Consider the following 71,463-nt stretch of genomic DNA (forward strand, 5'->3'; position numbering starts at 1 on the left):
CCACAAATGGTGCTAAAATGGTGTTGAATTGCCGATTTCATTTCTCTTGCAACAATTATGAAAGATGGTCTACAGTTTCATTTATCAATAGATTGGTAGGGTGGATACTCCTAGCTTAGGAGGACCTCCCACAATATTTGGTAGGAATATATAATGAATATATGATATTAGAAAAGTGACCAAATATTTTCTATATATATTTTTTTGTATTTTATAATTATTGTTATTATTTAACTATGACATCAAGGGTTGGCATTTTTTGTTGACTAACAACCAAACCAGAAAACAAATTCATTTTTTGGTTGGTTTTAAATTTGTATTTTATTCTATCATCAATAAAAACGATTATTCTTTATCACACCTATTTTTCGTTAATATGATTAATTAATATAGGATTTAAACAATAGTTCCAAACTCTCATTCTCACTTTTAGTAATACAATCTCTAACTGTAATGAAATTCAGAAAAAAAAAGGTTAAAAAGTACCCTCTAGTTACCATATAAAGAAACGTATTATCTTATGATCTCTGACCCCTTGTAGTAAAAATACATGGATGTAAGTATATTTCTCACAATTTTAAAATGTCAAAGGTTTCATTATTATCTATCCAATTTTACCATTCATAGCCAAATGCTACGATAAACCACACCTCTCATGAATTTGATTTCGATAAGCTATTTACTTGTGAGTCACCCCCTTACCATATGTCATATGAGGTAGGCTTTATAGTGCAACAATTTGTTGCATATATTGTTTCCATCTTCCTCCCACCTTTATTTTATATATAAAGCAGGGACACATTATTCCACTTTTGAACACTCTAAACCAGATCCAAGGAGGGCAACTTTAAGAATCAAAGCCTGTATCAATTGGACTGGATTTGGTCCAATCCAATCCAGTCCAATGTGAGTCTTGTAATGGATCAGGTCCAATTCAATTCACATTTTGGACGGTTCAATTTAATGTCTGGACCGTCCAATCTGTTTAAACTTGTTTTAATTTAGACTATTTCTAACCTAAACCCGGTTCATTAACACTTATATATTCTTACCTTTTATCAATGGATCAGATATTGGTTCAATCCAATATAAATTTATTATAGATGGACCAGGTCCAATCCAATATGTCATGTTGATCTGTACAATCCATTCAAATTGATTTTGGTTTGGATGGTGTCCAATCCATTGACACCCCTACCAACAAATAGGCACGGTGAAATGGCAACCCCCCTTGAGGGTAAATGGAAGATCAATGTAGATCGACGGAGCAGCATCAAGTATCAACAGCATTGGTTGGGATGGGCGCTGAAGCATATGCTTCTCCATGCTGGCCTGGCGCTGGCGTAGGCGTGCCCCATCGGTCCTTTCTCATCCTTAGAAACTGAGGCCCAATTATCTACCTCACTGAGTGATCGTAAATTGTGGTTTTTGGAACCTCCAAGTTGCATTGTCTCTCATTTACACAAGGATATCCAAACCACTCATGTAGCAGAAATTGGTGTTGGTGCACCCTAATGACACCCAGAGTTCATAAATGGCAGCCTCTGGCTTCCCAAAGTGGGACCTATAAATACAGCCTTTAAGCTATGTTTGATAATAAAAACTCCAGATAACCCAAATTGGCTGTTAGTCGGTTATAGATAGCTTTTTATTATTATTATTTTTTTTGAGTAAAAGATTTAAACCTCCCCTAACGTTTCTCCTAAATACTGCCCATCTTTCAATTTGGACTTAGATCTCCCCTATAAGTGGTGTTAGACGACCAAAACCTCCCATCTGTTGGTTTTCCATCCATATCTATTCTATTAGCAAATGACATAATGTGCAATTTAATTTTTTTTTAAATCCAGTTTTGCCCTTTATTAAATTATTACCCCTTTTTTCCTTCAAGAAAACTTCCCCTTTAGTTGGTTGTGTTTAACGCATCCTTTCCTTCACACTGTTATTGGCTAAAGAAGCAGGTTGTTCTTGGCGAGCAATGAAACAAATAAACAAAGTCTCAGAGAAAATGTGGGCTCATGAATATAATAATGGAGGAGAAGCAAATAGCATTGGAGATCGTTCATTTTCTTGTTGGATGCTTAAAAGGAAATATCTGAAATTTATTAAAAATTTGAATATGGGACTGCAGGTAGTTTTCCAAATATGTATCCACTCAAAGTCTCAAACAATACATATTTGGAAAACAATACAATATCGTTGAAAATGTAAAAACCCAGAACACATTCTGATTTCCTCAGAGATAAAGAAAAACTTGTATGTTTTTTGGAAATCCAAAAAAAAAATCATAACAGTTCTGATTTTCCCGTACGATTTCCTTATAAAAGACCAATAATTAATACATTAATCTTTTGCTGGAAAAACCCAAGACTAATATGAAGGACAATCAAGTTTTCATTATTTCGATGTTAAAGACAATTGGGGTTTTCTCCTAAAACCCATTTAACCCTAGAGTTAATATAGGGGTGTATTAGTCATTTTACTTCTTATGTTAAAGAAAGTGGTTTATGGATCTGACAAGGGAGGTTTAAGTCCAATTTGAAAGATGAGGGGATGTTTCAGTATTTAGGAAAAATCTTAGGGGAGGTTTAAGTCTTTTACCCTTTATTTGATAATGTCATATGTAGATTATTCAGAACACCATGTTCAGACCTGCCTTCCCAAACAGGCCCTTGATCGGTGGTGGAAGTCCTAGTGGACTAGCTTCAATCTGATAGTCATCAGAGTGAGACTCAATGGAACGGTGGACCCCTTCCCTATGGTATCAAGATCCATTCTAGAGCTCCCTATGTCAATCATCTCCTTTTTATTGATGATAGTTACTTGTTTGCAAAAGCAAATTTAGCTGAGACTGGTGAGCTGATTGATACCCTCAATAAGTATGAACAAGCCTCTAGTAAAAAAGTCGACCTGCAAAAGTCTGAAATCTTTTTCAGTAAAAAAAAAAAAAACTCTAGAAAGATTTCAAAAACTCTTAACCAGAACTTTAGGTATGAAAAGAGTGCATCATCTGGGATTTACCTAGGTCTTCCATCAAAAGTGCAAAGTCCAAGGAGACTTCTCACTTTATCATTGAGAAGGTAGCTAAAAGAGTTCAAGGGTGGAAGGAGCAAACTTGCCACTAGCTGGAAAAGAAATTCTGATCAAATTAGTTGTCTCTACCATGCCTGTTCATACCATGTCTTGTTTCCTCTTGGCTAATTGTGTCTGTCAAGCTATTCCTAAATTGTAGAAGGTTTTCAAATGGGGTGATAGAGATTATGGAAGGAAAATTATATGGATAAAGTAAAGCACTTTGGGTAGAAACAAGAATGCTGGTGGTTTGAGTTTTCGGGATCATCAACTTTTCAATAAAGCTCTTTAGCTAGACAAGCTTGGAGACTACTGAATATCCATGACACCCTCCTGTACCAGGTTTTAAAAGCCAAATACTTTGACAATTGTTCCTTTATTGAGGCCCCAATACCTAAACGAAGCTCTTGGGGATGGAAGAGAGAGAGAGAGAGTTAAAAAAAAAAAGGTAATTATGGAGGATTGGTGATGGCAACTTTGTTAAGGTCTGGACTGATCCTTGGATCACAGATTCCCCCGATTTCAAAATTAACTTTGAGAGACTAGTGGAGTGTTCGATAGGTAGAGTTAGTGACCTAATTGGCAGGGATCAAAAGTCTTGGAAGTTTTCCCTGATTCAAGCGTTGTTCCCCAGTCATATAACTAACCAAATTCTGAAAATCTACATCCCAATAGTTGAAATATCTGATAAAGCTTGTTGGACTTTATAAAAAATGGTAGTTTCTTAGTCAAGAGTGCATACTGGGTAGCACACTCGATGAATAATGAAGCTGGATCAGGAATCAGTCGTTCTGAGAACAGGGACTTGAATCTTCGGAAATTAGTTTGGAATTCTATAAGTATACCTGAATGTTAAAGCTTTTATGTGGAAAGCTCTTCATAATGGCATTCCCATCAGAGGTTTACTTACAAAGAGAATTCATCCCTTGGACCCTCTACGTCCACTCTGTCAAATGGAAGTTGAGAGTAGTATATAGTACTATCCACTATCCTAAAGATAGACATATTTGGTACGCATCCTCCATTGGTCTGAGAATGGACCAATCCTCTAGAGTTCCCTTCGCAATTGGTTGGTCACTTGGTTATAAAATAGTGGCATGTCAAGGCATGATCTCAAGTTTTTCTTCTATAATTTTGCTGCTTTATGATAGTGTGTGTGGAAGAGGTGAAATAAATTGATTTTTTCAAAACCATGCAGAAGATCCTCTAATCACTATTAATCTTGCTATTAGGATAGCTTAGGATTCTCTTCAGTTAAAGCATCAACTTCAAGTTCCCTCAGCGGCAAGGAAAATCCGTAGAAGCTCAGTGATTGGTCCCTGTGCTCCTCACGATCATTTAGCTTACATTTGGACAGATGGCAGTTTTTTGACAAATAAATATGGTATTCTCATTTTTGGCACGTCTGGTGAGTTCAAGGGAGCAAAAGCCAAATCCGATATCCCTCGATTGGCTCTCTTCTCTAAGGCTATGGCCCTGCTTAAAGGAGTTTGGCTGGCTATCTCCATTTAATAATCTTAGGTAACTAAGATTTACTAATTTCAGCTCAACTTCCAATGATGCGTGCTTTGTCATCGGCAATACTAGACATGAGCTCTGTGTTTATTCCTCTGTCTTTTTTATTTGTATCCACAGATCTCAGAACTTAGTGGCTCACTTTCTTGCAAGCCGAGAGTGCAAAAAAGATGAACCGGTGGAAGTTTTTCCCCATATCTGTTTCAATATCTTTCGAACGAAAACAAAAAAAAAGGTGGAGCATATATTGAAATGGAAAACCATTAAGCTATTCTATATATGAAAATCACTAAACTATCCAAAGAATCGTGCGTTGAACCTTCTATTCTAGCTGGACATACTCGGTCTACTATTATCCATCTCAACGATGACGAAATCCAATTAATTATTTACAGAAATGCCAATGGATTTGTTCTTCAAATTTGTTAAAATTTCCGGATTATGTTTATTTTCTATGTTTTGATTTAGATGTTTGTTCGATTTTGTTATGTTGACAATCATCACAGAAATGCAACCATCACTTACAAGTTACAGCCATATGACATTTATGAATTATGATAATTGCAGAAAAGAGGGCCTTATCTTGACGATGCAAACTATCGGAGGCCCATCACCATGGGTAGATCTAGATAGCATAGTTACTTTGTGCATGGTTTCAAGATATCATAGAGAATATATGAACGGTGAAATACAACGAAAAAATCAACATAAACCTTACCAATAAATATTAAATATTAAATATTTGAGGCTAATTAAATAAAAGAGCACATACTCCATCCTACACAAGTCGTATCTAATGGCTATTGGCTAATGCTGATACAGAGAGACAACATAAACAGATACTACATAATCAAATCAACACTCGAAAAAGGTGAATAACACCCCAAACCAGCTACACCATGGTAAACTCGAAACAAAATTTCAGTACATGGCATGAATTTGTGCATGATTACAAATCACTGTACAAAGTACAAAGTACAAACAAAGCAGTTACAGACTTATAGGATGTACATCAATAGACAATATAACAAATAAACATACATAAAGAACACCCTGCCCCACCTTAAATAAGAGACAGAGACACTTTGACTAGCAGAATATTACATTAATATAAAACAATGACACAAAGCTTCATTTCAGGCTCCTCCATCAACGTTGTCAATTGTCCCCAAGTAGCAAGGGCACTAGATTAACTTATTTAGACACAGAGACATCATACAGCCACTTGATTCCTTACTGACCGACCAAGTAGTAAAACACAACCAAGATTCAACATCTCCACCAAGAATGCAGCCTTGTAGCTGCTGGAACTTGGAAGCAGACACTTCCTCGATTCAGATGTCACATGTTGAGGCAGGAAAAAAGAATATCTTTTACATTGTGTGAACTGAACATTGAAAAGAGCATGATCCACCATCCCGTTGATGAACCAACAACTCAACAAATGTTATCTCATACAATGGAATTCTACCAGGAACAAAATATAAAATATATACAAGTAACCACCACTATGAGACAAACAACCCACTGTGAAAGAACATAACTCCAACTCCTCCAACCCACATAAAAGCAAATTTACATATCCCATAACCTTCCGAACACACAAGTACAGCCATACAATTTACATCTTACAAAGAATACATCCAATAGATCTGTGCTTATGGGAAGTAACTTGCTTCAAAAGAAACTGGAATTAAATCTTTACTATCACCAATTACAGATGATGAGATGAAAGGGAAAGCCCCTTGTTACAATGTAATGAATAACTCACTCGGATTCTTGTGGAGAGGCAGATCAAACACGATCAAGTACAAGTGTACAACATGTCAAATTTAGTGAGATATATACAACATAGAACACACAAGAATCAAGACTTTTACAAGTTGATCCTGAAGCAGAAAAGAAAAGGAAGGAAAAGAGCTCATTACATGTTCTAACCTAATAGATGTATCCAACTTCTACAAAGAAATAAGATTGCAATTTGAATGCAGAACAGTGGACATCATGTGTAGACCCAAAATTTAACTTCAGTATCCCTTCAAAACTTCATTGTTCTATGATATCTGACTTTCTATAGGATTATCCTTGCAGAAGCACTGGATATTGTCAGTCTTAAGTAGTTTCGAACAAATCATGGACAAACATAAAATCTCTGCTGCAACATAAGGGACAAAAATGCTTAGGAGTTTTCCTTTTCTACACTTATGAGATGTCATAGCCATCATCTGATGAATCAGGCTAAGGCAAGCAATCCAAAATTGTCTTCTTCCAGGTAATCAATATTGGCTGACTCAGTCACAAATATAAAGAATTATCTGCTCCACTCTCCTGAATGTGATGATAAAAAGAAAAATTCCATGTTAAAACACAGAAAATAAACAAGCTAAAGGATGCTATCCGATAATCTCTATCTACCACTCATCATCATCAACACCATGCTAAGAGCCTAAAATTAGCAGACTACCAAGGTCTCATTAGAAGCACTACATCTTGAAATAATTCTTGGTGTATATTACTAGTACAAACTGAGACCCACCATAGCTGTCAAGCCACTATTCCCTTCTTAACCAACCAATCAACTGCACAACCTCATTGATTTTCTAAGTTCTAGGACACAAATTCCTTTATATGCATAGCCAGTATTATGAGATCGATTTCTTTCCTCTAAAATATTATTCTTCCATTTCAATCTTTTGATTTAGATGATACCAATTTTCACCAATAGCGAAAAATGGACCCTTCAAAAGCCTTTGTCACTCTCAATGGAGACCAAGTCAGCAATAAATATGAAAGTGATGAATAAGAGTAAGCCACTGAAAACTTGCTTTACTGGGGTTTAAAATGAGAAACCACAGGTAGACTATTCAAAGAGGATAAAGATGTTTCCTCATCATTTTTCATTAAGAGGCATATTATTTCCTAGTTGCCACAAGAAATTCTAAGAAGATGCTTTAAAGCACTGGTATCATGAAAGGTCTGGGTGAAAAAGATACAGTGGGTTCTGAACCAAGTCCAAAACAAGGAATCTTGCATTCAACATCCTATCACAAAGAATGCAATGTTCCATTGGACTAGTAGTTGCACCAATAGCATGGTTGATGCTTTGGCTAGACAAGAGGTAAACTGGGAACAATTATTTTGAGAGGGTAGCTCCCTTCGCAAACAGTTGTAACAAAGAAAAGATATATAAAACACAAAGGGTAGGTAGTAAGAGCTAGCCTACAAAAAGGGGTGTTTGGTAAATCATTCTTTTTTAACAAATCAATGAAAGTCATGAATTATGATTGTTATCAATTAAAAAAAAATCTAAGAGGTGAACATGATTACAGCCAAAAATGACTGCAGCCAAAAAATGCCCGGGAACCAAAATAAAATTGTTATTGACACTACTTGAAATCTCAAAAAACTAGGAAATGCAAAACTAAGACAAAAAGGTTTATAATAAGGGTGGAAAGCACTGAATCGGCTGGACTAGCTTTCTCAACTAAGCAGCCACCAAATTGAGTTTTCTTCCCTTTTTCTTGCTTCATTTGAGTACAAAGCATAAAAGGTGTCTGATCCTGCTATCAAGGATCTTAGGAGGGTAGACTGGCACTGGTCGGGGTGCAAATCGGGTACCCAAGTTTAAGAATTTACACAGCATCAGGTTCAGGCCCTTAGGCTGGACCCATTCAAAATTTGGCAAATGCTCACTGCAAGCCTGCCCAAGTGTCTGATCCTGCTATCCAGGATCTTAGAAGGGTAGAGTCGTACTGGGGAGAGGGTGTGAAAGTTGAGTACCCAACTTTAAGAATTTACACAACATCAGGCTCAGGCCCTTAGGCTGTACCCATTCAAAATTTGGCAAATGGTCAAGTTTCAGCCCTATAAATTATGATCTGGACAGGTACCCAACCTTTTGGCAATAATTTGCACAAAATGGCCACCCTCAGGTGCAAACCTGCATTTTCATGCTTGTAATAAGCTGGAATGGATTCTCATTCCCAAGGGAGGGGAAGGGAATGGCCATTCCCTCAAATGGCGGAATGATATTCCACCAGGAATGGGAATGGGGTTCCGATTCCGCCCAACCATACAGTTGGAATTAGAAAGGACCATTCAGATTCCAATTCCAGACCCCTATTCCCGCAAACCAAATTGACCCTTAGTTTTCCTCAACTAAATGGGCACTAGCACTAGCAGAAAGCACATTAGGCAGAAAAAATACAAGAAAATTTGTAAATATCTACTCTGGTTAATATATTATTTCCTGAATGGGGAAATCAGTTGTTATCTATTAACCACATTTATGACATGACTAAACATGGTTTAAGCAATAGGTTGCCAAGTCTTAAAATTGAATCAAGTGGCCATGCAACTCAAGAAAGCATCTATTTGAGTACTCATTCTCATATCTTCTAGAATGGAAATGGTGAAACATGATTCATGTAGCTAACCCCATATAGCTGGAACAAGGCATAGACGATGATGATGATTTTCATATTTTTCTCATATTATACAAGTTGCAGAAGTTTACAAAATGTATATAGATTTATATTAATAGTATATAAATTGCAATTCTAGAATGCCTGGAGAATCCTGGACCTATAGTTGTAGTTCTCAAGATAACTTCAATAAATTGACACAGTACTCAACAAAATTGAGTCCAATCCAGTTCAGTCAATTCAAAGACACCTGAGTTACATTTATGGCTTCCTCAAGCCAAAATTCAAAAAGTGTGAATTCACAAAAAAAATAATAATAAATAAATAAATAAATCTAACACTTTTAAGTCTTTTGGAATTAAATAATTTTTGCTAGCACTTCATATACATCAAGCTAAGATGACCAAAGAACAACACATGGAGATCTGGACCCTAGAAATAACATTGTCCCCTTTAAATGCATTCAGAGTTATTCATCTACCAATCTGAGGTCTTAAAATTGCAGAAGAAAACAAATCTTATCAGAATGTAAAACCAAAGAAAAAAGTGATATGTATTTCAACTGGTCTCAAACAAACAAAAGATCAAATGACATTACTACTATTAGTATCTTTTTCCCTGTTTCCATATTTCTCTAACAATCAACTGCTACAATCACAACAAGTACCTCAGCCCAATATCTGTCAATGAATGTACAACTTCAAAGTTTGCAAATATATTAACTAAAAATAATCAATATAAACAAACAGAAGGATCTGAACCTACAAAAGGCAAGAAGTCACTAACACTCAGATGAATCAGTTCCAGAAGCACTTAGAAATACAAAGCTAAAGAAAGATATATAGCAATTAGCAACTTGTCCACTATAAGATATCATCCCATCTGGTTTAGAGCAGCAGCTAAAGAAATATCTAAGGAAGACAAAAATCTGGCACTTATCTGATGACAAGCTTACACACTACCTAAGAGATGAGAACATGAAGGGAAAAACAACTGCTTTTCATGATTGAAACATTTGGAGCAAACTCCAAGACAAAGATAAAAAGACGTGAAAAACACTCAGGAAACAAGAAAAATAAGATTCATGAAACTTTAGTAATAAAAGATGCCATTCAATCTGCTGCTCTAGACACCAACCAAGGCAGATAGTTTGCTTATGCAAGCATTCAAGGAAATTCTGTAACTGATAAACAAACATAAGATTATTGCACATATTACTATAAAAGCCAATGTTTCAAGCATATCTAGGGTGCACCCTAGAAAGCAATTGTGTCATAGAAAGAACAGGTACGACCAAAGGTAAAACCAGTTAAAGACCAGGACTGCAATATAGTGAGAAAATCTAATCCCCACAGAGAAAATCCACATGGGAATGCTACTAAAAAGCTAGTAATTGTTTTTAAGCACACAAGCACTAATTGCCACTTCTAATCATGTTCTATAGGAAGAAGCACAATAGTTGAGGGAATCCATTCTTCCCTCTCAAGCCACAGAAGTGGAAAACTTACTCTTTCCATTCTGAAGTCACACTCCTGCATGAGGCCAAAAAGACCAGAAGGGTGCAATGATCAACGAAGTTGTAGCCATTGATGAAACACGATAGCAAGTCTGAAACCAGTGACTTTCAAAAGACCTGTTAAATTACTTCCAACAAAAAGTTGGCAGGAACCACCAGATTGTGTCACTCTGATGGCAGACGCCGTCTCTTCCCATAATCTGCATTTCTTGACCGAGACCTGTATTCTTCTTCTTGCATCATCCGGGACTTGCTGTGAGACCTAGAAGAATTCTGCCCCCTATCCCAGTCATCCTCATTATCCCAGTCACGTTCTCGCTGTCGATGTTCCCTGTAAGCATCTTTTTCTTCCTTGTACCGGTGCTCCCTATCAGACCTGTCCCAGTCCTGGTCCCTCTCATCACGATGCCTCCTCTCAGAGTTCCCTGACCAGTCACGCTCATTACCCCTGTCCTTCTCCCGTGTGGCAGCATTAGACCGTCCCCCTCCTCTTTCATGACCTGCCTCTCCATAACCATAGTCAGATGCTCCATCATCACCGCCATAACTTGATTCCCCTGTCCTTCTCCCATGATCTTCTCCTGCCCATCCAGCCATGCTTGTATCAGTCCACATTCCTGCATGGTGCGCTTCCATCCCACTAGTACCCATCATTCCCATACCATTTGCTGACATACCCCGGCCAAAGAAGGCGGGGTTGACATGAGGTGCCACCCCAGGAAGTGCCATAGTATTAACAGCTGGGAATGAAGGAACCATGCCAGGAAATGCAGGACCTGAAAAGCCTCCATATGCACCTCCTCGACCCATATATGTTGGATCAAATCCTGCACCCATCATACCCTGTGGATGCATCATTGCACCAGCTGGACCTGCCAATGCAGGACCAGTAAGAGCTTGTACATAAGGTCCTCCAGTGGCACCTGTTCCAATCCCCCCAGTGCTTCCAACCATGCCCTTTGCTCCAATAGCCCCACCTCTGCCCCTCACTGCTCCACCCCCTGGACCTCTGTTGATCATTCCATGACCCCCTCGACCCCATGGAACCTTGCCATAATTTCTTGCCACTTCACCGGCTGGATGATTCATTCCACCACCCCTCCCTACCCCATCATTCATAAATCTCCTTCCCTGTGGCTGAGACTGAGATTGCATTTGGGTTTTGTTTAGATAAGCAGCACCCATCTGCTTCAGTGTCTGTGCAGATGCAAAAGCCACCACGCAAGCTCGACCATTGAAAACATGTCCTTTCATCCCCTCCTTGCATGCAGCTGCAGCAGCTGGATCATAGAATTCAACTTGGCAATAGCCTTTGGATTTTCCACTAGCCCTTTCATCAAAGAATTTGATTTCCTTGACCCTCCCATATTGAGATAGCACATTTTCAAGCTCAGCGTCAGTAGTCCACCAATGCAGTTCCCCTACAAAAAGCATGGTCGTACCATTCTCTACCGCTTGCCGGTTCATATTTTCATTAGCCATTGGGCGGTTCATATTAACATTCATGTTCATTCGATTAGATGGCATCTGTGGAGCACTTCTAGGACCAGCGGTGCCTGAATCAGGTAACGATGAAGATTCACCTGCAAATTTTCCTGACATCTGACTAGGATCAGCCCCAACTTTCGGGGGAATAGGTGCTGATCCTCGAAACCCCAAATTTCCTCCTTGAGCATTAGGACCCATCTCCAAAGGCCTCCCCTTCTGTGAAACTCCATCTGGGTAATCACCAGTTCCCTCTTCCAATCCATTACCAGCAGAGAAGCCTCCTTTTTTCTGCTCAGAAAAACCAGTTACCATATTGGAACCCTTCCCTTCCAAACCAACTCCTGGGATGCTTACCTCTTGTGATCCACCAGGTTCGGGAACCCTTGATCCAGCACCGTCAGTCTTTTGAGCTTGTATTCCACCATTCCCAATACCACCTAACGGGACTATTGCCTCAGGGCGCTGCAGTTTGAGGAAACCATCACCAACGTTCACATCGTTATAGAGATCATCGTATTCATCGTCTTCCCCCATCATCTCCTCTTCTGCAAGTGCAGAGATTGCTCCACCACCCTGATACTGGATCTTCTGACCTCCTCCATACTCTTCATCCCCGTAGTCTAATTGCTCTTCAGCCATGGGGTCCATTTATGTTGTCTCCAGAAGAACAAATTTACCGATATCTCTTAACTGCACCTAATAAGCAAGCGTATGAGAAACGGGGAGAGAGATCATGCCCCATTTAATAAATCGAGGAAAAGCCATAGAATTTAACCATCCATCGAGTACAACACATACAAGAGGGGGATAAAATAGAAACCTTTAGCTAGCATCCATAGAGAACTCAAATAACAGAGAAAATTTTGATCATGGAACGGATCAAATAAAGGAGCGGATCTCCAAAATCGGACGTCATTACCCAAAACAGTGTGCGTATGTGTGTCTGTGAGAGGGAGGAAGGGATCCATTAGAACACTAGGAAAAGCAGAACACGAGAAACTCTGTGTGACCCACCCAGGGAACCTCACCCAATTCCTAGAAAATAATAATGATAACAGACTAATTGAGAATTATTTGCTACCCAGGAAACAGCTAACAAGAGCAACAGAAATTGCCAAAGTTTCCAATACCCACCCAAAAAATCGAAAAGACGAAAAATACAAAGAATCAAACTATTAAAGTGCATGTCCCTAATTTCATTATGAAAAGTAGGAATGAAGAACGCGCACGGTGCACGCACACCTTAGCATATTGCATATAAATGTCGAGCAGCTAACCTACTGAGAACACAGACAAATAAAATAAAACCAAACGAACAAAAGGTGGATCTAAGATAATGCTAAAGAAGATTATTACCAGGAAATGCGACCACCACAAAGTCAGTGCGACGGGAATGAAAAAAGTTGCGAGGCTTTCCGGTGTTGATGTTTTGGATAGGCTGCAGATAGATCGAAGATGGTTAGAAGCTTCCTCACTCTTCTCTTCTGCCAAATCCTGGTTTTCCACCCCCTTAGCCGCCAGGGTTGTCCTGTAAAGCTACAAGAACAAAAGACGGGCTTCTGTCTCTCTCCGATCTTCTTTTTCCTTCAGCTCTGCTAGTACCCTTAGGCCTTATCAAAATCCAAGAGTTGAGTCTTCAACATTCATGGAGTTATTATCATCCATCTAACAACCAATAAAATCAACAATATTTGTCCTTAATCAAACCTCAGTTGTCTAATCTGAATCAATATTAAAAAACAATATAAAATAGAATAAGGAAAAGTGCAGATAACTTCTTTTAATTTGGCTAGTCTCACTTTAGTCCTCAAACTTAAAAATTAACCAATCTAGTATCTAAAATTATAAATTAATAAATTTAAAATAATTTTTTAAATTACCTTTATGATTTAGTTAATTAATTAATTGTACTTTTATTGTTTGAAAATTGATTAACGCTGTCTTACTGTCTTTTAGAATTGACTAATACTTCTTTATCGTTAGCACACCTTAATATTTTCATTAACAAAAATATTAAAAAGAATATTTTATCCTTTATTTTTCTTCAAATTTTTAAAATAAAACAGGGAAAGGAAAGAGATACTACATTTCGAAACCTGATTTCTTCTTCCCACTACAATGCAGGTGATGGACGGTTTCTGGAATCGGGAAGATAGGAATGGAAATGTGATATTTTGTTTGGTGAATATGCATTGTGTTGCACGTATGAATTTTTTTCATATTAATTAGTTGAATTTTAGATATGTCATAATTAGGATAGAGATTGAAAGTTAATAAAAGTAACAATAAAGTAAACTTAAATTCTTGTACTAAATGTACACTTGCAGAAAATTTAAATTACAATAACAATTATTACTACTACTACTAATGAATTTTGTATTTCATTTCTGTCAAATAAAAATAATTCTTATTTTATCAATTATTTTTATTTAATATGATGATTATGTAACATTAGAAATGTTCCAAAATGTCTTTAATAAAACTATAATTTTTTATCTTTTGTGTTCTATCTTTTTTTAAATATTTATTATTCAATTATGACATCGTGAATTTCTTTGAAAAGTTGGATTGTTAGCCCACCATTTAAATAAAAAAACATATTTTTTACTTATCACACTTAATTTTTATTTAACATAATTAATATATATTTTTATTATTTTTTAAATATTTATTATATAACCATTATATCATCGATTAATTCATTTGACCCAAACCACTAACCCACGACTCAAAAGGAAAAATAGTTTGATTTCTAGGTTGACATTAAATTTTGTATTACATTTCCATTGTTGATAGAATTATATCTTATGCATAATATTTATTTTTGTGATTCTTTGTATTTTCTAATTTTAAAAATTTTATTATTTGACTATGGCATTATTTCATTTTTAGGTTGATTTTAATTTTGGCATTCCATTTTCATCATTTACAAAAATACTTCTTTCATTTCATACTTATTTTTGTTTAGTATAATGAGTATACAATATTAATGACATGGCCAGTTCTTTTTTATTTTTTTGTATTATATATTTTATTTATTTTATTTTTTTATTATTTAATTATGTCATTATTTATTAACGGATTTGACCCCAAATGGTTGAATTGTTTACCTACCACCGAGAGGGAAGAAAATGGTTTTATTTTCAAATTATTTTTCAAAATATTTATTTTTATATTATTAAAATTAAGGTTATGTATTTAATTAGTACAATTAAATGATGAGAAAAATATATCTTAAATATAGGATTTAATAAGAGAATACACCTTAGATATAAGATTTAATGAGAAATAATAAGAAAATAGTTTTACTTCCAATTGGTTTAAATTTTACATTTCATTTCCATAATTAATAAAATCATTTCTTATTTATCATCAATTTTACATTTCATTTTTATATTATTAAAATTAAGATTATGGATTTAATTAGTACAATTAAATGATGAGAAAAATATATCTTAAATATAGGATTTAATAAGAGAATATACCTTAGATATGAAATTTAATGAGAAATAATAGGAAAATAGTTTTACTTCCAATTGGTTTAAATTTTACATTTCATTTCCATTAATATAATAATATTATATGTAATATATGTAAAACATAACTATGATATATGTAAAATATAACTACACTATTTATTGATAAAATATGTATTTTTGCACACACACATAGTGTTGACGCAGAGTGGTTTGACTCGTTTGACCTTGACAGTCGAACTGGTGACCTATGACCCGAAGGCAAAAGTGATTCGACCTCCAGGTATGTTTTTAAAATATTGTTTTATCATACTTATTATTGTTTAATATATAAAATATATGATGCTAAAAATGTTTCCATTTTTTTAATTTCTATATTCTTTTGCATTTTATATATTTTTTGAATTTTATTATTTAACTGTGGCAATATGGATTAGCCCATTTGACTCAATTGGTTTAATTTCTTACCACCACCTAGATAAAAAAACTATTTTTCCACATATATTTAAGTAGTATAAGTTTTTATGTTATTGAAGTTATTAATTTATTATGTATGTATTTAATTATAGAATTTAATGATGAGAAGAAACAAAGAAGCATTAAATATATGATTCAATGAAGGTGAATGCTAATTAATACCTTAAATGTTGGATTTAATGAGAGATAGTTGAATGCATTGAATATCTTAAAATTAACTCTTTTCAACTCATTTAATATCAATAACTATTTACCCTATTTGCCCTCATTTTTTTATCAATAAATATAAATATAGAGGGGTAAATTTTCTCATCACAAAATTCCATAAATATTCTTGAGACTATTCGTACTTTTTTAAAGTAGTATAGATAATGGCCAATGTGGAGCCACAACATGTATCTGATTTCTTTTCCTTTTTTTTTTGTATTATAGAGTAACAAAAGAACTACATACAGTAATGATTACTACATGAACGCCATTGGACTATACTAGTAGCCAGTAGGGGTGTTAATGAACCGGTTTTGGTTTGGATCCAATCCGATCCAAACCTTATCAAATTGGATCTGGACAATTCATTATAATTATTGAATTGGACAATTCAAAATAAATTGGTCCATATTCTTATTGGTTTGAATTGGACCTAAATTAAATTTCCAATAATCCGATAATGAGGCGAAACCCTTGTCCAATTTGAAATCAATCAAAACTGAAGTAAACATAAAATCGCTTTTATGAAATTACTTTTACAAAAATACTTACAAAAGCACTTTTATAAAAGTATTTTTACAAAAGCACTTTTATAAAAATACTTTTATGAAAGCACTTTTACAAAAGTAGTTTTATAAAAGTACTTTTATGAAAGCACTTTTATGGAAGTACTTTTATAAAAGCACTTTTATGGAAGTACTTTTATGAATGTAGTTTTATAAAAATACTTTTATGAAAGCATTTTTACAAAAGCACTTTTATGGAAGTACTTTTTTAAAAGCACTTTTACGAAAAATACTTTTTTAAAAGCACTTTTACAAAAATACTTTTATAAAAGCACTTTTACAAAAATACTTTTATAAAAGCACTTTTACGAAAATACTTTTATAAAAGCACTTTTATGAAAATACTTTTACAAAAATACTTTTATAAAATCACTTCCATGGAAGTACTTGTCTAAAAGTGCTTTTATAAAATCACTTTTATGAAAGTACTTATCATCAAAGCACTTTTATAAAAGTGCTTTTTCAATGTCAAAAGTGCTTTTATATAATTTTTGATATTTCATTCGGTTTAGATTGGATCTATTTTGATGGATTGGATTAGATTTAATTTGTATTGGATTTGGGCTGAATTGGGTCCAATCCATTTGTAAGTGGTCTAACATTGGACTGGATCGGATTGGACCAAATCTAGTCCAATTGACACCTCTATATACCAGGTATATCTCCCCATAAGACATATAGAAGCTCCAATGGACTATACAGAGGCATGTATCTGATTTATATAATATGGATGAATAACCTTGCCATTAAGATAGTGCCTGTATTAAGAACGATGACAATGGTGAGTTGGCAACCTTATTGTATTTTAGATTATTTTGTATGTATTTATACTGCTGAGCTTACTACTATCTATTAGACTTAGATCAAATGAGACGGTCAAGCTGGCTCTTCTGTGAACCGCCCGAGTCAAGCATATAAACTTTTGTCACACACAAAAAAAAAAGATGAGGGTTTTTCAATAACCACCTTACCAAAACTTAAGACTAGACTTGGCAATTGGGTTGGGTGGGTTAGGTTTGGGTTGGGTTAAAAATACTTCGGATTGATTTCGGGTTGGGTTGTCAAATGCTAGACCCTGACCTTAAATGTTTGGTTTAGGGTTAACCCATGGGTTAATAATTGAAATTTTTAAAAATATAGAAAAAATACATGAAAATGCCAAAATTAAAGGAATTAACCTTAAAATTCCAAAAATAAAATAAAAAAAACTTTAACGTTTAATAATTCAAAGAGTAAACAATAAAGAGTAAAGACTAAATAGTAAAGATTAAATAGTGAAAACTTCTAACAATGCATAAATAATCTCAATTAGACCTAACAATTGGGTCAACGGGTTGACCCATAATCCAATCCAACCCAACCCATTTCTCTCTAGGTCAGGTCGCATCAAGTCATTCTCAAATTCAGATAGCTAAATATGAGACCCTAACCATGTTTTTTCGGGTTGGGTCAACTTTTTGCCAGGTCTACTTACGACAAATTAATAAAATAATTGAACATTGTATATTTATATTTTTTAATATTCATATAAACTTATGTACCTAGCGTTTAATAATTTATATTAAAAATGCAAATAAGGTGACTTTAACCTAGGTGAGCAACAAGCACTTTTGTACCTCAGCAGATTCAGTATCATCTGTTACTTCATATGGAAAGCAAGGAACAAATGCATATTAAAAAATAGACAAACCGGATCCATATCATGTCATACAGATGGCATCCCAATTCCCCCTAAGACACATCAGCCAGCATAGGCAAAGTCATCGCACCATCTCACTATCACAGTCCATGCCAACCTTACATGTCGATGGCTCCTTTGATCCTAATATAGGATATGCAGGATGAGGGTTCATCATCCAACATGCGCAGCGTCAACTCTATATTGCAGAAGGGAAGCCTAGCTGGGCCATCAGCAGCTATGATGCCGAAACAAGAGCTTTCTTAGGAGGGCTGCAAGCAACACAATCACATGGTATTACCCATCTTTTGATTTTCTTAGATAGCTCAGCCTTAATGGAGTTTGCTACCATAGATAAACCAATCCAATGGTCTGATCATCTCCACCAAAACTGTTTACAAAGACTGATTTCATCTTTTAAAGTTATTGAGTTTGTACATATAAGTAGAAATAACAATCAAGCGGCCCATCTTTTTGCTTACATTTCATGTAAGGGCCACTTATCACTACACTACAATGGAGCTAACTCCCCATTTAAGACTCGTATAACTAATTCAAGGCTGCTTCTTTTGACAAAAAAAATGTATAAAAGACAATAATAAGATGGATGGAAAAAGAAAGCAAAAGTCCTCTACAGATTAAAATTAATTAACTAGAAATGATGTTGCATGTATATGACAGAAATGATACGGAGGAGCCAAAAATATGAGAAGGGACCAATAGATATATACAAGTTTATTTTTTATCAAGGTTGCGTTTGGTGGGGCTTAAAATAAATACTTATTGTGTTTTAGAAGGGATCATTTTATCATATATCATGGTATTCTTTACCACTTACGAGTAATACGAAAACCCATTAGACACATAAACAATCACCCCATCACATTATTTTAGAAAAAAAAAGGGGTAGCCCATGAATTTATCATACTATTACTAAATATCATGGTTTAGAAAAACGATCTGAAAATGGAATCGTTATGGCCATTGATTTCCGGGTTGACGGTTTAATCATCTGGTTCGAATGGATGGCCTGTTATGATAAAAAAAAAGCTAAAAATAAAAAATGGTCAAAAACCATTGAATGAATCGACAGGTCGACGGTTTGATCACCTAGATCAACAGGTTGTTGACTTTTTCAATGATTTTTGGCCAAAGACTATGTTTGTGGTAAAACAAAACCGGATGCCTAAACGATTCCTAGACCAAGCGGTCTGACCATCTGAATCAACGGCGGTTCGAAAACCATACTAAATATTAATAGGGCACCCCATCCATTTATCATATTATTGCTGAAAATAATATGATGGCCCATCAATCTATCATGTTATTAAACAAAATAGTAGGGCAATCAATTAATCGTCACTTTATAATCCATTACAATCTAGTTGAAAAAAAAGGATAATCAACCAATTTATCAAATTATTCTTGCATAACAATAGGATATGGATATCCCATCAACCTATCACATTATTCTTGATAGAATAATAGAATAACTCATCAGTTTAACATATTCCTATTGAAATATAATAGGATAACTCGTGATGTTAATATATTTTTTTACTATAAACCATGATGTTTGTGTTTTCTTATACCAAGTGTTTGTTTGTATGTTTGAGATAATGGGCGATGGGATAAGGTAGAAACTCTTCTACCTGTGAATGGTATCTCTCTACCATCATGATATGACCCACATTATATTTAGACACAAATTGTTTTTAAATAAACAGAATTATTTTCTTGATTCTAGAGGACAAATGTATCAATGGCTGTATTTGGTTTGAAAGAAAAATTAAGGAAAAGAAAGGAAAAAAAAGATGGGGAAACCTATACAAATTTTGGTTATACATAGGAGTTTAGGCTCAAAAAGACCGTATGGCAGCAATTATAGAGTTAGCAACACGTTTGGATGCCAAGAAATTCTCTTAATGGGCTCAAATGGGCTAAAAAATGAAGTTTTTTGTTCTAGGTTTATTTATAGATGATATAGTGAAAACTTGTATTTCTAATGAAAAAAGCACTTTTTTTTTTGTTACCAAGCAAATCTGTTGTAAATGGAAAAAGCTACTTGGAAAAGCACCTCACCAAGCACTCAATAAGTACTTTTTTAAGAAGCACTTCTTAACTCTTATGAAGCCCATTTTAGAGGGGAAAACCAACCATTGGCCATTGCTAAGCGCAATCTAAGTTTTCTCGACCTTAATAGTTATTAGTTAGAGTAATGACAGCAATGACAAAGAAAAAAATCATCCAATTAGGCCTAGGGGGCATTTAACAACATAATTGATTTTGTTTTTGAACAACTCAATAACTGACTACTTCTCGACATCTCTTAATTGAACACAAAGATGGATTACTTTGATTATTGTTACATTTTACCTTAATCCGTTATTTAATATCAATATCCGATTAGTTTAATTGTAGGCTCTTCGTGGCACGGCCAATGGACCTTACATGCAGCATTCTGCGTAGACCCCACCCCTTAATCCCTCTCTGTGATGTGGTGTAATATGTAATACCGAAAGACATGATCTATTTGTGTAATTTAAAAAGTGATGCTATAGTTCTTTTAGGCTTATAGTTAGAAATATGATGTGACAACTCGTTTAAAGTGTTTTGGTGGAATGTGTCATGTCTGTGGGCGTTGTTACAATACGGAACTTCTGATTTCTCTAACACTTATATATATAAATCTGAGGCATTTGCGTTGCTATTCTTTTATGAAACATACATTGTGTATAAGCAATGGTTATGGTACATCCTATCTCGTAAAGGACTCCCGATTTGTTTTTCACAGAATGCGCCTTATACCCACTCCGGATCTATTCATTACGGAACGTCTCATGTTTGTGTTTAGGGTTTCTAGCATATATAAGGGCAATTTTTTGCCTTTATATCAATGAAAAATAATATTTTTATATAATAATTAAAATGGGATAGTTTTTTTGGAATAATATCAAGAAAGGGCAGTGGACACTATTGCGTGTCTTTCTCATCCGCCTTTGTATTTATGCGAATGGATCATAACATTTCAGTCAAATAATAACTGAAATTGCAAAAAGCAATTTCACGTCCCAAAAAGCAAACAGGTGGCCACATTTGAGGCTTTGACTTATTTAACGATCTCTGACAAGGTGTAAAGGAATTCATTGTTGTATTGGTGGCACCATTGTAAGATGTACGGAGGAAGGTGAAGACGAATGTAGGCCAATTCCTTTTGCTTCATTGTAGTTTCATATATATATATATAGAAAGAGAGAGAGAGTTCGGGTTTGAGGTTGGCTGAAATCGTGAAGTTATTGACGTCACTTTGACTAAAGAAGCACGAAGACATTTCAATGTGCCACCTATAATTTTACATAACATGGTTTCTCTTGAGGATATGGTCATAGTTGCCGCTGGTGACCTTAACCTACCGCGGCAATTTAGATGGATGTGGTGATGAAAAAATCATGTTCCATTCACATGAATGCAGAGAGCCGGAGGAGGAAGATGAACAAAAGTGCTCAATGCCATCTCTTGATATTTTTTTCCCAAAAAGCTATCATATTTTAATTATTATATTAAAATATTATTTTTATTGATATTAAGGGCCAAAAGTTGCCCTTTATCTGTCAGAAACCCTTGTATTTATCATCAAAAATATTTATATTCATATGTTGTCGATCAGCCCAGTTTGAAAGGAGTATAAATACATATACAAATACGTGGACCGTAGAACTTTGCATTTTGTATATATTTACACTGCACATTTGTACCTGTATTTATGCGCTTTCCAAACTGGGTTGATGACAAGGCCTTTCAGAGAAAATCCGATTAAACGGGTTCGGGATCCACCATTTAACTACCATTACGAACCCCATGATCCGGATAAAAAGATCCAATCCAGTTCCGTTTTTGTTTTCCTCTCTCAAAAATCAAAACATTGGCATTGAAGATTTTTTTGATGGATCATTTGGCATACTGAAGATCGAAGAGCAACGATGAATATAGAAGGATTAAATAATAAGGGAAGCATAAGATTCCTTTTTTTGTCTTTTATAAGTAAAAAAAAAAAAATCTTCTGTCACTGTCAGGACTAAAGACGGAGGTAATCTAATGATAGAGGGGTTCCGATGGATATAACATGTGACAACACGTGGCAAAAGATGCATAAAAAGTCTTCAAAGCATATAAGATTAGTGCTGGAATTAACAAAAAAAAGGGAGATAGAGAGATCCATTTGATCGACAAACTCGTGGTGGGCCACGTGCGTCATGGGACTCGGAGGATTTTAGGCTGCAAAGCGCAGGTGAAGTTGATTACTGAATACTGATTTGATCTTACGTCCACCATACGATTATAAATACATATATTTTTTATATTCTAAAGATAAAAAAGGAAAGCAAGTAAAGGCTCAGGCCTCAAAGCAAAAGCATATCGTACAATTTGCCCACATGCATTTATATCGCGGGCGCACATTCAAAAATACCCCCGAGCCCCCGACTCCATTTCACGGATCCTTCCAAGCTTGTCGTCCCTTTGTGCACTAATCATTTTTGTTGCCTAAAATCTCCAAAAACACCACCTCCCATCAACCGTCTCACAGCTTCAGCTACGTTGAATATCAAGGATATTCCCGTCATTCTGGCGGGATATTTCAATCATTCCGTTTCTCGAACCAAAGACCAACCGGGTCCAGTGGGGGTGGGTGGGGCCTGGTGGGACAGGGAGGAGGGTTGTGGGGTCCATCGCAAAAATTTCTCTTGCCCAACGTACAATGCCTCCCCCACACGATCATTATAACTGTACTCCAAATGGCGCACGTTAGCTGTCTCTACAATCATTACGGTTGCAACCAGGACCGTACATAAAAGTTGGGCCAAAGCTTAACCTACGCCCCTCTCTACTCTCTCTCTCTCTTTACCCGCCTCTTATCGGTCCGAACAGACTATAAGTCTTTCCCCTCTCTTTGTATTTTCAAACTAGACTGTTGCATACTGATCAGCGAATTTAATGGATCTGTTGCAGTCTGCAAGTTTAATTGCTCTGAACTGTTTATACAGCTAGATATAACTGTCCTCTCTCTCTTTCTCTCTCATTTGGTTGATCGTTTGATCCACTTACTGTTCGAACCTTATCGTTCTTATGTCATTTCGGAAAAGTTTCGGAAGGCTCACCCTGTCGACCTCCGATCGGGTGCTGTTTTTCTCCGCTGAGTGGACTGATTTAACCTCCTCTTTCCTCCAATCTAGGGTTTATCTACACCGATGGAAATGCCCGAGGGTTCGGCACCCTTCGGCTTCGGCGTTTCGATAGAGATTCCGATGAAATGAGACGGATTCATCGTGGTCTTAGTGCTGTTTCTCCAATTTTGTTATACGTATATTTCTGTTTTTGCCATCCTTCTTTTGACGATTGAGTTGTTTTGTTGATTGAGTTGAGTTTGTTGAGATGAATCCTCTGTGTTGCATTGCTCCCGTTTCGATCGATCGAGACCGGAGTAACCCTGGGGTAGCCAAATCTGCCATACAGATTCCGTTAGGGCATGACAACTCTGTTACAAGTGTGGGAATTGGTTCAAACAAGCAGTGTTTTTCGGCTCAGGATTCGTCGGTTGGTACTGATCTGGACTGCGGAGTGTCTCCTGCTACTACTGTTGTTACTGCTGTTGGGAATCATGAGTTCGAAGAGACGACTGTAGAAGGCAGAGATTCCAAGGCTTGCTGTGGTAATGGTGCCGTGAATGGCAGTGTAGCCGGGATTCTCTACAAGTGGGTGAATTACGGCAAGGGTTGGAGGTCTCGATGGTTCGTGCTTGAGGACGGGGTTCTTTCTTATTATAAGGTGCACGGGCCGGACAAGATTTTGATGAGTCCTGCAAGAGAGAAGGGTGTTAAGGTGATTGGAGACTATTCATTGAGGTATATGAGAAAGGCCAGCTGTGGCAATGGCCTACGTGGGTCTGCCAAGCGGTGGAAGCCCTTCGGAGAGATACATTTGAAGGTTCGATTCCTTCCTTTGCTCCCCGGGGTTTAGTTGAATGGTTGTGTTATTCGTTTAGTTTCTAGCAAGTGCAGGGTGATACTAATAAGTAATAACAAATTTTATTTGCACAACCATGGATCATGGCTGCCCTATCTTCCTCACATAGAATAAAGAGAACTAGTTCTACGAGTATGTACTTGGGCACTTGTGATTTAACGGCGAGGATTCAAGACCTCTTTCTCCCCCTCTGTATGTTTTCTTTGTTCCACTGGAACTCCTACATCATGTGCAAAATCTCTCTGCATCAATATGCAAATAAGGGGATCATTCTTTACTTGAGGTGTTATGAGGTCCTCTTTACTGTTAAAAACCCCAAAAGTAATTATTTCCAAGAACCTAGAGGAGGGGGATGGACATTAGGTGATCAGTTGCCCCGAATCGGTAATTTTGTTGAAATCAAACCAGAGGAGTGTGCTAGAAATACTCATACAACATGGACGTGCATTTTTTATACGCAACAAACATCACTTCACAAATGCATGAGCATAATTCTTATATACATGAAATTATTTAATAATATCTGGAAATGCCTCTGATCAGAATGAAAGAAATAGAGGACAAGGTGGTTTGTCAGCTTAAATGTCTCCAAATCCTGCATTATATTTATCAAGTAAAACAATTAAGGGAAACACTAAATCAGAGCTTTGATGATGGGTCTGAGAATGGTTAGATCTCTGCAGCTGAACTCTGTTCTCATTGAGGGGGATTCCAGAAATGTTATTAATTGGGCTTCCCACCCAGAAAAGGGCCCTTGGAGGTTGGGTCATTTCCTCAATGAGATCTCAGAAATAACCTCTTCTTTGCATTGCAGCTTTAGATGGATTCCAAGGGAGCTGAACTCAATTGCGGATCTTTTGGCTAAATCTGGGGTGGACCAAATTTTTTGGTATAGTGCTAATAGTTTGCCCCCTTAAGTGGGGTGATTTTATAGTTGTGAGATCTTGATGGTTTTGTACATCTTCTCATGTACACCCCCCTTTGCCCCTTTTTGAATATAATAGTTATCCTTTCTCAAAAAAAAAGGGGAAACACTAAATCACTCTGATCAAAACTGTTTGGCAGGTGCTTTTGCTTTTGTTTAGCTATGGCTTTCTAATTACTTGTGAAAGATCAACCTAGTCTAACACATAAATGAACTCCTAGCTTCCTCAAATATCTATAGTTCTGAATTTTCTATATGCTCATGGGAGATGGAGAATGGGACCTATATATATGATCAGCTATATTCTTTCCATATATTTACATAAATTTTCTTTGATATCAATTACTTACGCTATCATATGTTTATGTGGTCAGTATGTCTTAAATGATATTGCATGCAGGTTTCATCAATTCGTGCGAGCAAATCAGATGATAAAAGACTTTCCATATTCACGGGCACTAAGACTCTCCATTTGCGATGTGTATCGAGAGAAGACAGGGCATCATGGATTGATGCATTACTGTCTGCTAAAGATCTTTTTCCCAGGACGCTCACAAGCAGTGATTTTCCACCCTTGGATGACATTGTGGTATCAATGGACAAGCTAAGGTCACGGTTACTGCAGGAAGGACTGAGTGAAACAGTTATTAAAGATTGTGAATCTATTATGCTCTTGGAACTCTCTGAATTGCAGAACCAATTGAAGGCTCTTCAATGCAAACATATTGCTCTGCTTGATACATTGAGGCAGTTAGAGGTATTTCTTTCTATGAGCTTCTTTCCAGTATGCTTAAAGGAATGTGACATGTACTTTCTTAAACTAACAAAAAATTTGGAATTTTTAGGAAAAAAAAGAGAAAAGACCACTTTGAGGGGGTCAACCTCGTTAAACACTTTGATGATGTTTGGCCTCTTAAAACAGAAATTTTCTTCATTCATAAGTCAACTTAACTCAACAATGCAATCAATTTATTTATAAGAAAATAATACAATAATTTATAGAATACAAGAAACTGAAACAACTTTTATACTAATCCACTAACTACTAGATATATAACACAATAGAACCAAAGAATGTAGAGAGGCATAACAATGTTGCAAAGTGTTTTTTTTTTTCCTCTTAACAATTAAAAATTAAAACTTCAAAATGATTTTCTCACGAGGAACTGCTGAAGTGTTTTACTCATTCAGATTTCATTAAAACTGATATTTCACTTTCTTAGCTTAAATCTTCTTATCATTTTGTATATCATGACCTCTAAACTCATTTGTTCATGTTTTTCTACCTGTCACAGTATTATTATTTTTTTAATTTAATATTATTGCCAAACTATAGTTGTATATCTTCAATGAGAAAAATTCTACTGAAAGCAATGCCAAGTTCTTCACCAAGTTGTTGGGTGAGCTGTATTCTTTCTGTTTTGAGTGGTAAATTCATAATATGTTATTTCCAACTTGTTTCAAATTACAATATAAATTTTCCAATCGCTTTGTTTTTTTTTTTTTTTTTGAAAAGTAAGCTATTGTAGTAATATGTCAAAAAGATAACAAAAAGACAGCCATGTACATCCCTTCTATACAGATGCTATACAATCTGTGAGCAAAGTTCTACTTCAAAATTTTGTAGATGGTAGTTTTAAATATCTGTTGGATGGCAAGGTATGGATGCTATATGACCCTCTAAATGTTTACAATGGGAGTAGTTATTTTGACTGGTGTTGAAATTTTTTTCCTAATTCCTATATGGATTCAATTATTTATTTGTGAACATCAACTAGATATTCACGAGCTATTATTTCAGTAGGTACTTGCATTCCATGTAAAGTCTGAGGATGCTCTTTTGCATGGTAAACTTTTTATGTTATTTATAGTCTCCAAATAATGACTTAACTGAGAAGATCTCGTGCTTATTGGAATTGATTGAGGGTAGCTTTATATTTTCGTGCTCCCATATTTTAAGAGTCCACACCAATTCTTTCCACATTTGTCTATATGTGGTTTTTCCTTGTCTTTAATCCTGCTTGGACAGGCTATAGAAGATAAATAAATCACATAGAGAGAATAATTTAACCAAATTATCCTTGCCTTTTTTTTCCAGACAGAGAAAGTAGAACTGGAAACAACTGTTGTGGATGAAACAAAGGAGCGTAAGTCATATTCTGGACAAGGGAATGGAAGATTTAGTGGTTTGTAATGCTTTTAAATTTCCCTTGATTTCAAATTTGTTTTAAGTTTCTATGTATTGGCATGTATGGACATTATTTGTATTTGCTTGATGACATATATAAGGATATAATTTGGTCATCTCATAATTTAATTGATCTTATCATCTTATGATTTGTTTATCTCAACTTTCTTATCTGTTACTTACTTACTCATACATTCAATATCTTTGCAACTCTGATTTCTCTCACAAATATTGTTCTCAGGAGTAGAGTTTGCTTCATAGTGAACATAATGTTTTATTTCAATAAAGTATCTATATGTCCCAACCAAACACCGGACAGGACAGTTTTACCTGGGGGCCATATTGGAAAACCTGGAAGTTGAATTGACTCACACCACCTTTAGGATATAACTTGGTTGAGTTTACTTGCAGTGCAGGGGCAATTCAAGTATTCTTTTTTGTTTTTAATTTTATTATATAATCAGCTAAGAAAAAATACAATATACTAAAACGTGAAAATGGAAAAGAAGTCAGAAGCATGTTCTTTTTTATGCAGTTCTTGGGTCTTGATCATGTTTGTCTATATTTTGTTCAGGCATCCAGTTGAATATTTTTCACTTATTCCTCTATTAGTAAATCACAACAAACCTACAAACTTTGACTAACACTAGTGCATAATGTAAGAAAAGAGAAGGAATGAGGAAGGAAAAGGAACTAAATCTTATAGTGGTAGACAAATCTTGTCACATTGCACTCATTTAGGTGGATAAAGATCAATGTTCAGTCATTGCACATTTGGTGCACTTTCTTAATAGGCACTTCACATGGCCGAGGAACTTTCGTGTGGACATGGCCACTCAAATTCATTTTTTTCTCACTCAGGGTGGCCAATTTAGAAATCCTAATCATTGGCAGCTGAGGTGAGGTGAGAGAATAAAGGTTTAGGACTGGTGGAGCCTGGAGGAGGACAGAAGATCATTAATAAGACCTGTCCAACCTAGTGTGGCTACTGAATGAATTAAGCAGTGAATTTGAAGTTATCCTGACTGTCTCATAGAATCTTTGAGGCCTTGTCATATTCATTGTAACTTTTGACTCAACCATTATTAAGAAGTGAACCAGTTAGGTTCTGACTGTATAAAAAATAATGATTTTCTGTCCTATCAAAACTAGAAAAATTCTTTCTTTGCTACTGAAAGTTCCAATGATTCTCTAAACATCACATTCTTCAGAAGTACCTTTTGATTATAAGGAATATGATTTCTTGCTTTCTGAAGGTTAAAATGTTATTTTTTTAGCAATTTGAACAACTTGTGAATAGCTGTATTTATTTCCTGTAAGTCTTATCTTTCTTGTTTTCTTCTATTGTCTCAGATTTCTATTCCATCATGTCTGAGGGTAGTGGAAGTGATTCTGATGCAGATAATGAAAGTCAAGATGGAGTGGATATTGAAACTGATGAAGATGATGGAATATTTTTTGATACAAGGGACTTTTTGTCTTCAGAGTCTCTAAGAAGTGCTTCCTACCGCAGTAGGGAGTCTATGGGAAAGGCCTGTAGTGGTGGTATGGAGATCAAGACTATAGAATACCCCTATGTCAAAAGAAGGAATAAGTTGCCTGAACCAAAAGAGAAAGAAAAACCAGTTGGTCTATGGTCAATAATCAAAGAAAATATTGGAAAAGACCTATCAGGAGTTTGCCTCCCTGTTTACTTCAATGAGCCACTTTCTTCGTTGCAGAAATGCTTTGAAGACATGGAGTATTCATATTTGGTTGATCGAGCACTGGAATGGGGCAAGCAGGTCAGGTCCTCCGCTATGCTTTGATTTGTGGCAAAGCAGTTCCTTAAAGCATGATCTGCTTGTTTCATTTTTACCCAGGTAGTTGGTATGTCAGCCTTAGCATTAAGGCGTACATGTTATGTCAAGAATAATCTTTCTCATTTGTTCAAGCTTTCTCTGAACTTGTCTATCTTGTCATCCAAACATAGGTTATTCCCTGAACTTTATAAATGATTTTCTTTTCTTTGTTTCATATTAGTACTGGGCCCACTTTTAAGTTATGTCATCCAGTTTAGCGATTTTTACTGTCAAAGCCCACTTTTTTTTTTTTTTTTGTCTTAGATCTTTGCTGTGTTTGACTTTGTTTGTCCACATGTAAATGTCCTATTGCAAGTCTGAGTTGTATATTTTTATGGGTTTTCCAAGTGCATGTATTGTGTTAGGACTTGAACAGCAATGCATCCCCCAGTGCCCAAGCTCAAGTGCCTTAATAGTTTAAACATACTGGCATCCCTGGCTGGGATCAATTGTCTTTAGCCTTAAGCTGGGGCGTTGTACAGTCAAAACTTTCATCTCTAGTGGTATTGTGGGAACACTGAGGCCCTTCGTGTTGTGACTTGCAAGCAACTCAAAGGTTCACTGCCCCCCCCCCCCCCCAAAAAAAAAAAAAATAATAATAATAAAAAATAAAAAGATTTTAGGCAGTGTATTGTTCATCAGAAAATAAGAGAAAACAAAAAGTTGAAGAGAAATAGGTGTTGCAAGCTTCTTTATGTCTCAAAGTTGTGAATGAAACCCAGCCTAAACTTGAATTTGGGCTAGAAATTGAGATTGAGTCGTATTCATTCTGCTGACAACTTTGTCCAGTGGGCCTTGGAGTTTGGTTCATTTTTTTGGCAGAAGCTAGAGACATACTGGACTCAATGCAGGTTAAGCTGAACTGGGTTCCCAGGGAATTGAAACACTGTAGCAGACGGGTTAGCTAAATCTGGTGCTCATAGAGATATTTATTTAGTGACAGTGCTCTGCTTTTGTAATCTTTTTCTTTGTTTTGCTCTTGATGTACATCTTCACATGTACCTCCTTTTCTTAATATAATCTCAGTTACTTTTTGCTCAAAATAAAATAAAAAGAACTTTGTCCAGTGGCCCACCCTGCCAGCTATTTAGGCTGTGCTGACAGGGTTTAACACCCTCCATTTGTACCAGATAATGGTATATTAGAACTTAGAAGTGCCATTGACACAAACAAGGTCATCTTTGACACATTCCCTGACCATAAAATCACCATGATTTCTGCCATCTTTTCCTGGAACTCATTTTGCTCCTTTTGCTTTCAAAATCTATAATCTTCCTGCTTCTCTGAAGTTGTTGAGGTATTGATGACCATGGTTTTCAAGGCGCCAAAGTGAGGCTAGGCAACAGGGGGGCACCTTCTCACCTAGTTGCCAGGTGGACACCTAAGCTAGGCATCATTTAGGCAATGGATTTTTTTTTAAATAATACCATGAATCCTAAGGTAATTCCCCTAGGTTCCATAGAAACCACCAACCATCTTTTACTAGTAGTTATCATCTATTCATGAGAATAAAAAAAGAAAAGAAAATTCAGTAAATATAGGGGCTAAGCCAATGTTTTTGTCCTAGGGGCTAAGTTCTTCCTTGCTTATCAGTTTAAGCATGGTTCAAAGTATTGGTACACTCGATTCTGAAAAATTCAGTATTGAGCAAATAAAAATTGTTGATACCCTATGGTAGCTTAAATTTCAGTCAATGCCTTTTTGTCCATTATTATTGCACATCTATTACTATTGTTTAAAACTGACACATTGCTTAAACCCTAACAAATAAGAAAATAATAAAAAGAAATTAGTATATAAAACCAAAAAATTAATAATTTAGTTTAATTATATTTATTTTATTTTATTATTTTTTTGTCTCTTTGATCTTACTGAAATACTTTACCTTATACTTTCAAAAATTATATCTATTATAATCCCCAAAAGCATAAATAATTATAAAAATATTTCGTAACACCATTTACAAAATAGCTAGGTGCTTAAGTGAGGCGACCCTCCATGGGTGCCTTGTTGCCTAGGTGTTGCCTTGACAACTATGTTGGGGACCATTCTCAGGTTAGTTTTTTTGTTGCTTTTTTCTATCTCAAGTCATCTATGTTGGTTATAGGTCCCTTATTTTAGTTGGCACATACATGGGGAGTTCATGAAACTTTATGTATTCCAGATTGCCATTATTGGGCCTCAACCGTAGCATGATTGCTGTTTGGTGGTGTTGGTACTGATGTGGTGGAGACTGCTTTGTCCATTAATCTTGTCATGCAAATCTCTATAAAATTGCCATTTACAGCGTTCAAAAGTACAGCTGCAAATGGATCAGATTTGAATTGATCTGTTACAATTAAAATTCAGATCAAATCTTATCTGTCATATTCATACTGTACTCTGTACTTGGTTCTTTGGATCATTAATAAATTAAATTAAAAATTATCAAAATATTATATATTATTAATAAAGCACTAGAAATGTCTGATATTGTATTCTATGAGACTTTAACCTATGACTCTTCAGTAAACATAGAACATTTAAACCACCTTTACTAATAGGTAAACATTAATTATTCACATACAGACACTAATTTTATAAATGAGTGCATATTATTAGATTGGATTTGGACAAATGGTTAGTGTGTGCAGCCCTATTCGACATCTATTTGGTGTCAGTATCTGTGAGTCTATATGATGGATGTTTAAACTTTGGAATGTGATCTTTTTTAAGGTAGATCGAATCTCTTTCTTTCATATAATACCATATGCAGATATAGGTTTTCTTAGAATGCTTTTGTTTATGGTTTAAAAACCTGAAATTACTCAAAAATGAGAAAATGGTGTGGTCAATCAATGTCTAGAGGGTATATAATCACTTTTTCTAGCATTCACCCAAGTGACTCAAAAATATTCTACCCTATTTGTTTAGCCACCTTTTATTTTTCTTTTATTCGCTTCTAGCCACCTTTCATTTTTCAAACCCTGCTTTGCTTTATCCATTCAATTGATAGCAACATTTCAAAGAATTAATGTTTGGCTAATGTTGAGTTGGAAATAATAGTATTTTCTTGGTGGGTCTTACATTGCATGGAATCAACTGAGCTATGTTTGAGCTTATGGTTGAATATGGGGGTTTGTATATGGTGCAGGGGAATAGCTTGATGAGAATTTTAAATATTGCAGCCTTTGCTGTATCTGGATATTCTTCAACAGAAGGTCGACAGTGCAAGCCTTTCAATCCTCTACTAGGGGAAACATATGAGGCTGACTATCCAGATAAAGGGCTCCATTTCTTCTCTGAAAAGGTTATATGTCACTGTTCTTTTTAAAGGATTTGGTTTTATTAACAGTAAATTTCTCCCTTCTGTGCCATATTGGTTTTGCAGGTGAGCATGGATCTATCATTTGTTTATGCTGTATGGTAGAAAGATGAAGATGGAACTCTTCTTTCCCTGTTTTTTTTTTTTTTTTTTTTTTCTATTTTACTGTATTCCTTAATATATACCCTCAGGAATCAAGAAGCCACACTAGTTTTTGACAAAAAATGCAAATACTTAGCTTTCTAATTTCTATAATTAGCCAGAGCAAGACATTTTTGTAGTAAACTTCTAGCCTGTAACTAGTGGCTCTGATTCAGGTGAGCCACCACCCAATGATTGTTGCTTGTCACTGTGATGGGAGGGGCTGGAAATTCTGGGCAGACTCTAATCTGAAAGGCAAGTTTTGGGGGCGTTCGATACAGCTTGATCCTGTTGGGGTTCTCACCCTTCAGTTTGAAGATGGAGAGACATTCCAGTGGAGCAAGGTCACCACTTCTATCTACAATATTATACTGGGTAAAATCTACTGTGACCATTATGGCACCATGTGTATCAAAGGCAGTGGCAATTACTCCTGCAAGCTCAAGTTCAAGGAACAGTCTATCATTGATCGAAATCCCCACCAGGTACTATTTTAGATGTTCCATAGCCTCTTTTTGTCAGGACGATAGATTATAGGCCGAGAAATCCTTTTTTTGAGTGTTCTGCTAGTTCTGTCCTTTTTCTTTTATCTTACTTTATATGTGAAGAAACCCTAATTGTTTTTAATGTGCTTATTCTCTAAAAGCAATCCCTAGCCATTGTACTATACAAAATACTGATAAATTATCATCTAGACCTGAAGTACTTGCCCTTTTCCTCGAATCCTAGTATTAGTATCCTACCATTCTAAACATAAAAATTTCCACCCACCACTTGAATTGGAAAGTGTGGATTCCTGAGATGAGGAAACCCTCTTATTTTTCTCAATGAAATTCCATAAATTCATATGGTAAGGGAGTTCGTCAGGTTGTCTAAAAAGATAGTGGATTTATTATTGATAACTAGGACTGCCAAACAAGTCAAACTGTATACTCAAAGATCAGGTGCTTGTAGAAAGATGATTGGCTATGCGAGTGATTTACTAAAGTTGGCACTATTAGTGCTTTCTTTCTTTTTATCAGTAACTCAAAAGAAATTTATTAAAAATATGAGAAAGTAAAAAAACAAGTTGTGGAATAAACAAATAGACTTGACAGAGTCAAAATCCCCCATAGATAGATTGTCTCTGAGCCCCTTGCTTAGCTAGACCATCCACCAAGATGTTAGCAGACCATCCACTTCAATAATTAACCTTTCAAAACCCAATTCTTTGGCTTTCTCAACTCCAAAAATTATCAGTGCTTTCTTTGGCATATCCCTGCACGCCGTGCTCTATTGAGTATTGAGAACCCAGGATCTAAAGCAAGAGGACTTTTGGATGGTTATGGGGATAAGGTTACTCTGGTCTGTTGATCATTGGGTCTGAGGCCCAATTTGGTTTGGGACTCTGGTACTACTTCAAGGTCTCAGTTGATACCTTCCATAGTTTCATCTTTCAATAGAGTCAATGTGGAAGGTCTTTCCTAGATTGTTATTGGATAGGTGTAAATAAATCAGATGACCCTTGGACGCCATGCCATCATATTGGGGAAGCTAGATCTATGGTCATCAATGAACATGTACTTCAGATGGACCCCAATTATGGGTTTTACTATTTGAGAAGTTTGTTTTTTTCTTTTATTTTTATTTTCTTTAATTAGACTTGTATATCAGGTATCTTTGTTAAGGTTTTAGCAGTGGTATGTTTTCTCAACTATGGGAAATATGATTGTTATTTTTTTTTCTACTTTTCTCCTTTTCATTGATAAAGTTTACTTTTGTTGATCCACAAAAAGAAAATGGGAGGAAGATAACCCTTTTATCAAAGAGGAGATGATTTTCTTGGCTTGTAACTTGTTTGCATTGTCATCATAATTTTTTTCACACAAGTGGTAAATTCTCTTATTAGATCTGGTGTCCACTGGCTACACCTTCTCACTCCCCTCTTGTTGTCATGATATTGAAAAATAAATAAAAGAATATAAACATGCAGGTGCAAGGATTTGTTCAGGACAATAGAACTGGAAACAAGGTGGCAATGCTGGTGGGGAAATGGGATGAAGCAATGTACTATGTTCTGGGGGATCCCACTACAAAGCCAAAAGGGTATGATCCCATGTCGGAAGCTGTGCTGTTGTGGGAACGCGACAAATCTGTTACCCAGACTCGTTACAACCTTACACCTTTTGCAATTTCTTTGAATGAATTGACACCTGGCCTACTGGATAAGTTGCCTCCTACCGACTCAAGGCTCAGGCCAGATCAGAGGCATTTGGAGAATGGGGACTATGAGCTGGCAAATGCAGAGAAGCTCAGACTAGAGCAGTTACAGAGACAGGTATGCTCCAATGGATGCTTCTATTTCTTAACATTCACTAACTTAGGATGTCATTTCTATATACCTTGTACAAAATGAATGAAATGCAAGATACCTTTGGTCAACTTTTATTTGGTAGAGTGCTCTTTTGTCTTATAAAATCCATTATTTCTTTTATTTCCTTTCCATGGTAAACCAAACTTTTGGTTGAACATAAATGATTTACTTGAACTGCCTTTTGGGTTTTGGTCCAAGCAAGCCTATTAGTATCTTATCCTTTTGAAATTAATTATTTATTTTCAACTTATTTTTGATAATGCCTATGTTTTTTGTCCTCCTGCTCTCACCCACCAATGCAGGTGCTGGGACTATGTACTCTGTAGAAATTATTCTGATGTTAACTACTTGGCATTAGGAAACAAGGTTCCTAATGTGGCCCATTGCGAACCCTGCGGATTTGGCCCAAGTGTTATTGTGGTTTGCCCAGTCTTCAGCAATAGAGGCGTCATTGGAAAAACACATTCACCATTTCCACCATGTTGCCTTGGACATATTATCTTGATTGGGCATGGAAATCAATCTCAATATTTATTTTATATACTAGCATGATGAAGTTAGAAGCTTAAAAACATAGGGGATTTTTCTGTCTCTTTTGTGCAAAATAAGGCAATTTTCCCGAGGTTTGCCTTACTGCCATTTTTATTACCTTTTATCGTGACCAATGAAGCTAAAAACTGAAGGTTGCACTCAGTATCATGTTTCCTTTCCATGCATCCATATGCATACATTTCAGAATGAATTTCCTGATACTTGGATCGTCTAAGCTAAAGAGTAATTTCAACAAAATCATCCGTTTGTGATACAGGCAAGGAAGTTACAGGAGAGAGGATGGCAGCCAAGATGGTTCAAAAAGGACAAGGACGATGGCTGTTACCGTTACATTGGCGGTTATTGGGAAGCTAGGGAAAAGAGGCAATGGGATGGGATTCCAGATATATTTGGACAGAGCAGCCAAGGTTCTCCTTGTCCGGAGGAAAGATGAGATGAGATGAGGGCACATTTTGGTCAACTAACCTTTTATTCCCATACATGTATTTTACTTTTAGAGGGTGCCTAGTCGGTGGGATATACGGAGTTATCTTTTTGTAAGTTATTTAAGGAACAAGCCCCTTCCACGTAATCTATGTTAATGCTATATACATTTATTATTGGTTATTAATTTTGATTCGTTTTTTTTTTTAAACAATGCTTGCTTATCACTTTATCAGTTGTCGAGCATACCTTAAAAAAATCTGATGACATGGCCAATTTCCTACTTCCTAGACACGAAGAAGGTCGCTTGCAAGCTGCCCCTGGTCTAGACTCGATTTCTTTTAGAGCTTCGCTTCCATTTTTTTTTTATATCTAATTTAATTCAAGATAGTCACGTGGTCAGCTCTATTCTTACAGTTAGCATATTCCGTCAAAATTCATAGTCACGTAATATAGATTTTTGTTTTTAAACCCAATGTTACCCTTCATCTCTCTCCCTCTCCCTTCTTCCTTTCAGCGTGGCAAAACCGAGCTCTTCATAGTGGCCAATCGGATGAGATAACAGCGTTGTTAAACCTTCGGGGAAGAGGACGAATGGAAAAGGGCCATTGCACACACACCAACAATTAAATCCTCGGTTTAGTTGGGAGCTACCCTTGAATTTTTAAATCTGACTATGCGTCTCGGAATCAGATTAGGAGGTATTGTTCATATTATTAATCGGTAAAGAAGAAGAAGGAGAAGGAGGTGTTTTAGGGTTGGAAATATTAGGATCGGAGATTGCAGGAGAGGTGGAGTGGGAGCCAGCGGGGGAAGAGATAAGCAGCTGAAGGTGGAAGGCGCCATCTCTTTCACTACTTTCCAAGGATCGGCTGTGGTTGCCTAGGTTTTGGGGATTAGTCATGTGTTGTAATAGAGTAAACAACTCGCTTCCAAAGTGTCATCGTTCAGTTGTTCTATCGAGCAAGTGAGAATGCTATTTGCAGGGTGTATGGGATTGGAAGCCAAAGCCAAAGGCGTTGTCATTAATTAGATGACAAGGCCGTTCATTAAGCCCATAAGTAGATGATGCAGATATGAGAAGCTCATGCTTGTGCTTGGATTGGAAGCCAGAGCTAGAGGCCTTGTCAAGGAATAGAGTGAGAAGCTCCCTGTTATTGAGTATCTTTGCTCGACCATTGCCCCATGTGATGTTGAAGTCTTTGTAGAAATTACTTGCTGAAGCAGAAGCAATAGCTAAAGAGCTCAAAATCAAAAATAAAACAGAGATTTTAAGAAAATCCCATGAGAAGTAGGGGTATTCAAATTCGGATGGTAAATTGAAAATCGAGGGTGTCAATTTGGTTCGGTTTTTGTTTATTCAAAAAATCTGTTTTTGGTTTCGGTTTTGGTTCGATTTGATTGAGATTTTCAACTGAACTGAACCAAAAACCAAACTAATGGTTGTATCTAATTAAGCCTGTTAAATATATAATATTCTATTTAAAACTTTATACTTATTAATTAATAATTATTATTTTTTCCAATGACAAATTCGAAATTTCCCATTGTGTTTTACAGCTTTAGGCCTATGCTAGATTTTAATTAAATAATAATTAATTAATTGTTTAGAGAGTCTAAACAACTGAAGTGTTAAAACCTAGACTGATTATTAATTATTCATTAATTGTTTGTGAAAAATGGGGTACAGTTGTTTTAATAATTAGTCATTAAATTATTTCATTAAATGAGTGTAGCTGGAGATTTCTTAATAGTCAGCAAAATTGGTGGGCGCAATTATGAAAATCCAAATATCTAACGTGTAATATAAAATTTCCTTACAAAATTTCTCATTCTAGCTCTTATTTTTGAAAATCTTTAGCACTCAAATTGCAAAATCTTTTCTCAAAGATAGGATTTCTAGTCTCGATCTCTTCCACAGATAATATCACCCAAGTTCCTTGGGTTCAAGTGAATAACAGCTTTCAATTAATTAATCAACCTGTCCTTGATCATTTAATAAATACTAATTTCTCTGATCTCATAGTAAATGGTCATTGGAACGCTTCTTTAATCCAAAATCACTTTGACTCTCATTAGATCTCTCAAATTCTGAATACTTTCATTTTACCTGCAAATACTCGCATCCGTTGGATTTGGACTAAACACTCATTTGGGAAATTTAAAACTTCAGCTGCTTGTACTGCCTTAATTCAAGAATCTCTTCCTTTTCTTTTTTATCAAATCAAATTTTGTACTAAATGGATTTGGAAACTTTATTGTTCCCCTTGGTATTAGCTTCTTTTCTGGAGAATTATCTATAACTACATCCCTGTAAAGGCAAAAATCCTTCTTGACACTCAAGATTTATCATGTGTCTTTTGTCAACAGCAACTTGAAACTCTAAATCACCTCTTCATTGAATGTCCTTTTACAAAATCTATGCTCTTTGCCTCTCCCTGGAATATTAATATTATGGAAACAACTCCTTCATCTTGGATTGACTGTATCATTCACATTGAACACAAGAGTCCAGATAAAGATACTTTTCAATTAATGCTTTCTTGGTATGTTATTGCCTTATATTACATTTGGTATGCTAGAAATGAGAAAAATTTCAAAGACTCAAATATTTCTAATATTTGGGTTATTAGGAAAGATAATTATATTTTTCAGGCAATTTCAGACTCTCATCCACCGTCAGACCCAGATATAAACTTAGCACCTCAATTTTGTTTACAGCTTAAGCCTTATACTGATTGTCTCATTTTCATTGACACAGGGAAAATTAACCAATCTTTATTTTCTTATGGGATTATTATACTGAATATTCAATTACACTGAATTCAAATTTCAGGAAGGAAGAAATTACATTCTATAGATGAAGCTGAACTTTTTGTGATTCATCAAGGAGGTATTTTAATCCAGCAACTTGGAAAATCTCATCCTATGTTTTGTTCAAACTCTCAATTTGTGATCCAGGTTCTTCAAAATCAATCATCACTCTATTGGTCGTTTTTAGGACTGTTAATAGATACTCATAATCTACTTTCTGGTTTTAGTTCTTTTCAACTATTATATATATTAATAAGAGATATAATGTTCCTAGATAATGTCCAAAACTTTGTAATTTACTCTTTTTGTTAATATATATTTTGATTTATTTGTCATAAAAATTGTTTATAAATTATTAAAACCAAACCAAAAACCGAATCGACTGAATTCGGTTCAATTGAAAAAGAGATAATAAAACCGAATAATCAATTACCGAATCGAACTGACTGATTATACACCCGTAATGAGAAGCAGAAGAGGAAGAAAGCCATAAAAAAATTGTTGATCGTAGAGATTTTATTAATAGGACTTGAAGAATGAGCAACTGGTTGTAAGTTGTGAGTGAAGTGAGATTCTTTAATGCTAGATGGCCTTTTATAGGTGGTGGGATTTGTGGAGAGAAGGTTGGACTGTAGAGGGTTCGGGCTGTGTTCCTATGTTTTACGCGAGGTTGCGAACTGGCTATAGGCCTATAGCCCATATCATAGAAGTGAAAACTGAAAAGTGAATGAACAAACAATCCTCAGCTCTTGCACTTGAAAGTTCAAACATTTTTTAGTAGAAGATAACTGAGAGCTTTAATGAATGGCCTGGTGTCAGCTGTCTTTGTCACCGCCATTACAAACAGGGAGCTCGAAACTATAAATGGCCTGGTTGTCGACTTGTCTAATTAGTCAATTTCTTAAATCTTAAAAGATAGTTTTAAAAGTTGTCTTCTTATTTTTTTACATCTTTGTGAAGGATTACACAACCCCCTAACCTAGGTGTAGGTGGAATTGGATCCAAAAGCAGCCTATAAGCTTAGAAATGCAGGCTCATTAGATGTACTTAAAATCTCATGCATTTACACGATATACAATATGGTTTCGATATGAAAATTTTCTATAGGTGCATTTGGAAATGATGCAAATAAGTGTGAATGCAAATATATAGAGTGTAAAATGATTTATATGAATTGTAAAGTTGGGGTTAGTTTTACATAGGACAAATTTATTCTTATCAAACAGATTTTTAGCTGTAATTGATGCAAATACGAATTCCAATAAAACATATACCTTCTTTTATTAAAAGCCCACTTGAATGCAAATTTACTTTTTTTTATTGATTTACTTTTACATCTTATTATTAATGTACATATACATTGGAAAATGTGTTTTATGTCATTTGTCAATGCATAAATGTAATGTTGTCAAACATAGGCAAAAGTGAACCAAAGTGCAAATTTACCCTGAACTGGATTTAGAAGGGGTGAAAATGTGTTCTTTGAAGGCGAATTAACACTTGCGACTAGACTCCCCTATCTTTCAAATTTAGAACTTATCTTCTTAAGGCCCATTACTAGGGGTGCAAATCCAAACCGATCTGAAGTCCGATCGTATATTCTCGGATTCGATCAGAAATCAGATCGAATTCGGATCACCCCCTATCCAATTCTAGAATATCTGATCTGATATGTATTATTTATTTATTTATAAATATATTATTTATATTGTATTTTTATGAATTTGTTATATTAATTATTTTTTTATAAAAAACATGTATATATATATGATGAAAATAATTGAAAAGATACTTGTGCTTTTTGTTTTTCTTTATTTAAATTGTTATATTTTATTATTCTTTTAATAATTTATTAATTTTTTAAAAATCAAATCGGATTAGATCAAATCCGCAAATCTGACTTCCTCATTGGATTTGAGTTCAAATCTATGTTTACCAAATCCAATTAAATATGCAATTAATAGTATCAAATCGAATTTGGATATACCCCAATTTGAATCTGATCCATTTGTATCTCTAAACCCTTTTTTGGCATGACTCATTTTAGCAAACAAACTCACTCCAAGCCAAATACTTACAACTCAAAGCTGGAAAATAATTCTAAATCAAAATGCATTTTAAAATAATGAGAACTCCGTTTTACATAGCGAGTCCTTAGGCTCTGTTTGAAAAGAGTATAAATACAAAAAATGTATAGTACAAATACATATAAAATAATATAAAATATAAGATTTTACATTCTATATATTTGTATTTATACTTCTTCCAAACTTTTTGTTATGAGTATAAATACAAATATATGAAAGGCTCAAGATTGAAAGGAATACAAAAATGTGAAAATCTTATATTTTGTATGTATTTATAATCTTTTTAAGCTGAGCATATATATGATTGCAGTTTCTGTTCTATGGATTCATGGATTAATTTGATTTCATTTAGATACACCTTGTACTATTGTTTCTTTATTAAAAAAAAGTAGTTGTATGAATAATGACAAAGTCAGCATCTTAAAAAAAAATCGTCTGATTTAACTTTAATCAACCACGGTCCGGAATTTTCAAGGTCCCACTCCCACACCCATATATGACTTCTCTGTCCCTCTAAGAACATGATTAGACTATTGATTTTTGTATGTTTGACGGTTCACACATCTCCACTTGTCACATTGTCAGAGTACAAAACAAGAAGATATAGTTCTGCTGCTGACAAATGACCACCCTTTTACCTTCTTTGCTTGTCTTGTTTCTTATATTTACCATCAACCCCCTCCCAAAAAAAAAGAAAATAATAAATAAAGAAAATGCAAAAGCCCCCTTTTATAAGCTTTAGAAAAAGTCAAAAAACAACAAAAATTAATTATCATGGAAACGCAAATGCTATTGCGTGTCAACCATGACTCAGACAACAATGCGTTTCAAATACGGTGATGTGGAATTTATTCTTCGTTTTCATTTCAACCCAAACACAAAACACGAATTAAATGGATTTCTTCTCTAATCCTTCTTTTTTTAATATTTTCCTTTTCTTTTCAGCTTTGTGATTTCCAAGAAGGAACCGAATAACCGATAAAGAAGGCCCAGAGAAAAAAATAGAACATAAGCAAGCAACGGAATGGCAACGTATCATCGATTTCAGATGTCGATCATCAAACGATACAACAACTTCATGACATGATCCAACGGTTGACATCTCGACCGCACCTCTTGTACAGAAACTTCGTCGCTCCTTAAAATTTGTAATTAAATTAGAAGTGATTTGTCTTGTTGTATTGTATGTATCTGAAATTGTTTAATTAGCAAAACACTTCTATCTTCATCCGGCATCCCTGGACTGGAAGCATGTATCCTGATTCATACATGATGTCAAAGGTTTTGCTCCATGTGGACGAGATTATACAGCTGGATGGATTGGATAGAGTTCCACGTCAGATCCACCACCCCGGGTGGCTGAGAGGTGGAGATTCCAGCCGCTTGTCCTTTTGTTAACATAAAAAAAACCGTTTTGGTGATCACAATACATCGCTGCGATCGTGTGGCTAGCAAATCCGGACTCTTTGACAAGGGCTTTATCCGCCACGTCATCCAAGATTTTATGAATAAAAGCGAAATTTTCTTCTATTTAGAAAATCAGAAACCCAGTCGAGGACAGAAAAGGAAAACTACAAAAAATAGCTTCTCTCATTTTTATTTTTTTAGTGTTTTTTCTTTTCTGTCTCCCTCTCTGTCTCTTTGTCCTTTCTCTTCTCTTCCCTCCTATTTGTCTATAAATGTGGTGACAGAACAGAATAACTCACACCGAGTACTCGCAGCCGCCTCCAGCGGAAGAAATGCAAACCATGACCGCTTCTCCGATGATGTTCCCGGTCCACTCCTATGAATACCGAGAGTTTCCTGCCGGGACCGATCAAAGTTCTGCCTATATTCCCTTACCCGACGTTCAAATTCGTACTTCTGGCGGCTTAAGCATCCCGGCGCATGCTAGCATTCTGGTACCCGACCGTGATATCTCCATCCCGGCCAGCTTTTCCTTAAAATTCCCGCCGGCAAAATTGACACACCTGACCCAATATGAATCAAAAGTTTTTTGTTTTTCAATTGTTAATTAAAACCTCGTTTTGCCGTAAGTTTTCTTTGATTCGGTTTGGAGAAGAGAGATGTTCTCGTTTCGAATTTAATCTCTCAACTGTTAACTGTTCGAATTTAATCATTTCGTAAAAAGAAAATAAAACGTGCTCTTTTGAGTTTATCGGTTTTATTCTACTATGCTAATATTGATTCGAAATCATTCAGTTTCAGAGGTCTGAATCTTTGTTTTCTTTTTCTTTTCTTTTCTATCGGAAAATTAAAGGCTTCGGTTTCACCAGTATTGGAGAACATGTTGGATCGGCCTCGAAAGCGTCGGAGCTCTGAGAAGATAATTCCCATTCTCGGTGTTCCTTGCGAATCGGTGAAGGCGTTCGTTCGATTTCTGTATTCGTCAAGGTCAGTTCCGGTACAACCGATTACAAGTTACAAATAGCTATCTCATCCAGGTATAACTTGATGCCTGGATCTAATAGCCACAGCACAGCACAGCACAGCACAGTTGCTGAATTCTGGGATAAACAGTAGAGACTAGAGAGAGAACGTCTCGGGGATTTTCTGTTGTGTGGTGAATTGGTTTAGGTTTGAAATGACCGATATACCCCTGATTCCAGCAGGTGCAGCGATGAAGACATGGTTAATTACGGGATGCATTTACTGGCTCTGTCCCACGTGTTCTCGGTACCCCAGCTGAAACAGAGATGTACGAGAACTCTGTGTGCACGGTTGACGGTGGACAACGTAGTGGACGTGCTTCAACTTGCGAGACTCTGTGACGCACCGGATCTTCACCTCAAATGCATGAAGTTTCTGTCGAACGAGTTCAAAGCCGTGGAGCAGACAGAAGGGTGGAAGTTCCTGCAAGATCACGATCCATGGCTGGAGCTCGAGATCCTACAATTCCTCGATGAAGTCGATTCGGTGGGTACCTATTCCCCATTCATCTCTACTTAACCCTAATTTTTATGGTAGGAATAGGATGATAGCTTAATTTTTATGGGAACAGAGGCAGAAGAGAAGGAGTAGGAAGAGGGAGGAGCAGAACCTGTATGTGGAGCTAAGCGAAGCAATGGAATGCCTGGAGCACATATGCACGGAAGGGTGCACGATTGTTGGACCGTACGATAAGGAGCCGCCTACCAAGAACAGGGGGCCCTGCAACAAGTTCACCACGTGTCAGGGCCTACAGCTCCTGATTCGGCATTTCGCAGGATGTGGAAAGAGGGTGAACGGTGGGTGCCGCCGCTGCAAGCGGATGTGGCAACTCCTCCGACTCCATTCATCCATCTGCGACCAACCCGATTTCTGCAAGGTTCCTCTGTGCAGGTGAGTTATGATGAGTTTACCACTTTACCTTACCTTCTTCTATAAATTAACTAGTTTTTAAGTTGATTTTAACCATTCGGTACGTAGGTAGGTATGGTAGTAATTGGATATTTGGATCGATCATGGAGTCATGGATGGTAAGCATAAGAGCAAGGTGCATGTATCGTTATTGGCTTTGGCCTGCCTGGTCACTGCCCAACAAAAGTTAAAATTGTACTGTGTGGGTCTGGCGGAGACGGTCCAATGAGGCCGTCCGTCGTCGTCGTCCATGAACAAAATCTCAAAAATCATGAGAGAGGGAGAAGAGGCCAATCTCTATCTATTTAGTTAATCGCTAGCAGTAGTCAAGACTAAAGAGTAAATTTACATTACTTACTAGACGGGTCAAACATCTGAGTGGGGGTATTAGATCAAAGTTCAAAAGCAAGGCTGCCCCCTCCACCTAACCAATCCGCTGTGTGAGGTATCTATCAATCTATCATCCTGATTAATTAAGCCGCCTTCTCTCCTTTCACTTGTCCTGGACAAGGGACCACCCCACCCTCCGACCAGTGTATATATTGGTATCGGATGGGGATTTCATTAGACCAACGTTTTCGAACCGCCGTTTGATCCGGACGGTCGTATCGTTTGACCCGAGAATCGTTCAGATAATTGGTTTCATTTTATCCAAAATCCGAAATTTAGTTATAAACTGTTGAAAAAGTCAATAAATCGTTGACCTGGGCAGTCGAACCGTCGATCCATCGACCTGTTCAATGGTTTTTAACTGTTTTTTTTTTTATTTTTTAATTTTTTTGTCAGAACAAACCGTCCGTTCGAACTGGATGGTCAGACCGTTGATTCGAAAACCGGTGTCCAAAACGATTCCGTTTCCGGGTCGTTTTTTAAAGCGTTGCATTGGACCAACAATGATTCGGCAAAATTTTGTTCTAAGAAATATCTTTTGCTTTGTTTTTCTTTCTGTTCACAAAGTAGGTAAAATATGGGTGTTCTCTGATGTTTGGTTTGTGTTGCTAGCTCTAATTGCCTAATTGTTATTTGTGACACAGGCAATTCAAATTGAGAACGCAACTTGAGAAGAAGGGAGACGATGCAAGGTGGAGACTTCTTGTGAGGCGAGTGATGTCTGCCAAAGCCATGTATTCCTTGTCCTTGTCCAAGAGGAAGAGAGAAGAGGGGCCAAGAGAAGCCATCCATGCCAATCCACCCCGAACCAGAAGCTTTACAACCCTATGAATTATTAAGCTTTCTATGTTTATCTTTTAATTACTTCTTTTCTTTCTATAAAAGAGGATGAAAATGATATATACATATATAGTATAGTCCAACCAATGGAATTTGATGCAGCTAGTCTAGTGTAATCTGTAAGTAAGTGTGCTTGTTTCTCAGATTTTATTAATCAGCATAACGCGGTAGACGATTTCCTTTCTACAGAGGATGGACTACAGGGTTGAATGTAAATGGAATGAGAGATCTGGGGGAATAGGTTAGGGTCGCTTTACATGTATGGTAAGAAGAAATAGATGAAAATATAGCTAGGGCCTAGGAGCAAAGTAGTTAACAGGGATTTTTTAGTCCCTGCTTGTAAATGGTGCTGCTTTACTTAATCGCTTGAAAATGAAAGCTCCATGGATGTTTCATGTTTGTCTCTACCAAATTCATTGAATATGCCGTCTAATCTCATGTCAAGTGGATATTGGCATGAGATTAAGCGACTCTAAACAAAATATATCGGTTTTGGGAGGAAGACGATGATGATGGTGGGCCGTTTAAGCGACAAATTAAACCATTCACAAATGACACCAAAGTCGAATGGCCTGTATTATATTGACATTTGTGTGAGGGATAACAAGGACAAAAAAAGAGGGAAATTGAAGATCTTATTAGCAAACTCATTATCCTGACTCCTGAGTGAGCACCATTCATGTCTCTAACCCGTCCAAACCAAAATAAAAAAGAGAAAAAAAAAAGTAAGTAATGAGAAAGAAGGAAAAGTCATCATCCCTATTATAGTAGTATATGTAACCGATGCTTTTAAATTTGTAATGCAGGAGTTGGTGTGGCACTAGAATATATATTGACCCTTAACCAAACAGAGAACTTTACCAAACAAGAAAACTACCAGCACGGTCCATATCGTAAACATAAAGACATTTGATTAGAGACTATTTCAAGAAATATATAAGTGTTGGGGAGACTTGACTATCAGAAAATTAAAAAAAAAAGAAGTGGGAAGACGAGGCCAAAAGCTAAAGAAGTGGTCTCGTCCCCGTCTACCGGTCTACAATTACAAAAGCCAAAAGGTGATTACTGTTGAGTGATGAACATCCACACCAGGACCAGGACCAGGTCCAGTCTCAGTCTCAGTCTCTGTGTGGGCCTTCCTCAATGTTCCTCTTTCAATTTCGATTTCTTCGCTGGACTGCTAACGACTCACATGAACAATGTCTTTATTTCTTTACCCTTTACTACTGGGTCCTTCACTATAGAAGAGTGGCAATTGTATTGTGAAGTAAGTCAGCGTAATTGATGGAGTGTAATCTGGCCGGTCCTATCTGTCAACGATTTTGTCTTTGGCTGGAGCAAGAGGTGCCTGAAACGGAGAAGAAAACGAGTAATCTCCGGGGAGGAACCCGGTAAGAATGCTCCGAAGCTCAAGTTAGTATTTCCTCAAAGGCAAGATAAAAAACCAGATGGCGCAAAGTTATCACATACCTCTGCACTTCTGCCAGTTCGGGTGTCATCACCTCTGCTGGGGCAGATAACCGCCACTGCTCTCTTTGTCGGAGCCATCTCTGTGATTGGAAGTGGCGATAGCAGGTGGCCGTGGAAGTGCGGCTGTCAAGCGTCAGATCCTAAGTCAGTCAAGTGCGCCGCCTCAGCATACGGACTCTTTTGGTGTCAGGTCAGGTACGGTTGTTCAGTTCGGCGTCCTGGAGACGAGGTGCTGGAGTGGTGTGTGAGGTGAAGTCTTGAGTTCGGATAGAGGTGTGGCCCGAACTGCCCTGGGGTGGGCCAGTTCGGGTTGTTGCCCTTTGCGCTCCTCGTAAGGCTCGGGGTCAAAGGGAGAGTTCGGGCTCCTTTTGGGGAGCTCGAACCACTGGTTCCTCCTCTCAGAGCTTGCGCCTTGAGCGTACTATCGTGCCGAGCTATTGCTTCTGCCACGTGTTGAGTGGTCAAGAGGTCGGGCCAAATCTTTCTTCATCAATTGCCCCCCACTCCTCGCGCTAAGGGGCTTGCCCTGGTGCGGGGAGTTCGCGAGGTGGCAGGTGGATTTGACCCGTACTTCAAACTGGTTGACTGATAGCGCGAAGTGCGCGTTCGTCAGGAGATTTCCGGGTTTCTCGAGTGCCAAAAAGCCAGGAAACGTGTCAATCTGTCTTTAAATGCTGGGAGACGTGACAACACGCGTTATTTCAAAATTTAAAAAATGCACCGCTGGGAGACGTGACAGCCGGCATTTCAAATTTGAAAAACGTGTCGCTGTCGCCTTTAATGCGGGGAGACGTGCCCCGGCGCTGCTTCAGTTTCAAAAGACGTGCGGCTAGTCACGTCTCGGTCTTAGGAGGCGTGCAGTCAGCTTGATTGTGGGCCGTTGGATTTGCCTCGATCAGAACCGTCGGTTTTCGGTCACTGTGGGTATAAATAGTGGGGGACCCCAGTCGCTTTTCATTGCCATTCTCCTGCGTTTGCTTCTTGAGCTCGCGTCCATGTTTTTGCTCGCGTCAACCTTCCGTAGTCCGTTTGCTTTTTCCGGGTGAGTCAATACTTTCTTCCGGGTATTCTTTTCCTCCCGATGTCTAGCTCAAACAGCTTAGACAGTTCTTCGAGGGGGTCAGATGCAGGTTCTACGAACCGAGCTGCATCCCCCGACAACCTTAGTGAACCCGAGGTAGAGCTCGAGGAGGAGCTCGAGGAAGAGTTCAAACCCATAGGCCGAGTCGCCTCGGGTAGTTTGGCGTCCTCCTCCCGTCGAGGTCGAACGTTAGACAAGTTTGGGCCCTCAACCATGACGCCTGAGGGGCTTTACTCCCTTATCACCCAGTTCAACCTGCCTAGGGAGTACACTTACTTTATACCGTTGAGCGACTTCCCTTGGGAACATGGTCCCGACGAGATCATGATATTCTGGGAGCAGCTTGTCACTGGGTTGCGCCTACCTTTCCACACCCTCATCGTCGAGGTTATGAACCACTTCGGCGTTACCGTCGGCCTGCTCCACCCGATTCTATCCGTAATTTGGTTGGGATTATCTCCCTCTTTTGCGAACAGATTTTGCCTTTAGACCTAGAGATCTTTTCTTACATTCTAATGCTTAAGAAGCAAGCGGGTCCCCTTTCCGGGCGTAGGTGGGCGTACTACCTGTCTCCTCGCCCGGGGTTCAAGCTTTTACACGATCTTCCCAACAAGGTCCCGGCGTAGAAATGGGACTACTTTGGGGTGCGAAGTGCAATGGGGTGGCCGTTCCAAATCGGGTAGGGGATGGCTGCCCCCAATGCCGGTGTTACGCTAGATAGGGAGACGGCGAAGGGCCTCCGGGAATGGGCCCGGCTTGGGCTAAAATGCCACCCTTATCTGACGGAGGCCAAGCTCATCTAGGCCGGCCTGAGTTCCGGTAGGTTCCTTGCTCAGAGGCTTGCCTTTTGTTTTGCTTTCCGTTCTTTCGTTTTCTTGATGTCGAGTTTTTTTTGCAGGTGTGATGGACGCATGAAAGACTCGCGGTGGGAACCTGTTTCATTACATGAAGAGGAGGAACCGAGTTGCCAAACGGACTCGTGTCAAACTGCCCCGAGATGCGGAGCTCGAGGTACCGTGCTACCCGCCAGTGGATCTGCCCAGGGAGCTCGAGATGGCCCCTCTAGTACAAGAAGCGGTAGGGGCTCCTTACGCCGAGGCTACTTATACGGCTCCTCCTTACATTGAGACTGCTTATACGCGAGTTGGGCCTTCAGGCTCGGGAGGCCAGGGCGAGTTCAGGAGCGTGTTGTCGCCGAACCGCGCTCTTCAAAAAAATAGGGAGGCCGTTTACCCTGAGGAGGTCGCGGTGTGGACCGATCTTCCTTTGAACCATGTAGCCGGGCGTGCTGCCTCTTATGCCATGGTGGTAAGTCAGCGACTTCTTGTCGGGCTCCTTGTCATTACCTTTCTTGCTTGAACATTCTCGTTATTTTTCTTTTTGGTAGGTGAACTCCTCCATCCATGCCTTAGTGGCCCAAGCAGAAAGGAGCTCGAGGCGGGCACGAGCTGCCGAAGAGGCTTCCCGCACTGCCGAAGCGGCTTCTCGCTACACAGGCCAGGCTGGCGAGGTCTCAGAGAGACACCGAGGCCATGGGAGTGGTGGTGAAGCACATGGCGGACCTGAGGCTGGACTTGCAGCATCAGGTCGAATACTTTCAAGAGGATATTAGGGAGAGGACAGAGATCTTTTCTCAGGGCATCGAGGATGCCAAGAAGAAGGCCATTGAAGACTATATTGCCTCGCCACGCTTTGACGACCTGATGGTGGGCTCGTACAAAAGGGGTTTTAAACTGAGCCGGTAGATGATCAGGAATACGTACCCCGAGCTCAACATCAACGCCATAACTACTTCACGCATTACTCAGGAGATGGCCAACGCGGCTGATGGTGAACCGGATTTTGAGGATGAGGCAGGACCCTCGGGTATCGTTGACGTGCCTTCCGAGGGTGAGGACTGAGATTTGTCGGACTGCTGGATTTTTTTTTTTTGGAATGTAAATAGAGTAGTTTGTAATGAAACGTTCTTTTGATTAAGTTGTTGTCACCCTCTTTTCTCCGAACTGACTATATTGCCAAACTGACCATATGCCTCTGATGATGAGATGTCGAGGTCCTTATTGGTTTGTTGTTTTCACTTTGCCTGTCAGCTTGGTGTTAGCATTTTGCTTTTGCGTGCCCATGCCGAAGGGGTGATTAAGTCTTATGGTATCAAGGTCCTAGTTAACTCATCATTCTAGCCCTCAGGCTGTGATAGCGACTCCTAGTCCACTTCGCTTGGTAATTTATAGGTAGTATCGTCGTAAGTTAACGACGTTTCACGCTCGGGGTACTTGTTTGCCCTCTAATGTTTCGAGCTCGTATGCTCCCCCGAGCGCTCTTTATTCGGTAGGGCCCTTCCCAATTCGGTCCAAGTTTGCCCATGCCGGGCTTGGGTGCCATGATCTTACAGAGAACTAGGTTGCCGACGCGGAAGTTCCTCTTTTTTACTCTAGCATTGTAGTACCGAGCTAATCTTTGCTAGTAAGTTGCGGTCCGGATGTACACGAGGTCTCTTACCTCGTCCAGTAGGTGGAGGTTGGTACGTAGCTCGTCTCCGTTTGTCTGATCGTCATATGCTTCTAGTCGCAATGTAGGTACTTCGATCTTCGCCGGGATTACCGCTTCAGTGCCATAGGTGAGATTAAAGGGGGCCTCTCCCGTGGTGGGTTTTTTCCATAGTTCGGTGAGCCCATAGAACACTTGGTAGCTCGTCCGTCCACAACCCTTTAGCTCAGTCTAGTCGCGCTTTCAGTTTGCGGACGATAGTTTTGTTCATCATTTCTGTTTGACCATTTGCCTGCGGGTGCGCGACCGATGCGAAGTTCTGCCGAATCCCTATATCTTGGCACCATTCCTGAAACTTGATGTCCTCGAACTGCTTGCCATTGTCGGAGATCAGTACCCGAGGTAACCCGAAGAGACATACTATGTTCTTCCAAAAGAAGTTCTGTACGTTTCGAGCTGTAACTATTGCAAGAGGTTCAGCTTCTACCCACTTTGTGAAGTAATCTACTGCCACCACTAGGAACTTCCTCCCACCTGTTGCTGGCGGGAATGGCCCCAGGAGGTCGATGCCCCATTGTGCAAAGGGCCATGGACTGGTGAGATACTTGAGGTCGGCGGCAGGCTGATGGTGGATATTGGCATGGTTCTGACACTTATCGCATTTTCTGACGATCTCGACGGCCTCTGCCTTCATCGTTGGCCAGTAGTACCCTTGTCGAAGTGCCTTCTGGGCGAGGGCACTGCCCCCCAAGTGTCCGCCGCACAGACCTTCATGAGTGTCTTGGAGTACGAGCTCGACTTTGGCAGGTCGCAAGCAACGCAGGTAGGGGAGCATGTAGGACTGTCGGTACAGCCATTTGTCTATTATGACATATATGGCTGCTTGGCGCTGCACCCTTCTGGCTGCATTGTGGTCCGTAGGGAGGGTCTCATCTAGCAAGAAGCTCGCGAGTGGGTCTATCCAGCTCGGCTCTGCTTCAAGGACGGGAGCGACCTCCTCTGCCCCACCGAGAATGCAAGGCTGAGGTAAGTCCTCTATGTTCACGATTTTCATGGCGTTGTGACTGATGCTGACTAACCGGGACAGGGCGTCGGCCTCAGTGTTCTCTGACCTCGGGATTTGCTTGATGAAGTGTGACTGGAAGTTGAGTAGAGCCTCGTTTACTTTTGCCAAGTAGGCGATCATAGTTAGCTCGCGTGCTTCGTATTCGCCCGTAACCTGCTTGACCACAAGCTGGGAATCGCTGCAGATAACTATGTGTTTCGCTTTTACCTTTTGCGCTAGGGCCAACCCGGCTATCAATGCCTCATACTCCACCTCATTGTTAGATGCCGCGAACTCAAAGCGTAGCGCGTATTCCAATTTCGTGCTACCCGGGCCGCGCAGGACTATTCCAGCCCCGCTGCGCGTTTGGCCTAACTAGGAGAGATGCCACCCTGGCTGCTACCTCACGGGGTTCGGACTCTATTGGCCTGGGAGCTCCGGGGCTCACCCAAACTGGGGACCTCAGGCTCAACCGACCTAGGGACTTCGAGGCTGAACGTGCACTTGGTGATAAAATCTGCTAAGGCTTGGGCCTTAATAGCAGTTCGTGGCTTATACTGGAGGTTGTACTCGTTGAGCTCGGTAGCCCACTTCGTCAGTCGACTGGAAGCCTCGGGCTTGAGTAAGACTTGGCTCAGAGGTTTGTTAGTCAAGACGATGATAGTGTGAGCCTGGAAATATGGGCGGAGTTTCCGAGCTGCAATTATCAGTGCGTATGCCAGCTTTTCTATCTGCGGATATCTCGTCTTTGCTCCCTACAGAATTTTACTAACATAACAGATGGGTCGTTGGACCCGATCTACTTCTTTTATTAGTACCGAACTGACCACCTCGTCGCTTGCCGAGTGGTACAATTCTAAGACCTCGCCCTCCTTGGGCCTGGTTAAGATTGGCACACTAGCGAGGTAGTTCTTTAGCTCGTCGAACGCGAGGTGGCAGTCTCGGGTCCATTCGAACCCTTTGCCTTTAATTGCTTTAAAGAAAGGCAGGCAGCGGTCTGCCGACTTGGACATGAAGCGGCTCAGAGCGGCTATGCGGCCATTTAGCCTCTGAACCTCTTTTACTTTTCGGGGTGGTCTCATATCTAGGATGACCTTTATCTTGTCCGGGTTGCCTCAATACCGTGCCGGTTGATGATGCACCCTAGGAACTTACCCGAGGTGACTTCGAAGACACACTTGTTTGGGTTCAGTTTCATGCTAAATTGACGCAGAATTTGGAAGACAGAATCTAAGTCTTGTATTAATTCATGCGAAAACTATGTCTTGACAACCATGTCATCTACATAACATTCTATCATCGTGCCAATTAAGGGCTGAAACAACTTATTCACAAGTCTTTGGAAGGTCGCCCCAGCATTCTTCAGTCCGAAGGGCATGACCTTGTAGCAGTACAGGCCGAACTCGGTTATGAAGGTGGTTTTTTCCTCATCGGACTGGTCCATCTTGATTTGGTTGTAGCCCGAGTAGGCGTCCACGAAGCTTTGCAACTCATGTCCCGAGGTTGCGTCCACTAGGCGGTCAATTCTGGGGAGGGGGAAGCAATCTTGCGGGCAAGCTCGGTTCAGGTCGGTGTAGTCGACGCACATGTGCCACTTGCCGTTTGCCTTTTTTACCAGCACTGGGTTGGCTACCCAGCTCGAGTAATGAACTTCCCTTATGAAGTCTGCTACGAGGAGCTTTTCGACCTTCTCGTCGACCGCCCTCCAGCGCTCTGGGCCTAAGTTGCGTTTCTTCTATCTAATGGGTCTGACTACAGGGTCAGTATTAAGTTTGTGAGTTATAAGGCTGGGGTCAATACCGGGCATGTCGGCCGTGGACCATGCAAAAATATCTAAATTTTGAAGTAAGAAACTCACCAGTTCGGTTCGTAGAGGTTCCTGGACGGAAGCACCGATCTGTAGTGTCCGAGTCAGGTCCACAGCTGAAGTTGGGATTGCGACCGTTTCTTTTGTGGGCGAAGCTCGTTATTCGCCTTTCTCCGTAGGCCGCTCCCGTTCGACGTCGTCGGCCACCTTGGTTTTTCCCTTCAGGGTGGCAACATAGCACTTGCGGGACTCAAGCTGGTCGCCCCGCGCTACCCCCACACCGAAGTTTGTAGGAAACTTCATTGCCAAGTAGTAGGTGGAGACCACTGCCCGTAGGACATGAGTGATTGGCCGCCCTATTATGGCATTGTATGGGGAGGGGGTTGCGACCACCAGGAAATCGTGGTTGAGTCTGACCGCACAGGGCCATGTGTCGACTTCCACAGGTACTGTTATTTTCCCGAGGGGCCTGACTTCCTCTCCCCTGAAGCCCACCAGAGGAGTGTTTGCGGGCTTCAACTCGCTTTTCTGCAACTGAAGCTGGTCAAACGCTAACTTGAAGAGAATGTCCGCCGAGCTGCCTGAATCAACAAGTACGCGCCTGACTTCGAAGTCGTAGATCCTTAGTTTTATGACAAGCGCATCATCGTGGGGGTAGTGGACCCCTCGCGCATCGTCTTCCGTGAAGAAAATCGGTTCCTCCGTCTTCGGCCTCTTCGGAGGGTTTTGTTCTTCTCGGGCAGCTTCGCGAACTGACGCCCGGGCCGCTGCCGAAGTACAACCCGCTACCACCGAACCTCCCACTATCATGTGGATGGTTCCCCGAACTGGCCTCTCTTCCGGAGGCTGCCTTTGCGATGGTTCGGCCGGTCTGCTGCTGGACTCGGGGGCATCCTTACCGCGCTCCCCTTGCCGACCTGTCTTATTATTATTATGCTGTACAAAATTTCTCAAGTACCCACGACGGATGAGTCCCTCTATCTCGTCCCGGAGATTATTACAATGTTCGGTACTATGACCGTGGTCTCTATGGAAACTGTAGTACAAGTTTTTGTTCCTCTCGTTTGGGTTCCCTTTTAGGCGAGGTGGCCATTTTACGTACGGGGCATCTTTGATCGTCATCAAGATCTCAGCCCGCTTCGCGTTTAAGGGTGTGTAGTCCGTCCGAGCTGCTAAGGGAGCTCGGAACGGATGGCTCGGCTTCGTCTCCCAGGTTGGATTTTTCCTTCTTCTGTCATCTGGGTTGGAGGGCTCGCCTTCCTTCTTCCTTTTCTCGATTCCGCTTTCGGTCCTTTGGTTGATCTCCTCCTCTGTTCTCATGAATTTATTCGCGAGCTTGAGGAATTCAGCTACGGTCGCGGGCTGGCTAACTACCATATGCCACTTGAACTCCTTATGTGTCATTCCTCTCTTGGCTGCCGCGAGCTGCACCGCGGGGGCCAGTCGTGGTATCTGCAAGCACGCATCATTGAACCGCTCGATGTAGCCCCGGATGGACTCTTCTTCCCTCCGGACTACTCCGAAGATGCTCTCCTCGGTTCTGGGGCACCGCTTGTTGGTAACGAAGTGCGCGGTGAAGACCTGCATGAACTGGGTCATGCTTCTTACTAATCCAGGGGCCAGGTTCTTGTACTAGGTGCGGGCCACCCCTCTGAAGGTGGTTGTGAAGGCCACGCACATGCATGATTCACTGGCCCTTGCCAGGTGCATTTGGGACTGGAAGGCATCGACGTGGTCGTTGGGGTCGAAGGACCCATTATACTAGTCTAAAGGGGGGAGTTTGAAATCTCTAGGCATGGGGATTGCAAGGAGTTCTGATGAGAGGGGGGAAGGGACTGAGAGAATAGGGGCGGCTTTTACCTCGTTCGAGCTTGTCTCTTCTTTACCTTGGAGCTCGGGCAAGACACGGGTGGTAGTTCGACGACTTCGCCGACGTCTTCGTTGCTGAGTGGGCCTGGTACTGGCGCTGCTGGCCTCTGTGTTGCCGAGCTCGATGGGCCCAGACTGTTGGTAGTCCGCCACTAGGACGCTGAATCGGTTCTCTGTGGGCGGGAGCTCAGACTTGGAGTGTCGAGGTGTTGACTTGGCGGGCGAGGTTCCCGACTCGCCGGCGAGTTGCGAGGCGGGGGTGATTTTTCTTTCTCCCCGGCTCGGGGATGAGGCCTGGCTCTTAGGGGGGTTCTGAAGTTGGGAGGCTTCTCCTCGTTGATGGCGTCCGCCCTGAGGGGAGGGCTTAACCGGCTTTGGAGCGGGGTGCCGAGGTGGAAGCTGTAGTTGGTTCAGAGGCAGTTGGGGGAACTGCTGCTGATAGTGATACTGAGAGATGTGGGGTAGTACTTGGTGCTGCTGGAGCTGATGCTGCTGGAATTGCTGCATTTGGGCTTGCATTGCCCGCATGCACTGCATCAAGTCATCAAACTGGTTTTGGCTAGTCGCCAGGGGGACAACAGTTGGTTCGGTAAAGGTTGTCTCGATAGGGAGGGGAAGGGGGACGTTCATGGTGGGAAGGTTCACAGGCGCCACTGTTCGTGGCGCATTCAGGCTGGGGATCCCATCCACCGAAAGGGGGATGGTGAACTGTCCGATGCACACCACGGGGACTTGAAGTTGTTCCTCGGTGGCGTTCATCTCCATGCTACATCCGACATTGCTGGAAGAAGCCATGAGTGTTGGGGTTTCTTGGAAAAAAAGGGGTTATGAGAGTTTTAGAGGGAGGCTTTTAGAAGCGTTTTCCCACAGACTGTGCCAATTGATGGAGTGCATTCCGGCCGGTCCTAACTGTCAACGATCTTGCCTCTGGTTGGAGCAAGAGGTGCCTGAAACGGAGAAGAAAGCGAGTAATCTTCGGGGAGGAACCCGGTAAGAGTGCTTCGAAGCTCAAGTTAGTATTTCCTCAAAGGCAAGATAAAAAACCAGATGGCGCAAAGTTATCACATACCTCTGCACTTCTGCCAGTTCGGGTGTCATCACCTCTGCTGGGGCAGACAACCGCCACTGCTCTCTTTGTCGGAGCCATCTCTGTGACTGGAGGTGGCGGTGGCAGGTGGTCGTTGAAGTGCGGCTATCAAGTGTCAGATCCTAAGTCAGTTAGGTGCGCCGCCTTAGGATACAGACTCCTTTGGTGTCAGGTCAGGTACGGTTGTTCAGTTCGGCGTCCTGGAGATGAAGTGCTGGAGTGGTGTGCGAGGTAAAGTCTTGAGTTCGGATAGAGGTGTGGCCCGAACTGCCCTGGGGCGGGCCAGTTCACAATTCGGGCCAGTTCGGGTTGTTGCCCTTTGCGCTCCTCATAAGGCTCGAGGTCAAAGGGAGAGTTCGGGCTCCTTTTAGGGAGCTCGGACCGCTGGTCCTCCTCTCGGAGCTCACGCCTTGAGCGTACTGCTGTGCCGAACTATTGCTTATGCCACGTAATGATGCTAACTACTTAATTACATGTTTTTACTTTCCTTACTTTTATTTTATGACCTGCATCATCCTTATAATACATGTTGGAGAACAGAAAATGATGGACATGGACATGAAGGGCCATCGATGTCGGGTCGGTGGTGGAGAGTTCACATCAGCGCCGCACAAGTAACACGAGCATAATTCTTTGGTAGCTAATAAGTTTTGTTCCAGTGCAGGTTGTTTGCATTTGGATCAAGATGAAACCAGAATTCTCATAAAAAAATATTTCATTTTTTTTTACAATATTAATTATTATTTCTTCTTTTTTATTTCCCATGAATTCTTGTTGTGCCCTCTTATCGATTTTTCTTTCTTAATGTCTGTCTTAAGACCTGCATTTAAGAAATTAAGCTTCATAAATACAAATATATGTGTGTAGGTTTTAGTAATCAAGGTGTGAATTTTAAGAAACCTATTCAAACTGATTTACTTCCATTACTTTAGACTCAGTTTGAAAGGAGTATAAATACAAATAGATGGAACAAAATCTTATATTTTTTATTATTTTATATATATATTCACACTTTATATATTTATATTTATGAGCCTTAGAATAGAAATACAATAAAAACAAAGTATAAATCAATTCACAGAGAAGAATATGGAGAAGGAGATTCCTCAAAATGGTTCTATCATTGGACGGCTTATTTTATTTCTTCCTCAACCTTATTGACTCAAAAGCCTGCGGGCTGCAGGTATCCAATGAAGCAAATAAGACGAAATGAAGAGTTATTCAATTATGTCGTGATTTCGATCAGTTTTACCCGCACACCATACAAAGCAATCTCTGTTGGGAAGGGTTGAACTTGAAATTGTAATAGGAGTATAGTAGATAGAAGAATAGATAATTAATTAAATGAACCCCCAGCTTTGGTAAAGTTCTTTTTAACAAAATGACAGTTAATATATGTTATTTTTGAATCTCTAAAATCCATTTTGAAGTAGTTGGGTATAAACCTGGATAAAAAGAAAGTCTCTTGGGAAACACTTACTCAGACGATTGGATTGAAGTTGGGTTCAACTTCAAGGTTAAAAAATATATATGAACCTGATTTAATTTTGGGTTGGGTTGGGTTAGGATTGAGTCTTTACCCCAACCGAAATCCCACATATGCGCCCTTTTATAGTTTTATGTATAATAATGCTATTGTGAATTTAGATCTGATTCAAGAAAATAAGAAAATATTAATTCATTAATTTCTGGTTCAAGAAAATAAAAGAATATAAATAAATTGGGACAAGATGAAGTCAATTCTCATCGGGCTTTACTATGGTTGGGATTCAAGAATTCGGGTTGGATTAGGGGTGACTTCAACGGGACCTAAATTGGACCGATTAATCCTAATCCTATGGTCGGATGGAGTATGGCCTAAATTTGACCAAAATTGGCTGATACCAAGTTTAGATATGCTACCAATACTGTTATTACTGTCCCAATAAGTCATTACAGTTGAATGTTGGTAACATCTCTCCATCAATGAGAAGGTGAGTTTTCCAATGTGCGCAGTTGCAGAGGCATGTTGCGTTGGGAGTGTTTTGTTGGTAGCAGATCCTTGCGGTTGATATATAGGTAGAATACAAGGTTGTAAGTTTGGATTGGCTTCCAACATACAATCCCAACCAGTCATTGCTACCATACATCCCATGAATGATAAGGGAGATGTATTCCTTTTGGTTCACGGGAATGGCCTATTCTGATTCTAAGATAGATTCAGAATTCCATTTTCATTGCAAATATAATAGATGAAATTACAGCGGCGCCCCATAGCGCATCTCAATCATATATTGGGAGCATCTCTCAATGATTTTGATTCTAACTCGTGCGGCTGCATTGGCCTGTTGGAACAGACGGGAGCGTTTAGTTGGTAGCATATGCGGATTGCAGCTTAGCCGCAGGGATTGTGTAAAACGCTGTCGTCACTGTCCATGAGTTCCACTTCCATCCCCATCAAGCAAAAACAAGCCCTTGTTTTATTTATTTATTTATTTTTATTGGCGTTCACTCTCCTTTGCCGTCGTTGCGAAATTGCAAATACCTGGGTCGGAAGGCGGGAAAGGGATCCCCGAATCCAAGGCTCAGCTTTGTAAAGGCACGATGAAGCTCCAACAGCTACCAAGGAGTCCTGCAGCGATGGCCATGAAAAACGGTCTACTTGTGAGGGCATTTTCAAACTCTTCTATGGTATTCATCACTCATCATTCTTCACCTTAAAGATTTGTTCTGCGATCAATATTTTCTGAATTATTTTCTTACCCAAAATCATATACATGTTGACATGTATGTACTGTGTATCCTCCATTCTGTCTCCATCTTTTTTTAATGCCTTTTCTTATTCTCCTAACCATTCTACAGAAAACAAAGAAATGGTTATGACTGACTTATCTAAAGCTAGGATTTCATTTAGACTGGGAAGTCACGACCATGACTTCAGTTCATCTGGGAAGTCGAGTTTAAGGACTTGTAGAGAAGATAGCTATAGAAAGTAAAAGAAAAGAGTAAGGTTCTCTTCATGCATGCGCTGAAGATGTCTTGATGATTGGAAAGTTTCATCAAATAGTAGCTCCAGAGAGGAAAACCATGACCCGAAATGTCAATAGATTAAACGAAAGCAAGATGGTGTTCAGGCCATTCTTGGATGAATATCCTATTGATGTTGCCTTGTTAGTAAGGGTGTCAATGGACCGGCTTTGGATTGGACCTCATCCAGTCCAACATCAATTTGGACGGATTGGATGAACCAACAAGACATATTGGATTGGACCAATCCGGTCCAAAATATTTATTAGATTGGATTGGACCTGGTCTGTCCATAATAAATTTAGATTGGATTGGGTTGGATTAAGTCAATATATGGTCCATTGATATAAGATAAGAATATAGGTGTCAATGGACTAGGTTTGGATTGAAACCAATCTAAATCAAAACGAATTTGAACAGATTAGATGATCCAGACATTGAATTGGACCGATCCAAAATGGTCCAAAATATTCATTGGATTGGATTGGACCTGGTCCATTTATAATGAACTCACATTGGACTGGATCAGATTGGACCAAATCCAGTCCAATTGACACCCCTACTTGTTAGTTCATATACTCTTTGGATATGTTTTATCATTTATGATGACAACTTGATGGTTTTTAAATCCCAATTGTTTTATTTGGTGGTGACTTTTCAAATTTCATTAATTATGATGAAGAAATAAAAACATATATAAATAAAAGAACGGGATTATAAAAAGGTGACAAGCATCTTAGAAGCAATTTAGGCTAGCAAAATCCACAATGCTTATATTTTCATACGGTTATGTTTTTCCTACTGGTACCCCCCCCCCCCCCCCCCCCAATACGACTAATTCCTAGGCATGCACTCATGCCCTCTCTTGCCATTGCCAATGCATCAGGTTGTTTGCTTTCTGATATCAACCTCAGCATCCTAACCATGTTGAGGTTGGGTTATGGGTTTGTCAAATTGTGGCCAGGATTTGAAGCTTAGTCTAAAAGTACCCGCATTTCTATCAGTGTCTTTTTGGTATGTCTGTATGGGCCAATATTCTTTGCATAACAAAAATATGCCAATATCCTTTTCAACATAATTTTGAGTTTCCATTGAACGATGGTGCTCTTTGCCTTGATTCATGTCAAAGTTTTATTAACACTTGAGCTTTATCAGCTCATTTCTTTATTGCCTTTATGTCCGTCTTGCACATCGTTATATGTTTTTTTTTTTTCTTTTGCAGTTGTTTAATGGCCATGCTTCAATTTAGGGTTTTAAGTATTTGGTGTCTATCTTTCATGTCAAAGTTTTATTAACACTTGAGCTTTATCAATACATTTCTTTATTGCCTTTATGTCCATCTTGCAGATCCTATATGTTTTTTTTTTTTCTTTTGTAGTTGTTTAATGGCCATGCTTCAATTTAGGGTTTTAAGTATTGGTGTCTATCTTTGACATGCTTCGTCCATGTAAATGATACCACCTATTTGGCTATTTTGCTACATTGAGGGGTCTTGTGGATGATTCAAACTGACCATCAGAGAGGGGGCCCAGTGGATTAGCCACATGTTCAATCCCGCATCTATTTAAACCCTATATGGCTATACCCAACCTTGTATTGGAGTCTTGGTCAATGTATTATGGCCTTCAGTATTTTCAATTCTTTAATGTAGAAGTTTCATAAAGAGAGGTTCCTTTTGAACATATGGTAGGTCTTTTGGCCATAATTTTTTTTCCATGAATCAAGGGTGGGAAGAGGAATATAGAGACTCCTTTTGAGCTCCTAAATAATTTTTTACCTTGTGGAAAATTCATTGGTTGTTTTGGGGATATTGCTGTACACCTATGTTGACTCTGATAGAATTATTATTCTAAGATGTAACTAACAGTTGACAAAATGTTTACTTTCACCAGGGCACCCCCAAGCTGAAGCAGTGTGGTAAAGCCTTTATTTCAGATTTGCTTGATAGAAGATGGGCACTGCTCAGTCCAGATACTAAAATTCATCAAATAAGATTATCAGGTATTCAAATACAGCATGGAGCAGAACCATTTGTCAACTTTTCCTTTTCAAACAATACAGCGCCACCTTTAGTTGATGACTCAATGGAAAAGAACGACCAAGATCCATTCTTTTATGTTCTTAGGGATGATTTATTGCATCCCTTGGTGAATGGTAATAAAGCAAGGAAACTGGATACATTACTTCCGCTTGTTGAAGATCATTCAGTCACTGATGTGGTAAGATTTTATTTACCTTGGTGCTTAAATTGTGGATTAGAATATCTTCTCCATGGTTTAAAGTATCGGGGCGTATTGTATCGTATCTTTTGAAAACGATACGGTCCGAAACGCCTGTTTCCAGGTGTTTCGGATCCCCAATTTTTTTAATAATAAAAAGCATGCTAAAAGCTTCCCAAAAAACCAAAATTTGGAAAAAAAACTAAAAAAAATAGAGTTTCGGCCGTTTCTAAGTGCTGATACGATACGGCCGAAACTCGTATTGTATCGATACTTTGAATCTTGATCTTTTCTAAGCTTCAAAACATTCTCTTCTCCCCTCACTTTCTTAGACCTTTATGGGTACATATATATAGATATACATATACATGTGCGCATGCATACACACCTTTGCACCCTTCTTCAAGGAAACCTACAGACCCATACCAGCCATGGAATTTTTGATGCCTGAAAAGTGTATGTTTCACTAACCATAATTCTTTACTCTTCCACATTTCTTGGATAGCACATATATAGGAAAAGGAGCAAGATAAGTTAAGGTATTACCGTATTAGGCAGTTATGCACATCATGTAATGCTGTTCCTGGCGCATTATATCCAGTAAAATGTGGATTTCACTTCCTAAAACGTGTTATGAATAAAACACCTACTTTATTTTGTATTGAAACAGACACCACTACCAAGTAATTTTCATTGTGTTTTAGGCACATCCAGGTCCAAGTAACACACTGTTCGGACATTTCTTAGGTTACATGTGGAGGTTGTCAAAGTGCACATGCAGCAGCTGTTGGTAGGGATTTGATGCAGTTACTTTGGAAAATTTTCTGAAACCATATTCCCTTGAGAAACCTTACGTTTATTCAGTACAACAAGACCTAAAGTAGTTTCTGGTTGAAGATTGACTTTGCATGTTGTTTAGCTGTTTCTTGTGCAGAGAGAGGATTAAGGTCACATTTACTTCTGCGGGGAGAACAGCCTGAAGTTGTGACAGGATACAATCTGATATCGACAATGTATGGAGACACTACATACATTCCAAGACATCTATACACAAAGAGGGAAGAAATGCTAAAAGGGCATGCTGATTTGGTAGCTGGTAGCAGTGGTTCTGTTGTATGGCTCAGTGATATTCTGAAAACATCTTTGGTTTCTTGTAGTTCTGAGGAAGGAAGTTTTGTACAAGCAAATGCTTTCCAAAGGAACTTCACATTGCTTGAACCTGAAAAGCGCCCAAGAAAGGTTGTTATTGTTAATGAAGGTGCAGGGGATGCCATTGCACTGCTAGGTAGGTTGAGTTCTAATATCTTTGGGATTAAGTGTTAATATGTGTGTGCATGGGTTTAATGTCTATGCATATGTTAATATGGCATACATGCATGTGCATACAAATCCAACTCTTTTCCCTTTTCAATATAAAGTGTGAAAAAATGTTTGTTGCCCTTTGGGGATCAGAAATCGTTTATAAATATACATGTTTATAAGTGTTTTTATCCCTTTCAAGCAATCAGGTCTGTTATTTCAGTTAAACTGTTGGAAAGGTTATGCTAAGAGTTTTCAATTCCTATTTTATCCCTTTTAGGCAAAGGCATCTATTAGTTCTGTTAAACTATTGGAACCTTTATAGGATGGGAGTTACATTTTCTGTGAAATGTCCTGTCCCATTCAATTCCGGATTGGAATTCCCTTTATATGCCTTTTATGAAGTTAGGGCATTGGTGGAAATATGGGTATCCGTAGAATTTTACATAAAAAGGAATATGTTTTTGTTTAGTTCTTCCTTTCTTGTTATACAACTTCATAATCATGCCAAAAACTGGTTTTCTTTTGGCCTTTGAACATGAATTTCCCAAAAGGGAAACAACATTTGATTTTCCTTATAAAAAAAGACATTTGATTTTTAAAACAGCTTCTCTCTGACAGGTATCATTCGCCTTGTTGAGTATCTTTCACAAACTCATTTATTTGGAAGAGACCAACCAATGAAATTTATTGTAGATGCTGGTACTGGTACAACAGCCATTGGTTTAGGGCTTGGAGCCATATGTTTAGGGTATGTTTCAGTTTGTTAAATATATTTTGCATTGAAACTTGAAGAATTTTTGGATAAGCAGAGTTTCTATAGAATCATCCAAAAGAGCATCAAGCAGCCTAACAATTCATGTTTTCTGTCAGTTTGCCATGGGAAGTAATTGCAGTGATGCTGGCTGATACTATTGAAGGCTACAGGAAACAGGAAAAGCGATTGATATCTGAGTTCAAGATGCTTTGTTCTGTACACCTTGTTGATCATCCACTAAATGAAGTTGATGGTGGCATTGTTAATTGGGTAGAACGCAGTCATCCAAGAAAGTAAGTAAAGTGTCTTCATCACCATCACTCATTTATGTATAATCTAGAGTTTCTTCTCAGCACTTTCATATATGCTTAGTGTTATGCCTTCTGAAGTCTATGCCATCCATGTATTGTTTAGAAAACATCAAATTTTCCATGATTGCCATATATATTTATTTATCAAATAATAAAAGCCCATGATCAATTATCCAGTTGTGGTAAAGAAATAAAAAAAAAAAATCCTGTTGTGGTAAAGAAATAAAAAAATCCAGTTGTGGTAAAGAAATAAAAAAAATACCCAGTTGTGGTAAACATTGATATCAATCATGTCCATGTGATGCACATTCATTTGTTGATTTAAGTATCAAACACAGTGGTTAGAAGCATCTCTCTTTCTAGGAAAATTAGGAACTGGCTGTTATAGTTAACATAGAATCTTGCTTATATCAGGTACTTTGATTTTGGTGTAAACTTTTGTTCATGTGGAAGTGGATTTAATTCATGTTATTTAATAGAAGTTGACTGATTATAGAATTATGAAAACCAAGGAAATGCTGTGAAAATGTTTGAAATGATAAAGCTTCAGAAAAGATTTAGTAGGCAATAACAGAGTTAATGATTCTGGTGTACAACCAAAACAACTATTTAAAATAGGAAACATAAAATATAGTAAGTGATGTATGTCATTGCAGTTTATTAAGGTAATGCATCCTATTCACAAAATCGGTTGAAGTTTTCAAATATTTTTAGTCCATTGGTTTATGGTTTTGACAGAATGTCTCTTTTTATTCTTTCTCCATAATTCTCATTTTAGAGTTTTGGTTGGAATATTTTCACATTTTAATCAAATTCATGTATTTTTATGCTATGGTTGTGGTATTGGATCAGAGCAATCAAAACTTACTGGAGTTTGGCAAAAAGTTAGAGAAGTTTGACCTAAACCAAGGTTCAAAATAGTGATACGCCCCAATACAGCAGAAGGGTGTATTGATGCTTTGAGCCTTACATTTTATTATTATTTTTTAGTTTTTTTTTTCAAAAATTCAGGATTATGCCTATTTTTATATGCTTTAATCATTAAAAAACACCTTTAAATAGGTGTATTGGAGGGTGTCTAATTTATGTGGTTGAACCTTGTTTTTTCTCATTTAAGGGGCTAAATTTTGATGATGAATTTTATTTTATTTTATTCTCTTGCTTTGCCTTGAAAGAGAAGTGCACTTCACTGGCAAATTGAATGCCTAGGACATGCATGTCTAGTGTGTGAGTATGCAGCTTGGAAATGCAGTAAATTTCCAGAAAATCATACTTATGACATGTTTCTTTCTCCAAGTAAATTTTGGTATTCAAATTGGTGAATTACCTTAGACCGCCCATGTAACTGTCATATGCTACTAGTGGAATTTCAAGCCATTTAAGCTCAATATGTTTTAACTGGAAAATATGCTCACTGATTAGTGTTGGATAAACTGTTTCCTGACATTATGTTTTACCATATCTGATTTAAGCCATCCCTTTTGCTTTTTTCCCTCTCTCAGTTACATGATAAGAAGCAGTCTATTGAGTGAATTACAGCAGAATACAACAATGAAAAATACAATTCCTACTCCCTACATCCAAAGAGATTAGGGTGAGGAAACCACAGTGCAGTGCAACATACAAATCAAAAGATAAATTGGAAGAATTTGATATATATCACTCCGTGGGCCTAACACCCCCCAATACAAACTTTCTTACCCACTCTGGGTAGGCTGTTTGCCAGGCTGTTGACAGACATTGCAATCTAGCTGAATGAGCAGTTCAATATATGCCAATGGTCTTGAACAAGTCGTGCAATACTGTCCATACTGTTCTTTCTGCTTTAAATTCTAGTTTGAATGAGCAGCTCAAACTATTTGTTATTTTATCTCTCTTATATATGCTTTGTGACTCTGAATGGCTTTGAACAAGTCTTGCAATACTGTCCATACTGTTCTTTTTGCCTTAAATTCTAGACTCTGACTATGTGAAATGATGAATGACATTATACAGATTCTTTGAGATCTCTCTCCTTTCTCTGTTAGTTAAATTGAAAATTTCTCCATATGTTTTTAATCTTTCAAGTATGTTTCTTATTCTCCAGTAAATAGTAGTTCGGAGTACTCAAATTATTTATGCAATGATACTTGGTTGAGATGATGCATTTGCTTTGACATTCTCTTGTGAAGTTTTCTACCTTAGGAGAAGATTTAGTGTTTTTTTCCAGATTCGGCAATGTCTTGAAGGGAGAAGTAGAGGCGTGCAGAAGAATTGCCAAGCAAACTGGTATTTTAGTGGATCCCATCTACACCTTGGCCGCTTGGGAACATGCATCACTCCTCTGTCAGGAGGAAACCAAAGGGGGTGCCAAAGTGGTAATGCTTCACACTGGGGGTACACTTGGCATGTTTGGATTGGCACAAAGATACAAATCTTACTTCCGGAGACTTGAGGGGCAGTTCCCATTTCCTATTGTATAGAGAAAACCTTAAATCTCATTGTATCACATATAAAGTTATGGCATGTTGAGTTCATATTCTGTCCATTTAAACACTTGCACCAATGTCTATTGTAATATATAATCTTGGAATGAATGGACTTTGTTATTGGAATTGAAGGCCTTGGTCACATTTGAATAATTGAATGTGATGGGCATTAGTTTCCAGTTCAATTCCATGGTTGGCATACTTGGGAAGAACATGGGAAATCTATATCTTTTGCTTTCGAAATCTATGCCATACTTTGGTCTCCTTTTCGTTGGGACAGTGCAACATTGTCCAGCAGTTTACTATTAAGTTCAGTTTAACTACTGGATAAGACATCATTGCCAACTTACCATGTCTGTGGAAACTGGAAACGAGTAGTGTCGATTGAGAATTTGAGATCCTGCTTGTAGCATCATATCTACGTGGAGCCTTTATCATGTGGCTTATCTGGTGTGCAAGAAACGGCCTCGTATTCATAGGGGTCCATTTCAACCCAGGTTCCATCATTGTCCGTGTCCAAGCTATGGTGGATAATGTTTTGGCTTCTGTTGATATGAGAGTGGTTCTGAAATCGAAGCTTGCATGTAGAGCCCGTTCGTTGGTCTAAGCCACCAGAGGGTGTGATTAAGATGAATGTTGATGGAGCCGTTGGTCCCTCATCTTCGGATGCAGGCACTGTCATCTCTCATCAGCAACAGTTTGGGAGAGAATGTCTCTATGCAAGGGCGGTACCTTTCCGGTGTGAGCCTCCCATTATAGAAGAGGCTTTGGCTCCTTTAAGAGGGGTTGGAGTTTGCTTTGGAAGTGGGGGTGTTTCACATTTTTGTTGAAAGCGATGCTCTCTCCTTGTTTGTTGGTGGATTCTTTAGAGCCAAGGTGGGAATTCGGATTTCATCCTCCAAAATCCATTCTCACTAGGGGTGCTTACAGTTCGGTTAACCGAATCATGGGCATTTTTTGGAAACCGAATTGGTCTTATCAGTTTTCACATTTTCTGAACTGAAACCAAACTGGTACCACCGGTTAATCAATTGGTAGGTTCAGTTTTTTACCAATTTGATTCTTCGGTTTTTTATATTTATAACATATAGTATATATATAATATTGTAATATATTATATATTATAAATAGATAATTATAAATATAATATATAGATAATATGTGACGTATATTAAAAATATATATAATATACTGATTGGTTTGGCTAACTGCATCTTTTGGTTCAGTTTTTTGATTTTTTATGAGCACCCCTAATCTTCACAGCCCTTACAGCCGTGCATTGAGAATATTCCATACTTGTATGTTATGAGATATTCCTAACAATACATAGGTGCAAAGGTTGTGAGGATGAAATCAAATTCCCATGGTGGTCCATGAGCATTTTGGTTGTTAAGTACAAACACCTCTTGCAATGCTTATCTGAGTTCTCAGTATCTCATGCGCCTAGAATTGCAAACGAAGAGGCACATTTAGTTGCAAAATTTTCTCCCTTGTTCCCGGGTGAAAACTGAAAATCTTGTCTCTTGTCCTTGATTTTCTTCATGAGACTATTGGAGATGTGCATTAAGAACATGGAAGTTTTTCCCCAAGGGACCTTCTAAAAATTAGGGCCTGTTTGATTCACATATAAGATCGGAATCGGAATCAGAATTGAAATCCCTAGGAATCAGAATCACCAATTCCTGATGCCTGTTTGTTTCTGTTAGAAAATTGAATTGGATTCCAATTGTTGTTGTTTGGATCATTGGAGGTGGAATTGAAATCAACTGAAAATTTTTAATTTTGTATTAATCAATTTATTATTTTATGAATATATATTAATAATAATAATTATATTTTATTAATAATTTATTATTCTATTGTATTTTCTTATCAGTTTATTAAAATTTTATTATTTTAAATTAATTTATCATTATTTAATAAATAATATCTTTGATTTTTATTATTAATTTATTAATATTTTAATTATTAACATATTCTTATTTTATTATTATTATTATCTTATTATTAAATTTATAATAATTTATTATTTAATTATTAATGCTTTATTATTATTTCATGAATTTATAATAATTATTATTATTTTATCATTTTAATTATATTTTATCACAATACTATTATTTTCTTACTGTTTTACTAATATTTTGTTAATATGTTATTATTTTATTGATATTAGGGTGGGGGGTTGTCATGAGTTCTTTACTTATTGACAGATTCTTGAGGGAATTAGAATTTCATGACGATCAAACAAATAGTCAGAATCGGAACGAGCTATTCTGATTCTGATTCCAAGCATCTATTTTAGGGATCCAAACAGACCCTTAGTATTGTTTATGTATTTTTGAAACAGGTTTATATATTTTTGAAATGCTATTTAGTATAATTTTATTAAATTAAAAGCACCCAAGTATTGGTTGGGGGGAGCTTCTGGATTCAGATGGTTCGTGGTTGAGATTATTCTTGTCAAATTGAAATTCCATGCTTATTGGTTAATATAGGAATTGGTTGTGAAGTTTTATTTTATTTTAGTTGTCCAGTCCATAGATAATCTTATAAGAATTCTTATAAGATCAGTTGTAGTAACTTCGTATCCCTTTCTTTATTATTATTATTATTTTTAAAAAAATGTTTCAGTAAAACAAAAGCATACAAACCAGCAGCAGAAACATGAAACCGATTAACAGACACGGAAAGATAACGAACCAAACAAAATCCGTGAACTGCCTCATTTCCTGACCTCCTCACAAAACAACAAAAGGAATATTGTTGCCACTACTGAATAGCTGCACATCGAACATCCTTAGAGAATAAAACAAGCTTCTATTACCCAGTTTACTTGTGGATTAACTAAGGTATTTAGCTAACTCCTCCGTGCAATTACTTTCCAACAAAGCACAAAGAACCGACGACACACATAAAATCCAAAACAATGGGTTGGTGCAGTTTTAAAGGGTGATGCTCTTATTTGTTTCAGACTGATTTTTCATGGTTTAGCATGTTAGCTAGGATAGGACTTTGGAGGGGTTCTATGTTTGAATATAAAGACACCCCTACATCACTGTCTTCATGGAATACCAATGAAAGAGAGAGAGGTCTTTGTTCATGATGTCACTCCAATAAGGGAGGTCTTACCCCATTTTGAAAAGAGAGGAATTATTCCAATATAATACTGTTTTTATAATCTATTGGGAATATATTCATATTTGTATTTTTTTATTCATGGAGAGATATTTTTAATGCACGGCTGCAAGGGATTGTAAGAACAGTTTTGTGGGGATTAAATTTGATTTCAAAAAAAAGGGGAGATTTCAGTATTTACCGGAAATGTCAGAGGGGGGCTTAATCATCCAAGTCTTTTACTTTTTTTTTTCTATTTTTCAATAAATAGAAAAATATACATAAATGGGTTAGATGGCTCAAATGAGTTTGGAACAGTCAGGTAGCAAATCAATCTTAAGTATCATATTTCATCAAAATGACATCATTTAGAGTATTACTTAAAATATAACAATTAAGAAAAATTAGGGAATTTTTTTTAAATTATTCTCATAATTGTCGAAAAAGATGAAATGTCCCTTTTGCCCTTATATTCTACTGGACCACTTCGACTTCAAAGTAAGGATATTATAAATTGTAACGATAACGATGGGGGGCGCTTCTCACAGGGCCTATTCTGTTTCTAGACCTAATCTTATCGTGAGAAAAGCAAACATTTGAGAAATTGTACGAGGTGGGAAGGTCGCTACGGTTCCAGCCTCGGTCCATAGAGACGATAATTTTCAGCAAAAGCTGCTTCACAAAGTAGATGAGGGACGACACAGAGGATTGGTGTGCCGACGAGAAGGTTCACTACAACTGCCTCGTTATTTGACACATGAAGTTGAGCCAACAACCAAGAAGCCAGGTCAAATGAATAAAGGTTCATGATGCCAAGTTCAAATGTGATGCTGGGGTCTTTGGCAAAATGGGTTAGAGAGAAGAAAAATGGGGAGTCCAAGTTCCTGAGATACAAAGAAGGGTTATCTCAACTGGGCTGGTTTTTCCGGCGAACTCCTGATATGTGAAGAGGGGAGGTGGAGAAGGAGAACAAGGAGGGAAAGGGGAGCGAAGGAAGAAGATTGTTGCCACTGCCGGAAGTTGCAATGACAGCGATGACTTTTGGCGTCGAAAAATAGAGGGAAAAGAGGAGGTCGCCTTCGGAAACTTAATTCCCAGTCTTTGTCCATAAGCACAAAAAACAGTAGCTAAAACCCTATTCCCGGTCTCAGAGTAGGAAGAGGAGGCTTGGTGAAGTACAACAGCTGAAAAATGGAAATATCTCTTTCAAGAGAATTTCATCCAGTCGGAACGGAATCGTTATCCTCGATCATATTTCGTTATTCTAGTGGCCGCTGCATTCTAGATTATCCCTATCTCCCTCTCTTTCCCTAATTCGGTCGTCTGATCCGGAGCTATCCACGGCGGAAAAATCTCGGTCGTCTAGCACAGTAATAACCCTCTCAGATCTGGCACATAAAATTTTGTTTGTCTTCCCGTTGGCAAGAGAGAATGCTCTGTTGAGAGAGAGAGAATTTGTTGGGGAAGAGGAGTAGGAAAGTGCCAATGCACCTTGGTTCCTTTTGACAGTGGTGTCACTATTGTTGTCTCTACCAGCTGCGGTTGAATTAAAGAAGAGTAGGAAAGTGAAGAGAAAAGGGATGGAGGGTAGTATGGGGTTTTAAAAATAATTTATAAGTCACATGACGTCACATGTGTATCACATATGTAGGGATTTTGAAAGAACATTAAGGGACGCTAAGGGCATCGGTAGAGTTAGTCAATTGTCAAAAACAATAAGGATAGTCTAAGATAATATTTAAACAGTAAGGGTATAATTTATCAATTAGCTAAATAGTAGGGGTAGTTTAAAAAATTTGGACT

General features: G+C 38.4%; 4 protein-coding genes across 11 annotated transcripts; 3 read left to right on the forward strand and 1 right to left on the reverse strand.

Moving 5' to 3' along the window:
- Window positions 1-6,259: 6,259 nt before the first annotated feature.
- LOC104593288 (uncharacterized) lies at window positions 6,260-13,733 on the reverse strand. Of its 2 annotated transcripts, none has more exons than XM_088901699.1 (2): window positions 13,372-13,668; window positions 6,260-12,705 (listed from the first exon to the last, which is right to left on the reverse strand). In XM_088901699.1, exon 2 carries the CDS (start codon window positions 12,661-12,663, stop codon window positions 10,693-10,695), a length of 1,971 nt encoding a protein of 656 aa, XP_088757825.1. In that variant the 5' UTR covers window positions 12,664-12,705; window positions 13,372-13,668; the 3' UTR covers window positions 6,260-10,692. The 2 variants fall into 2 exon arrangements, with proteins under 2 accessions (XP_088757825.1, XP_088757826.1); XM_088901700.1 differs by having other exon boundaries at window positions 10,572-12,711; window positions 13,372-13,733.
- A 9,508-nt stretch (window positions 13,734-23,241) lies between these two features.
- On the forward strand, window positions 23,242-36,381 carry LOC104593015 (oxysterol-binding protein-related protein 1D-like). Of its 2 annotated transcripts, none has more exons than XM_010252631.3 (8): window positions 23,242-24,401; window positions 25,766-26,122; window positions 27,464-27,551; window positions 28,907-29,337; window positions 32,528-32,683; window positions 33,016-33,324; window positions 34,797-35,156; window positions 36,001-36,381. In XM_010252631.3, the coding sequence occupies exons 1-8, from the start codon at window positions 23,850-23,852 to the stop codon at window positions 36,175-36,177; spliced, it is 2,430 nt and encodes an 809-aa protein (XP_010250933.1). In that variant the 5' UTR covers window positions 23,242-23,849; the 3' UTR covers window positions 36,178-36,381. The 2 variants fall into 2 exon arrangements, with proteins under 2 accessions (XP_010250933.1, XP_010250934.1); XM_010252632.3 differs by having other exon boundaries at window positions 34,812-35,156.
- A 6,374-nt stretch (window positions 36,382-42,755) lies between these two features.
- Window positions 42,756-46,032, forward strand: LOC104593016 (BTB/POZ and TAZ domain-containing protein 1-like). 3 transcript variants are annotated; one of them, XM_010252633.3, is made up of 5 exons: window positions 42,756-42,969; window positions 43,329-43,462; window positions 43,678-43,984; window positions 44,070-44,389; window positions 45,442-46,032. In XM_010252633.3, the coding sequence occupies exons 1-5, from the start codon at window positions 42,808-42,810 to the stop codon at window positions 45,626-45,628; spliced, it is 1,110 nt and encodes a 369-aa protein (XP_010250935.1). In that variant the 5' UTR covers window positions 42,756-42,807; the 3' UTR covers window positions 45,629-46,032. The 3 variants fall into 3 exon arrangements, with proteins under 3 accessions (XP_010250935.1, XP_088757473.1, XP_010250936.1); XM_010252634.3 differs by having other exon boundaries at window positions 42,757-42,969; window positions 43,681-43,984; XM_088901347.1 differs by lacking the exon at window positions 45,442-46,032 and having other exon boundaries at window positions 43,681-43,984; window positions 44,070-44,393.
- Window positions 46,033-58,904: 12,872 nt separating this feature from the next.
- On the forward strand, window positions 58,905-66,669 carry LOC104593017 (Pyridoxal-5'-phosphate-dependent enzyme family protein). 4 transcript variants are annotated; one of them, XM_010252635.3, is made up of 7 exons: window positions 58,905-59,153; window positions 61,382-61,708; window positions 62,456-62,498; window positions 62,628-62,993; window positions 63,629-63,758; window positions 63,881-64,057; window positions 66,285-66,669. In XM_010252635.3, exons 1-7 carry the CDS (start codon window positions 59,067-59,069, stop codon window positions 66,535-66,537), a joined length of 1,383 nt encoding a protein of 460 aa, XP_010250937.1. In that variant the 5' UTR covers window positions 58,905-59,066; the 3' UTR covers window positions 66,538-66,669. The 4 variants fall into 4 exon arrangements, with proteins under 4 accessions (XP_010250937.1, XP_010250939.1, XP_088757615.1 ...); XM_010252637.3 differs by having other exon boundaries at window positions 58,929-59,153; window positions 66,272-66,669; XM_088901489.1 differs by having other exon boundaries at window positions 58,929-59,153; window positions 62,643-62,993.
- The last annotated feature ends 4,794 nt before the right edge of the window (window positions 66,670-71,463 follow it).

Source organism: Nelumbo nucifera, chromosome 3 (genome assembly GCF_055504915.1).
Source record: "Nelumbo nucifera cultivar China Antique chromosome 3, China Antique-T2T, whole genome shotgun sequence".
Lineage (NCBI taxonomy): Eukaryota > Viridiplantae > Streptophyta > Magnoliopsida > Proteales > Nelumbonaceae > Nelumbo > Nelumbo nucifera.

Excerpts from the sequence above, each read along its gene's own strand:
- LOC104593288 (XM_088901699.1), bottom strand. The coding sequence starts at position 12,663 with ATGGACCCCATGGCTGAAGAGCAATTAGACTACGGGGATGAAGAGTAT.
- LOC104593015 (XM_010252631.3), top strand. The coding sequence starts at position 23,850 with ATGAATCCTCTGTGTTGCATTGCTCCCGTTTCGATCGATCGAGACCGG. Across the intron at positions 27,552-28,906 it reads AGGGAATGGAAGATTTAGTG|ATTTCTATTCCATCATGTCT; the intron begins GTTTGTAATGCT and ends CTATTGTCTCAG. Across the intron at positions 29,338-32,527 it reads CACTGGAATGGGGCAAGCAG|GGGAATAGCTTGATGAGAAT; the intron begins GTCAGGTCCTCC and ends TATATGGTGCAG.
- LOC104593016 (XM_010252633.3), top strand. The coding sequence starts at position 42,808 with ATGCAAACCATGACCGCTTCTCCGATGATGTTCCCGGTCCACTCCTAT. Across the intron at positions 42,970-43,328 it reads CGGCGCATGCTAGCATTCTG|GCTTCGGTTTCACCAGTATT; the intron begins GTACCCGACCGT and ends GGAAAATTAAAG. Across the intron at positions 44,390-45,441 it reads TGCAAGGTTCCTCTGTGCAG|GCAATTCAAATTGAGAACGC; the intron begins GTGAGTTATGAT and ends TTTGTGACACAG.
- LOC104593017 (XM_010252635.3), top strand. The coding sequence starts at position 59,067 with ATGAAGCTCCAACAGCTACCAAGGAGTCCTGCAGCGATGGCCATGAAA. Across the intron at positions 61,709-62,455 it reads ATCATTCAGTCACTGATGTG|GTTACATGTGGAGGTTGTCA; the intron begins GTAAGATTTTAT and ends GACATTTCTTAG. Across the intron at positions 64,058-66,284 it reads GAACGCAGTCATCCAAGAAA|ATTCGGCAATGTCTTGAAGG; the intron begins GTAAGTAAAGTG and ends GTTTTTTTCCAG.